Genomic DNA, 71,542 nt, shown 5'->3' with positions numbered 1-71,542 from the left:
GTGGGATGAAGTTAGTATGGATTTTATCACCGGTCTACCAAGAACCCAGAGCGGTCATGACTCAGTTTGGGTGATTGTTGACCGACTCACTAAAGTGGCACACTTCATCCCAGTGCGTACCACTTATGGAGGTGATAGATTAGCCAAATTATATATTGAGCGTATTGTGAAGTTGCATGGAGTACCTAAGAGGATTGTGTCAGATAGAGGCACCCAGTTCACTTCGAGATTCTGGAGCAGGTTACATGAAGCACTTGGTACACAGTTGGACTTCAGTTCAGCCTATCATCCTCAGACTGATGGCCAGACCGAAAGAATCAATCAGATCCTTGAAGACATGCTAAGAGCTTGTGTTCTTACTTATGGCAAAAATTGGGAAGACAGTTTGCCATATGCAGAGTTCTCTTACAATAACAGTTACCAGTCAAGCTTAAAGATGTCGCCGTTTGAAGCCCTCTACGGGAGGAAGTGTCGCACACCTCTCATGTGGACCGAAGTCGGTGACCGCATTATTGAGGGCCCAGATTTTATTAAAGAAGCAGAAGACAAGATAGCAGAAATCAGAGAGAATCTAAAGGCAGCTCAATCCCGCCAGAAAAGTTATGCCGATAAAAGAAGACGTACTCTCAGCTTCGAAGTTGGAGACTATGTGTACCTTAAAGTTTCCCCAATTCGCGGCACACGCAGATTCCAGGTACGAGGAAAGTTGGCTCCACGTTACATTGGACCTTTCCCAATTATCAAGAAAGTGGGAGCGGTAGCCTATAAGCTTCAGTTGCCAGCAGAGATGTCAGATGTACACGATGTATTCCATGTGTCCCAACTCAGAAAGTGCCTGCGAGTACCAGAAGAACAAGTGGCCCCAGAGACAATCGACCTGCAGGATGATCTCAGATATCAAGAGGTACCAGTAAAAATTCTGGACCCTGTGACGCGAAGGACCCGCAACTTAGAAGTCAGGATTTGTCGAGTTCAGTGGAGCAGGCATTCGGAAGCAGAAGCAACCTGGGAGAGAGAAGACGCGCTCCGAGCTGAGTTTCCTAGTCTCTTTATTGGTGAAGCTGAATCTCGGGGACGAGATTCAACCTAAGTGGGGTAGGTTTGTAACATCCCAGTTTTCATCATGATTAAGGGGGAGTGTTGAAATTTATAATGCAAATTTCTAGAAGGTTCTATAAAAATAAGGATAAACCATGGCGTAATTTTGCTCACTATGACAAGGTTCTAGAATGTTCCACAAAAATCATAAGAAGACAAGAAGCTTGGATATTTTCTTGCCATGGTAAAATTTAGAATTTTCTAGAATTTGATATTTGTAGGGAACTTAGATATTTGTAGGGAACCTCCTAGAGTGTGACATGTGTCACTCATCCAAGAGGGTATGGGTGGCTATATAAGGAGGGTGCCACCCCTTGCCATGCCATGCTACTCCACTCCATCCACACACATCCAAGGGCATGGTAGAAGTGAGCATAGGTAGAGTGTGCTAGGTGTGTGTTCCTTTGTTGCTTCAATAAGATAAGCGTCTTTATAAGTGTTAGTCTCCCGGTTAAATTTAATTACTTAGTGTATAAGTTGTGATCCATCGAAGGTTGGCTCTGCCACCCGGGATCACAAAAGGGTCTGGGCTTCATCGAAGGTTGGCTCTGCCACCCGGAAGCCAGCTTCATCTGTTGGAAGGCTCTGCCTCCCGGAAGCAAAAGGCGGCTCTGCCGTCAAAAGGACCCGGTACACTAAGTAACTAGAAGCTGACCGACTCTGAATTGAGTTGGTGTAGGTCCTCAACTTAGTAGGGCTGCCTCAATCACTAAAATAAAACTTATGTTGCAATTAAACTAGTAACGTAAAATAATACTAACGTTATACGAGGTATTACATAACTACTAGGTAAACTATTTTATACTCTTGCCTTGCGTTAGTACATTCGTTCCCTCCAGTAACCAGCATACGCATGCTTGCACCCACGACAAAAATCATCTCGTTTCCATAAAAGCCTCTCAATCACCATACCATGCCATAATTCCCAGATAATCATGACAGCGCCTACCTTCTTTGCCATAACTTCATTATTCCCTGGAAGCCACAGAGTACCCACACCATTGACCTTGAAAAGACCCGTCATGGCAGCACCCACCTCGCTAAAAATCAGGATCGCCACGCACAGTGCCGGCCGAGATTTTTTTCCGCCGAACCGCCTCACCCGCTCGCTCTCGCTCGCGCACGCGCGACACGCCGGCCCCACGACGGGACCGCGCACTGCCACCGGCACCACGCCGTGCCGCCCACTCCTGCGTCCCCACCTCGCCCACACCGCTGCAGCGCCCTCACCGGCTTTGCCGCCTCGGCGCTCGCGCCTTCAGCACTGCCACTGTTCGCGTTGACGACGAGCTGCCACAGCCCACGCCGTCGCCGTCCTTGTGCAACACCGCTCCTGCTCTCCTCGCCTATAAAAGGAGCAAGGCCGTGACGAGCCCCGTCACCAGCCCAAGCACACCGAGCCACTTCGCTCCGCTAGCTGAACCACTCCTCCCGAGCCCAGCTCACTCACGAAACGAAGCTCCAACAATTGATCCTCTTCCTCGAGCTGTTCCGCGCCAAGGTGAGATGGCAGGCAGCTTCCCCCGACCATTAACTCCACAACAAAGGCCCAAAACACCCACCAGGCCGTGAGCACTTAATCCAAAACATTCTACCAATCAATACTGTAAACTCAAAATCTCCTTCATATCAACTCCTTTTCACGTAACTCTTTTTCCTCCTATTTTCATCTCCATTTGAGCTTATTGCTTGCTTGTGTTTGTTTGCCGGTTGTGCTGTTCTCGCCCGTAGATCACGGAGTGACCGAGGAGGAGCCCGCCAAGGAGCTAGAAGACCCGTACCACGAGCAGGAAGCCGCCGCCGCCGACGCGTACGCAAGCGAAGGCAAGTTTCATCGACCCCTACGTGAGCGGTTGCATCCATGTGAGGACGGTTAGCTGTAGCCTGTGTCTAGGATCGATTACATATACCAGTACTTGAATGATTGAGTGTGCTCATGAATGCATCTGAGTAGTCATGCATATTCAGAGCTGAGAATAGGATACGAAGGGATCTGGCTGAGACCAGGGCAGCTGGGTATGCTGGAGCCGGCGCTACCGTGGTGGTAGACTGGCAGGTGAGTGCTACCGTGGTGGTAGGCTCGAGTTGATATGTTGAGGGATGATTGCTGCCCTGGTGAACCATAAGGACCGAGTTGTTTTGACATCTCACCTAGCTTACTTTCAGTACGACCACATGAGTTTGTATGGGCAAACCTTAGCCTAATCCCACTGGCTAACCTGGTAGTCGTCCGAGGTGGATATGTTTTGGGGTGAGACCTGGATTGGTCCAGACCCGAGGGTTTGGGGGCGACTAGTCGGGGTTGAGCCACGGCTGGGTGTCGGCTATGTCGGTTGTCCGTTCGGGCAGCCGAGCGTGTGGGTACAGTGTACGACCTCTGCAGAGTGTATAATCCATTCGAATGGTCCGTGTCCACGGTATGGACAGGCTACGGTGTGGTCCTGACAACTAGTGAGCTACCTATTGTGGGTTGTGTCGGGAAGAGTTGCATATCATCAGTTGCATTGTTAGTAGAATGTGTCTATTATGTGTCGTGCATGTCAGTCCCCTCCCGTAGGGTGAGGTGGAGCTTGCTGAGTACTTTTGTACTCACCCCTGTTGATTTTTTCTCCAGAGGATCCTGACTTTGTGCCAGAAGACTACGAGTAGGTCGTGTCCGCACCCAAGCTGATCGAGTGGAGCTGTGATGGATGAAGAACTAGTCCTACATGTCGCTATGCTAGTTGTTATCCTATGGTTGTTCTGTGTAGCTTTGTGTTGTCACTTTACTCCTCATGTACGTGTTAAATAAAGCTCTGTATGACTCTGGACTCCACTTGATGTAACATGTATTATGCCGGAGATCTTATTCGGTAATTAATACATGGTTTAGCCTTGATCTTCGGGTCGGGGCGCTTCATCTGACCCGAAGACAACGGAGGTGCTGGCGTGCAGGGAGGGTTTGGCCCTTGCAACTGATCTTCTATCGAGGAGAGTTTGCATTGCAACCGACTGTGCCACTGTGGTGAAGAATTTGGAGGGACCCGGGATGAGTTGCTACGGCCAGGTGATTAGGGAGCTAAAGGCAGGCATGGCGACTTTTGACAGGGCCAAGATTGTTCATGAAGGCAGGGCGTCGAATGTTGATGCTCACAGGCTAGCCAGAAGCTCGATCTACGAGACAAAAGGGAGGCATGTTTGGTTCTTATTTCCTCCGGATGGAGTCTGTACCAGCTTTACTGATGTTTAATTAGTGTGGTGCACCCCTAAAAAAACCTAAATCTCCGTACCACCTGAAATAATATTTCAGATCCAAGGAAAACGAGTTTAGATCCACGGACTAAATTTTAGACAAAATTTAGATAATGATCCAAATAGATAGACTAAAGTTAGTTTCACTCTAACTAAAGTTCAGTTCATTAATCCTTAGAACCCAACAAATTTAGACTAAATCAATCCGTGAACTGTGAAAACAAACAAACTACTTCTCACTATGCGCACGTAGGTAAAAAATAATATAATCCAAAGGTAAAAAGGATATTCGTGAACTGCGAAAAAAACAAACTGCCTCTCACTATGCGCACGTAGGTAAAAAATAATATAATTCAAAGGTAAAAAGGATATTGCTATATTTCTCTACATGTATCGTCTAAAGTTTAGTTCATTGGATCCAAACATTGCATAGGCTATAGTTATGTAATGTTTGCTCATCTCAAATGCCTTGTTTAGTTCGCGAATTTTTTTTGGTTTTGACACTGTAACACTTTTGTTGTTATTTGATAATTAATATCTAATTATTGACTAATTAGGCTTAAAAAATTTGTTTCGTGCTAATTAGTTGGATTGTGTAATTAATTATTTTTAACTATATTTAATGCTCCATGTATGTGTCCAAAGATTCGATGTCACGGGTACTGTAGAAAATTTTTTAGGGAACTAAACAGGTCCGGAACTCAAATTTAACCTTAGGTGATCCAACGGAGCCTCAACCGGGCACCACCGTACAGCACAGCACCACTCGTTGTCGCTTCACACTTGTACGGAAAAAACAATGCGCGATGGTGGAGGCCCGTTTGTCCTCTCCGCTGTGAACATGGCTCCGGCGTCAGATCGGAGAACAAGGCGGTGCCGATAGATCACAGTACGCAGCAGCAGCAGCAGCAGCAGCGAGATCCACCGATCCACATCCTTCTCCGGGCACACAGCGTCGCTTGCAACACCCCACGCGCCACCATTACTGCCATGCCGGAGACGAACAAGGTGCCTTCCGCTTGAGCTGATCGCGGGCAGACAGACAGGCAGGTACGGGCGCATGAACTTGGCCTCACCTCCTCCTGCTGCTGCTGCTCCCGCTGGACATCTGCATCTTCGTTCATGGGGACGCGCCCGGCCCCAACGGGCAGCATTCAGTTCCGGCGGATCGATCCGGTGGGCAGTACAAGTACAGTACAGCAGGACGTCCAAGGATCTACGCATTATTATTCTCACAGGATCAGACGGACGGATCTCTCTGTATCCGTACTAGCAAGCTCACAAGACTTCGTCTGAAACAATCAAACAAAACACAAGCAGATGGGCACATCGGCAAAACAGCAAATTTCAACTAAGCCCTTGTTTAGTTGCAAAAACTTTTGGAATTTTGACACTGTAGCATTTTTCGTTTGTATTTGGTGGTTATTATCCGATCATGAATTAACAAAGCTCAAAAGATTTGTCTCGCAAATTACAGACAAACTGTGTAATTAATTATTTTATTTAACTATATTTAATACTTCATGCATGCGTTCAAAAATTCGATGTGATGGGAAATCTTGTAAAGTTTTGAAATTTTGGATGCAACTAAACAAGGCCCAAGGACAAAGCAACAGAATCATCAGGGACACAATTCAAAACAACAGCATGCTGTACTTCCAAGTCAAAATATTCTGCCTGTTATGTTTTTCCACTTCCACTGGAGAAGAGGAAGAATGAAGATGCCAATTCTTCCATGTCTTTTACAGGGCACAGATCCATCCCAGTCCAGGCACATCATGTAGTATTACGACTACTGCTACTGACAATCTTACTGTTTTGCACAACCAAGAGTATAACACACAACGCACTCACAAAAACACAGTGTGCACCCCTGACCTCAACATACACTTGCTGTGGGCGGGGTGCCGGTAAAACAACATACCACACTCAGATCAGAAGACTAAAAGAGAGACCGAGCGAACGAAGAGAAAATCAATCAGCAACGCTTCACGCCTGCTCCGGGTACCTTTTCCATTGTCGGGAGCAGGGGGAGGTTGAGCAATGGTGAATCAGGACCAAGGACCTTCATATAACCCTTGTCAAAAGTGGCCAAAAAGAAGTGAGAAGAAGGAAAAACTGTAACCGTGGTGTTCCAGTAGCTTAGTAGTTTCTGTTGTCTTGTTTCTTTTCTGTTGTTGGTGACGGCCATGGCGGGGGCCTGTTTTCTTCGGCGGTGTGCTAGCAGGCAGCGCCCTTGCGGCAGGACAGGGCACCAGCATCGGAGGTGATGGAGCCGACCATGGATGATGACTTGGCGCCGAGGCTGGAGGCGCGTGAGTAGCTGGCTGAGGCGCCGGCGCCCGATGGGTTGAAGTAGGCGCCGTTCAGCAGCAGGTCACCCTCTGATCTCCAGTTCCAGCTCTTCCAGACAGTCTGAGCCGTCTCAACTCTCTTGGTCACCTGCAGTTCAGTCAAATTGGAAGTCAGCTACTGACAGAATGGTTGCTTCTGAAGCCAAAAAAAAAATGATCAAGACAACATATATATATATATATATATATACCTCCTTGGCGAAGGGGTTTGTCGGAGCAAGGTAGCGGTTGCCCTGGCTGTTGATGGTTGGCTCAGCGCTCCCGCCAATGGCGTACATTTCCCAGTGGGTGTAGTCATTGTTCACCACATGGAAGTAACCATGCCGGCACCTGAAACAAGAGCAATTGAGATTGTAGCAATGGTTGGCAAAATATCATCCGAAACATGTAACAAGAAATGAATACATATCAGTCGATTGCAATGCTGGACAGGAACAAGCACACAACAAGTTCAGTGTACTGGTTTCAGTTCATAAATTCACCTTGGCATTCTCTGAATGAGGCCTTCACCGAAATGGTTGAAGGCTATTGTCACCTGCATTGCCTTGTCCTTTACATAGGAGTCACTGTGGCCCAGAAGCATCACCTGCATCAATTCCAGTTTCACCATTTGGTGAGAACCAAATCAGGTCGTTTGCAGAAAAGGCCAAAAGAATCCCGTTGTGCACGTGACAGCCAGATACTACACCAATATCCTCAGCATATGCAGCCGACAACTTCTGGTTAGATTTGGGTGAATGACTGGAATGAAGGAATTTTATGCTAAACTACACTTGTACGGCATAAAACAAACTAGTTCTTGGCATATATGTGCCAACCCTGTAGATTCCTCCAAATTTCAGAAAACAAAAGGGCATTGCGCACAGGCACTTAATTATTGCAGGATCAGGAAAAACAAAAGCATAGGATCTAGTATGAGGTCGTACTACCTCGTTGTGGTGGGTGAAGTAGTTGTTGGACACAGTGATAGCCGTGGATCCCATGATGGCATCGATCAGGCCGTCGGCGCAGTTCGCCAGCGAGCAGTGGTCCACCCAAATGTGGCTGGCGCCGAAGATGGACACAGCATCGCCGTCGGCAATGGTGCGCCACCCGTAGTGGCTGGGCGAGCTGCGCACCATGGCGTTCCCTGTGGGCTTGCAGTCGTGGATGTGGAGCCCGTGGATGATGACGTTGGTGACATACTGGATGGTGATGCAGGCGCCGTTGGCGATGTGCACGTTGGCGCCGCGTCCGTCGATGGTCTTGAAGCTGTTCATGATGAGCTCCTGCTTGAGCGTGATCACCATATCCCGCTTGAAGATGATCCAGAGCGGCTCGTCCTGGATCACGGCGTAGCGGAGGGTGCCCTTGCGAGGGTTGACGGCGTCGTCGTCGCTCGGATCAGTGACCACGTAGATCTTGCCGTCGCGGCCACCGATGGCGTTGCGGCCGAAGCCGATGCCGCAGTCGGCCAGGCGCTGGCGGTTCTTGTGCCAGTCCGGGTCGCAGCGCCAGCAGTCGTCGATGGGGTTACCCGTCCCACACGACAGGTACCCGAGATTCCGCCGGGCCGTGCTGTTCCTGATGGACCTGCCTTCATGCAATCCAAGCAGCAGCCTTTAAGTTTTTTTTTCACAACTCAATTTACAGAAATTACTACTAGTAATTACTGAACAGGGAAAAGGTACAAGCTGCATTCAGCGGATCAGGAATTTGATGACCAAAGCAGCAGTAATTAGATGACAGAAAGAACATTTTTTACTGACTCTTGCATCTCTCATGCATGAGCCCTGGCAATTCTAGATGTAGCATTCAGGAATTCAAGTACAGTAATTTGAAGATCAAAGCGGCCAGAAAACATGCAATAAGTGACAGAATTATACTATTTCTCTGGGGACCAGATCACTGCCCATGCCCATTCGTTGCATCAAACATGTCGGTCAATAATGGCTTGTTGGCACCAAACTCAACAAGAACACTTCTTTTTTTCTGTCGGTGCAGCGTTTCATTGCAGGTTACTGTATTCGCTACAGGTTTCGAGCACCACTACAGTGCATCCTCAACTGTGAATCGGCTGCCGTTGCCAGCAACAGATCTTTGAACGCTGCGGGTGTGTTTAGATGAAACGCAAAAAAAATTTGTGATGGAATCTTGTTAATTTGAAATACTAAATAAAGTTTATTTACAAAACTTTTTGCACAAATAGGTTGTAAATCGCGAGACGAATCTAATAATACTAATTAATCCATGATTAATTAATAATTAGTGGATGGTACTGTAGTATTATTGTTGCAAATCATGGATTAAGTAGACTCATTAGATTCGTCTCGCGATTTACAGCCCATTTATGTAAAAAGTTTTGTAAATGGACTTCATTTAGTACTCTATATATGTGTCGAAATATTTGATGTGATGTTTTTTTTATATTTACGGGATTTATGGGGTGGAAAATAAACAAGCCTGCATTGAAATTAGGTGGGAGAGAGACGGAGAGACAGGAATTTGGCGAGCCTGCTGGTGAGCACCATGAATGCGCGTCACAAATGCAGGGTCGAGAGCAGGCAGTGATGGCCCCACACGAGCGTGGGGAGAACGTGGTGTGTCACTGCTTGCCACCGCCCGCACCGCCACTGCTGCTCTCGCCGGCTGCGGTGGCTGCTGCTGCAGCGCGGTGCCGGTGGCGAGGAAAGGGAGGGAAGGCCGGCGTCCGGTCGCCGTAGGCACTCCGTAAAAGCAACAACGGAGTTAATGGGCGGGCGATTCGCCACCGGCGGACGGCGGTCCCTCCACGGCGGTGCCGCGCGGCAGGGTCGCGTCGCCATAAAAGCAAGCAGGTGCGGGCCTGTGAGGGAGGGGGCATTCCTTTGCAGTACTTCCCTGTCACTGACGTGTGAGGTCGCGCCGGCACGTCAGTGACCCAACTGTAGGGTGAAGTACTGCAGAGGATCCTCTCAGAAGAGGAGAAGGAGATGGTGCATGACAGGTGGGCCCTGCGCGTGTTCTTGCTTCCATGTGTTAGGGTAAAATACGTCATTGTTAATGCTAGCCGAACCAGATTTGTTCCGATCAGGTCAGAATTTTTGTACGCATCCCCGTCTCCCCTTCTTTCTTCTCCTTTTCTTTTGCACGGTGAGCCTGTGGGTGGGCCCGGCTTGTCCGGCGGTGAACAGAAAGGCTAGCGGCGCTACACACTACTGCTAGTGTGCTAGCTGAAGGAAGAAAGTAGCCGTGCTGGTGCTAAAACAACTGCAAAATCATGCGCCGATCTATCTACTTACAAATGCCATCCGCTTCGGGTCGGTTGGCACGACATGATTGAAGGCATGCAGGAGGGCGACTTACATGTGCACGTCGTCGACCACCGTTTCCGGGTCCTCCACCGCGCCGGGGACGGCCATCGCTGGCCCGTCGTCGTCACCGTCGGCCCTGCCAGACAGATATCACAAATCCAGGTGAAGTGAAATCGAGAGAATGAGACAACAACATGCAGCTGAAACTGAAAGGCACACCACCAGTATACTAGCTTGAGATGGTCCAGTACAAGGAATTACTTTTTCAACTGTGCAAGAAATTATTAGTGCACCCCAAGCACTAGCGAGCAATCCATAATGACAAGAAGTGCAAATCAATCCTCAAAACACAGAAGTGGTGGGTGAAGCGGAAAGGCGGAGGTGAATCCGTGTGCCCTTTCTTCATGATGGTTCGTGCGGGCAGAGGGAAGCATGGCATGCATGCCGCTCCGGTCGAGGCGTGCTCTGCTCTGCCCTGGTCGGTCGCGATGCCAAAAAGCAACGGGATGAAAAACAACCACCCACCCGGAACATCGCTTTGCGCACGCGAGGCCGTACCCCCAAGGCTGCAGATTATCCGAGCCAATTCTTTTGCAGCCAGCCACAGCCTTTTAACCCAAAAAAAAAGATGGGAAAACAAAATGAGTGGCACCACTGCGGGGGTACACCGCTGGGGACGCGGAGAGACCGGCCGCGATCTCGCTTGCTTCCTCGGCCAGCTTTTGCGCGGCTTCTTGTCCGCCCAAGGCCCTTAATATTTACCCGTAAATCTTGTAAACGCAAAAAAAAACATAAACGCAAAAAAAAACATCAACTCGAATATTTCGACACATACATAGAATACTAAATAAAGTCTATTTATAAAACTTTTTGTATTGATGAGCTGTAAATCACGAGACGAATCTAATAAGCCTATTTAATTCATAATTTGCAACAGTGATACTACAGTAATCATCTGCTAATCATGGATTAATTAGCATCATTAGATTCGTCTCGCGATTTACAACTCATCTGTGTAAAAAATTTTATAAATAGACTTCATTTAATACTTCAAATTATCAAGATTCCATCGAAAAAAATTTTACACCCTATCTAACCACGGCCCAAATCTTTACCCCGCTCGCTTTACCGTGGCCGGTGCAGCAGAGTGTAGGGGGCAGGACGGTGAGGGGTTTCTCAGCTTTGGTTGTGGTGAATGACGAGACTGCCCCTCGATGTTCCTCCCTCCCTCAGTCCCTCTGCCACCGTAACGAACTCGGCAACGGAAAGCAGAGCAGGAGCATCTTCTCGCTGCTCTTCCGATCCCAGGCTGTTCCAAACCAGATTCCCAAACCTTCCACCCAAAATACGAATTCCGCTGGTTACCGCGCACCAACCCCGCCTCCCCCCAAAACCCAGAAGCGAAATTTGGGATTCGAAAATTTTGGGGGCAGATGAATATTTTGTTTTCTGGAATGGAGCAATTTACCCCACCACCCCTTGCTCTGCCGCTGCTACCAATGGGTGGCCAAACGGGAAAAAGGCCGGAATTGGACGGCTCAGATGGCGAGATCATGGAAACCAACGCGCTGGATGAACCCGCCCACCTGGGAGCGCGCCCAGGCAGGACCGAGAGAGAGAGAGAAGCAGAGGATGTGGGATTGGAGTGCTGCTCACCTCGGCGTCGCCGCCGCCGGCCATGACGAGTCCCGCAGCCACCGCCTCGCGCCGCCCGCCACCGCGGTTGCCGCCGCCGCACTCCGGTGCCTGCGACGCACGGAGCCGTGCGGTGGGTCAGTGTACGCCGTCCAATCCAACGGCAGGAGGCCGAGGAGCGCCGCGTGGGCGTCACGCGGGCCGGTGCGGATCCAGAAATTCGAACAAAAATCACAGGACTGCAAGGCCGGACCCTCCCCCAGCGCCCAAAACCAAAATTCGGAGGAGGAAAAGCAGGGGGGGGGGGGGGGGGGATTCCCGAGCAGAGGGCGCCGAAATTGCCGAAAACCCCAGAGCAGAGCCCACGCCACATTGCGCGGCGAGGAGAGGAGACGAGAGGCACGCCGCGGCACTCACCGGAGCCCGTGGAGCACCCGGCCGCCGGGTCCGCCGGCGACCACCACGACGAGGACGAGCAGCAGCAGCGCCGCCGCGAGCCCCGCCCGCCTCGCCGCCTTGAACCCCGCCGCCGCCACCGCCGCCTCCGTCATTTGCCGCCGCCCGCTGGCTCCTCGAGCCCCTCCCTCCGCCTCTCTCGGCGATGAGAGCTCGGGAAGCGCGAGGTAGACCGAGCAAAGCTCTAGAGAGGAGGGAATGGCGAGGCGGAGGGGCTTTGAGCGGCGCGCCGATTTATACTAGTGCCGCCGCTCCGCCCTCGAGCCCCCGAGGCCCCGACCTCCCCGTACCCGCATTGCCCCTCGAGATTAGCGGATTCGCAAATAGGCCCCCCGGGATCTCGAGCCAGAGGGCCTGGATGCAAATACGGGAAACCCAGGGGGCTGCTGGGGTTTGCGCCCGCCAACTAATTGCAGGGGTTAAGGAAGGAGAGAGATCCTGATCCTCCCTCCTCCACTGTGTGCGTTTAAGCTGCTGGTAATGGAGGACGACGGCGTAGGAGTACTACTAAAATTGGGCACTGTACCAAAGTCCAGGAAAGTCAGAGTGTACCAAACTGGGCTTTGCGGGCGTCATTAATGCTGCACCTCGTCATTTTCTCTGCTCTGACGGGATTTTTTTTTGGAAAAGGGTTTGTTTCTGACGGGATGAAGCGTGATTAATTAGGGTGAGAGTTAGTACGTGCTGTCAGCATGTCAGCCCAGGCGAATCACCCACCTGATGATGATGATGATTCAGTGGCTGACATAACATTAGCCATAGGCACGCACGCAGCGTGATTATTAATTAATATAAATGGTTGGAATATTTTGTTTCATCGTAGTTTTATTAACGAATCATTTGCTTGCACACCGATGCCGCACAGATTCTGTTTCTTCTCTTTTTTTTTCCAGTACCGGAGAGGTTACCTACCGGTGCGCATGCCGGCCACGAAGTGCTCCGGGGTTCCAAACAAGACATGGTTTTTCGTGAAAATGATGGTTTAAGTTTTTTTTTTTGCAATGCTACTATATATGTATGGTCATCTATATCTATAGGGAAAAAAAGGAACACGTGAATTAGGGGTTCTGCTTGCATGGTCTTGTCGAACTCTTGGGGATTTTGGAATGCGATGGGGAAAATACGTAGGGACAGTTTTTTTTGTGGTGGATGAATATGAATCCCTTGGAGACACTGTGCAATGATGAACGGATGAATTTCGAAAGGAATGCGGATGGACGTACGTTGGCCTTCTCGGGGCAACGTGGCTCACAAAAAAAATGCCACCCTCTTTACAAAATGTGGCGGATCGAATAGATAGGGTCCCAACCGTTGAAAGAGAAACGTAGGCCAAGCGCGCGGCTCGGTGTGCAAATAATTGCATCGTAATATCTTTCTCCTACCTCTTTTGGAGCAGAAATGCCGCGCAGTTAATATATAATCTCAATGAATAATGGTGTTGCGCGATCAAATGTGTAGCAATGTATGGGAGGTAATGTGCGCGTATGCTAAAAATTTCCTTTACCGATCCGTAATAATGAGATCCTCAACTGCCTCAAGACGTGGTGATTAAACGAAATCTTCCTTTACCGATCCGGCTATGGAGGTCGCCTACGTCACATAGGCCCTGCAAAATTGGCAGCAGCCCCTTCTCCATGTCCCCCAACGGGGCCCGGCCGGCGACGTGCTCCGGCCACTCTCTCTCCGAGCCATTAATCTCTCTCTCTCTCTCTCTCTGCCGCGGGGCGAATCAACACCGTCCACGGAACGTGTAGCTCTGCACTTCCGATCGCGGTGGCCTGCCCATCCACAGGCAACAGACAGCAGGGCAGGGCTCGCGAGATGAACCAGAAGCAAAGGCTAGTAAACCCTAGCGAGCTGCTCCTAGCTTTTCCTGACCGTGCGCGGCGTAACGAACTGGAGCGGCGGCCGCAACGGAACGGCGCCCCGGGTGACGTAGCCCGCGTCGCTCCTCACGTGCCGCGCGCGGGGGTTCGGGAGGACCTGGGCCCGCCGTGGCAGTCGGTAGCTGGGTAGGTTGCCCGGTGGGTTTGGTCGGCCTGGGTCTGGGGATGGGGGTGGGGCCCTGTCCGAAGCATCCGAGGGACCAGCCAGCCACGGCTCCGCGGCAAGAAAGGTCGGGGGGATCACGTCTGGCAGGTGGGGCTCGGAGTCGCGGGGCCCACTTGTTGGTGCCTCCAGTCTATGTACGCGCCTACGCGGCGTCGGTGGATCGGATCGGCGTCTGACGGAGTGAGGAGGCTGCAGTTTTACTACTAGTATTACACCGCGTCATGTGCTGCTGCTAGCGGCGAGTCATCTCCGTTCCCATGTATGTACGGGTGGCGAGAGTCACGACAACCTTGTTTGAATGAAGAATTTATTAGTCGATTTGGATAAATTAAGCTTAAGCATCTGTTGGCAGGCACTCATACGCCTTCTAAACTTTTTAAGTCTGCGCTAATGTTTAGCCACCCTATTAGGCATTTCTGTTTAATTTGGGACATTAGCACTCAAATCCAAACACCCCCGAAGCAAATCAAATTAAACAAATCATTCTTTTGCTTCCACTCTAACTGACAGTAACGGTAAGTGATCACATTAGCGGAAAGTGCTGAACCAAACGGCAACTAATCAAGTGCAGGCACAGTACGGTACCGGCCGCTTGCGTACGTTGACGATATATAGGAGCGAGGTAGAAATAAACAGTGGCCGCCCCGGCGCACAGTGGAGAGTGACAGACAATGCTGATGACGGAGCAAGCAAGCAAGCAAATGTGCTTGCACCGGGCATTTGGGTCACTCAACTTGGCGCGCAAGTCATGGCACGAGCACGATGGTGGACACGATCGGAGGCCGCTCGTATCGTAGCTAGGCATCGTGCGTGGTTCCGATCCACGCCATCACGCGATGGACGACGATGATCCCCCGGCCGGGTCTTCTCATCATCTCCCGGGATGACGACGACGACGGAGCTACTCCGTACTAGCTAGCTGGGAATGGGAGTGACAGAACGAATGATGCCGGCGGAAAAGCCAAGGACGAAGCCGTGCAAGCAGAGGACTGACCGGCTCAATCATGCATGTCTCCGGCCGTGGGCTGTGCTTGCATTGGTCCCGTTTTATTTCGTAGCGCGCTAGTGAATAGTGATACTTTAATCGTTTATTACGGTGTCAAATAAAATCAATTTACAAAACCAACTCTAGAACCCCGCGCTAGTGACCCTGAAGAATCTAATGAGGTCTTTGGCAGCGTGATTAGAGAATGGTTACTGTAGCATCACTGTAGCAAATCATCGATTAATTACCGTCATTAGATTCGTCGCGAAAAATTACACCCATCCCTAAAAAGATTTTGCAAATAGACTTCATTCAGTCCTTCATGTGGAAAAAATTCTCTTCTAGCGCTAGGATTCTAGCGCGCATCCAAACAAGGCCATTGCCGGCCCGGCTGCGGCGGGGCGGGGCGGGGCGGGCCCCATGGCTGCTAGTATTAGCGTTGAGGATGGTGAGCCGCAGGGAGGGAGTGCGTGGATGTGGATGTGGATGAATGATGATGATGATGCTCGGCCACCGGGTGCGACCATGGCTGATCGATCACGACCATATATATACATGTGTTCCTTGCTACTCAGTCGCCGGTTTGCATATAATAGCTATGTTGTCACCGCGTCCGTCCGGAGAATATATATATGTTGACGACCAAAATTGGCACTGGTCGAACAGACCGGTCTGACCGGTGCTTGAGAGCGGTCTAACCGGTCTGGACCATGTAGCCGGTCTGGCAACACCGACCGGTCTGACCGGTGGGTTTGACCGGTCAGACCGGTCTACCTGGAATCCGAGTACAACTAGAACTTTTTTGTAGATTTAGATCTGTAATAGGATTTCTTGCGGGATAAGTCCACCCCACCCTATAAATATAAAGGGTCACGGCCGATTAGGGTATCCAATCGATCAAATCAATACAACTTTTATTTTTTTACTTTTCTCTTGCCCTAACTTTTCCAATCTACTATTTGTTGTTCCTCCGTCGTCTCTACGTCGATTGAGGGCGTTCTAGGTGGCCTGCCGACCCTAAAACAACCCTACGTGCGCCTGCCCCGACGGGTCTTCCCGGGCTAACGTTCGTAGGCTTCGTCACCGATCTGCCGGCGGCGACCGGTCTGACCGCTCCAAGGGACCGGTCTGACCGGTCTACGCAGGAGGCGCTGCAACGAGCTGCCTCTTCGCGTCGCACGTTCGAGTGCGTTCGTGTGTTGATCCTGAAAGGCATCAACATACTTTTTGGCGACTCCGCTGGGGAAAGAATCAATCGGCTGCCATGGCCGGTAAAATTCCTAAACCTAGCGATGTTGATGCCGCCAACATCCAAAGGCCGACTGTTCAACAACTTTCGGCCGAACAACAGAAGGCTCTTGATGACATCCAGAAGAAGATCAGAGAGGAGAAGGAGAAGGAGATCCAGAAGCTAGAGGAAGAAGCCATGAAGCAGTACATCTCGCACTTCTCCATCGACCGACAAGGGAAGGTCACGACGGATGCCGGCTTCGATGCTTCACAGTTTGAGGTAAATTTCGATGAGAACAAGCAGCCTGTCCTTAATTCTGAAATAGCTAATGCTATAGATGATGTTGTTTCTTCTTATGTGAATAATAAGTTAGAATTTATTGGTCAAAATATGCATGATATGTTTGATGACCGTTTTAGCCGAATTGAAATACATCTTGGTATGAAGTCTGTAGGTAATAATGCGTCTACATCTAATACCGATAAGACAATTCGTGGTTCGGCAATTCCAACTAATAATGCTATTGTGACTAATTCGGCTAATCAACAAAACCGAATTAATTATAATGCATCACCTCATGCCAATGTGCCATATGGGGCAGCAAGTTCGTTGCGACCCTCCGCACCGCCGAACTTTGCTCAACCTAGTAGTCCACCGATCACAAATCGGCTTAACGCCGATGATGTTGGATCAGGTAGTATCAAAGAGGAGGTGATTAAGATATTTCGGCAAACTTTTGGTATAGAGCCTAAAGCCAAATGCCGATCTTATCAAAGGCCATACCCTGAGAATTACGATTATGTTATATATCCTCAAGGGTTTAAAATTCCTGAATTTGTTAAATTCACTGGTGATGATAGTAGAACTACATTGGAGCATATAGGTCAATTTATTATACAATGTGGTGAAGCTAGCACTAATGATATTTACAAATTGAGGTTATTTCTTTTATCTCTATCAGGTGCTGCATTTATATGGTTTATTTCATTGCCACCCAATTCAGTTTTCACTTTTGCTGATTTAGAACAAAAATTTCATGATTATTTCTTTAGTGGTGAAACTGAATTGAAATTGTCACATCTCACATCGGTTAAGCAAAAGATACATGAAGGTGTTTCTGAGTATATTAGAAGATTTAGATATACTAGAAACCGATGTTATAGTTTGACAATTTCTGATAGAGATTTAGCTGATCTAGCTTTTGCTAGTTTACTTGATTTTCATAAAGCAAAGCTAGATGGACAAGAATTTCTAGTTGTTAGTCAAGTCTTACAAAAGGCTCTGGCTAATGAAAGCCGAGCTAAACAAGCTGGAGATTCTCAAAAGTCCAATGAAAAACCTAATCGTCCTGTTTATGTGCTCGGGTGTGATTCCAATTGTTCGGACGATGAAGGTTGTCGGGTATCACAATTAGGGACACCCTAATCGGGGTACTAAGACCGCTTTTAAAAACACAAACACCTGTTAAGGCAACTAGGCCCACGGCCTCCTTCCAATCTGGAAGAAAGGAAAGGACTCAATGAAGCCCAGCACGCGGCCCATTCACATCCCCCTCGAACCCGCGGAACGATCTCCGCCTCGCTCGAGGGTCCCTCTCGGGCCCGCTGGACAATCTCCGCCTCGCTCGAGGGTAGCGGATCTACCCTCGAGCGGGTGACTCATTTTCGGCCTCGCTCGAGGGCTCCCTTCGGGACCCTCGATCACGCAACGCACCTCCGCCTCACTCGAGGGTAGCGGATCTACCCTCGAGCGGTGACTCATCTCCGCCTCGTTCGAGGCGTCTCTCAGCACAAGGGACAAACGGCCCCGCCACCCAACCGCTCGCCGTACGAAGGCATTGAAAGCCAGCCACTCTGCCACGGCTCAAAGGACAGGCGGCGTCAGGCCACCACTCCCACAGTGGATGTGACCGGGGTCCCATCCGCTGACTACGGTCATCGCTCCGCCATCCAGAAGGCTGTAGCGGCACTGTGGGACATGCAACGCGAGACAAGACGGGCCCGGCACGGCCCCCGTTCCTGTTCTGCCGACACCGACCATCCGGACTCACCTCCCACTGGGGAAGGGGTCCGGTAACGTCACGTGTCCACCCAAATGGAGCGCTCAGCGTACATGGACGGGGCCCCGGACCTCCCCTTTTTAGGAGCCCGGGAACTCCACGTGTCCCCTGGACCTTCTAGTGCGCACGACCGCACTCCGACCAGGGGATCCGGGGCCGTCCCACTCCATTTCTACCGCCGGGACACTACCGGACGACCGGCGTCATCTTCACTGTACCAAGGATGAAATCCGGACGACAGCGACGCACGCCGTCTTCCCACAGTGTACTTCCTACAGTGTCCGACCACTGTACTCCGCGATTCAGGGGAGGACGGCGACTTCCATGCCCCACTCATGTACGCCGCCCCTCCTTGTGACTATAAATGGAGGAGGCGGGCTCCCCTTAGCTGGGGATGGACTCTGGCTGCTGCTGGCTGGTTAGGCTCTCTCTGGACTCTAGTCTGCTTGGTCTCTCTGGCTTCTCTCTTCAAGAGGACGTTCAGGGACTACTGAGCACTCATCTCAACCGACTCCACTCCTAGCTTAGACTTGGGAGCTTCTCTCCCTCTCTCGCCTTGCTTGTACCCCCTACTACAAGCACTCCGGGTGCAAGATAATACAGTGCCCTCGCACACCCCCTTTGCTGGACGTACGGCCCCGCGGACGGAACCAGGATAAACCGTGTGTTACTGTGTTGCCTCTTGCATTATCATCTGGGACGAGGAAACACGCAGCATTTACTAGTTGGGATCCGGGCCCCCGGGTCGGGACACCGACAGTTGGCGCGCCAGGTAGGGGCCGCTGCGTGACATTTTTCTCTCTTGTTCCCATTTGATCTCCAGGGATGGCGAGCAGATCCAACCCATACCCTATGGGTGTCTCGGATCCGCTCCCTGCTGGATTTGTGATCTGGTTCGGGAGTCTCGAGTTCAGAGCGACCGGCAACGGCTACCTCATGTAGCTCCTCTCCCCCGGACGCAACCCCATCGCTCCGACTTCACCAGCCCGGTGCAACAGGCGCTCGGGTCAGCATTCACGACAAGCACGCGCGGAGCGGCGTCGTGCGGCACGCCACAGCTCCCCCACGTGGGTCGAGGCTGGCATGTCGCAACTCAGCATCACGGCCAACGGGGCCACCAATTTGTCATCGCGTGCCTCGGCGTCATCTGCGCCGGCACCATCGCCTGCGGCAGCACTAGTGCCTCCCAGGGGGAACTCGACTTCGGCATCGCCCTTCCCCTTCGGGATGCGCAACGCTGCCGCCCACGCCTCGTCAACTAGCGCTAACTTCATCGAGCATGAGGATCTGCCGGGTCATCATCTTCGGTCGATTCGCAGCCTCATCGCATCGTCCCCTGACGAATCCCACCCCGAGACGGCGAGCTCGATCGCCGATGACATCGACTTCTTCATGAACAACTTCACGGCTACGGATCGCCGAGGCTCAAGACATACCAAGAGCAACGAAACCAGCGAGCTCGCGAAGACTCGCTGGACCAAGTGGACGAGGCTCGAGACATGGCGCTCCTCCACTCTGCGCGCTACCAGTAGTCCTTGCGAAGGTACCAAGCGCAGAGGGTCCGGCGCCGAGACCTCAACGAAGGGGACTTGGTGCTGAGGCTTCGACAGGACAATAGGGGCCGCCACAAGCTCTCACCTCCATTGGAAGGACCGTACATAATCGCCGAGGTGCTCAAACCCGGCACCTACAAGCTGGCAGATGAAAAAGGTGAAGTCCTCACCAACGCTTGGAATATACAACAGCTACGTCGCTTCTATCCCTAGAACTTCAAGTTTTTTGTACATTTGCTTGTACTCGCATCTTCAATTTCCCAAAATAATAAAGTACGCTTTACTGGTTTATTTTTGGGAACCATCCGGGCCCTCGAGGGCTAGGATGCGCGCTAACTCTGAGGTACGCTCGGCTTTACCCTCGGCAAAGCCGAGCCTCCCTCGGGGGCTACTACGGGGGGAACCCCCGTACGTCCCCAAAAAGTCGCCAATGTTTTTCGAAATATTTCCGTCTCGACCCTAAGTTTCTCGTATCCTTGGAAAAAACGGATGCGAGGCGTAAGCAACTACGGTACGGGGCCGGCCGAGTCGTGGGGCCGCCTACGCCTCCGGGATACGGCACCCCCCTCACCACCCTACGCCTACGTTGCTTATGAACGCGAACCCCCTCGCAGGAGTTCGTCCAAGTCGCATACAAGAACACGGAAATAAAGTAAAGGAACACAGGCTCGAACACACAAGGCCTCGACGGGCCACATATTCAAATTACGAAACAAAATCTTTTATATTCATAGGATGCGATTACAAAGTGCAACTATGATATAAACACTAATCTATTTACAATGGGCTTCGAGGCCCAACTTTCCTACAGGCTACCATCCCCCCCTTGCGGGTCTTCAGGGGCGTCGAATTCGGCGATGGGAGGGATGTCTGCCTCGAGCTTCTCGGCGAGAACGGTGGCGAACTCCTCCGCGGCTGCGTCGGCTTCATCCATGATGGCCGATGCGCCGTCCGCGTCAGCGTCATCGGGAACAACGTACCCCGACGACACCCTCTGGAGATCCATGAGGTAATGCGTCGAGGCCACGGCGAGAGCCCGCAGGACACTAAGGCGGAAGGTGCTCTTGGCATGTTCGGCAATCCGACCGCCTAGCGCGCGCAGGCGGCTGATCACCGAACTGCCCGAGACGGCACCCTCCCCCTCGAGCTCTTGACACACGCTCACGGCGGTCTGCTCCAGCTCGGCAAACTCCATCTGTGCCGCCGTGAGCGCGGTGTGGACCACTTGCTTCGCCGCTGTCTCGTCCGCCACCTTTTGCCTCAGCTCTGAGCAAAGGAAATCGACATTAGCCACGAAAGAAAACAAATCGACGAAAAATCGAAGGTACTCACCCGTCATGTTCTTCTGCGCTTCCTCCCTCTGGATATAGGCGGCCTCTTCGAGCGAGGACAAGGAGGCTTCCTTCTCTCTAAGGGCAGCCCCCATGTTCTGGAGGGCCACCTCCTTCCCCTCGAGGGCCTCGCCCTTTTCCCGGAGGGTCCCGGTGAGCGCGACCACGGCCACCTCTTTATGGAGGAGCTCGGCCTTCTGCTACTCGAGCGTCGTGCTAAGGCGCTGCAGCTCAGCGCTCTGCACCTCCACCTCGCGAGCTCTCTCCTCGAGCGCCGTCCGAAGGCGCTGCAGCTCGGCAGTTTGCGCCTCGGCCTCCCGGGCCTTCTGCTCCGCTGCCGCCCTCTGGACGTCTCGCTCACCAGCAACCCGCGCCAGCTCCTCCTCCAGCGCCAGCTGATGCGCTCCCAGATCGGCCATTTTTGTGTTGGCGTCGATATTTTTGAGCACCAGCTCGGCGTTGTGTTGCCCGAGCTGGCTCATCTGGGAGTACAGCCATTTCATCTCGGCGCTCTTTTCGCGCAAGATTTCCCTCAGCTGCTGCAAAGGGGGAGGGCGTGGGTGAAGACGCGTAAAAGCTAAAACCGAATCCGAGCAATTTCCGGGGGGGAAATATTTACCTGGCTGACCTGGTAATCTGCATTCTGGTGGAGCTGGAAGGTACGGTCGAGGGCCTGCAACATCTCGCGACCGACGCCCATCTGCTTGTTCCAGGCCTCCTCCTCGTCCTGCTCCTTGCGGAGGAACTCCGAGGGGGCCCTGGACGGGACGATCGCCCCGAGGTGGCTCCCCTCGGACGCCCCCGCTTCGAGCACGCCCGCGCTGGCTGACGCGAACTCGGCGATGTGTGCGGCAGCGCTCACCGCAGTAGCGGGGTCGATGTCCATCGAATCCCCGTACTCCTCGCTGCTGTCCGGCAGCTCCACCACCGCTGTCACACCCCCTTGCACCGTAGGCTCAGGCACTACCGCAACGGTACCCTCGTCCAGGGCCTCCGCGGGCCCCGAAACAGGGGCTCCTTCCACCGCCGGCGCCTCTTGCGTCGTACCCTCCTCCGCGACGCCCCCGCCCTCGACCCTCGAGGGCTCGAAGATGAGGGTCTCCTCTACACGGTCGGCAGGGCGCTCCTGCGCGCCCCCACCGGTCTCTTCTTCCGTATCCGGTCGGGCGGCGCTGGCCGCGTCGCCCTGACCGGCCTCAACTTCGATGTCCGCCTGGGCAGCGCCACCGACACTGCCCCGGCCGGCCTCTTCGCCGGCATCGGCCGCTTGAGCAGCCGCTTCGGCACCACGCTGGTCGGCGTCGCTCTGACCGGCGTCACCCTCCTCCTCCTGTGCCCGAGCTTGCTGCGCCGCCTGGGCCCCTCGAGCCATGGCCTCCCGTAGCCTAGCGGCCGCCGCCTCGAGATCCACGGCGGGCTGGGGCTACGGCGCCGTGTGCGGAGTGCTGCGTGCCCCGGTCTTGATAGCCTTGGCCGGGGCAAGCCGCACTGCATCCTTGCGAACGGCCCCAGGGCTGGAAATCAAGAGACGCGAGTTGAGCAGGATCGAGAAATCCACCAAATACGTAACAAAAACGAAATCCAAAATACTTACCCAGATCGAGCACTCATGCTCCGCTTCCTCGTTGCGCTCCTTCGAGCCCGGGGCATCGTGCTGTCCCTCGAAGACTGCCCCGAAGGCGCCCCCCTCGTGTCGGCCCGGTGGCTTGAGGCTGCCAGCACGGACGACTCCTCTCCCGCCGCAGCCTCGTCGCCACGGATCAGCACCTGGGGCGCGGGCGTCTCCTCGCCGGCCGCCGGCGGGGATGACTCCCGCGCCGCACCCTCGAGGGAGGGATTCGCCGATGACCCCACTACGGCCCTCGACTCCTCTGGTGCCACGGTCGCTCCCTCTTCTTCGTCCCACAGGTAGAACGGTGGGGGGCATGCGCCCTCCCCGTCCCTCCTCAGAGCGCGGTCCTCGGCGTCCGAGTGAAAGCATCTAGGCCCCTAATTCGAGTTTTGGTAATTAATGACAACGGTTTGTGGATTAACGATTTCATTTGAGATGATGAGTATAGGTTAATCCACGGATGAAAGAGATTTGGTTGTGAACGTATGGAGTTTTGGAGATGATGAGCAAAGCTCGGGCTCAATGCAAAGGTATAAAATAGGGCTTTTGCATTTTACCGGTGACAAGGCGTTTAGTGGATGAAAAGTGACCGGATTTGTTGGATAGATAGCCGTACTATTAAGAGGGGTTGTATACTCATGCTTGACGGGTCTTTAATGCCATTTTGCTCAAAATGTCTAGTTGCATGCATGAGGGCTAACGGCGTTTTGAAAAGATTTGAAAAAGACTAAGGTTGAGAGCTGACTGAGTAACGGCGGACAGTCCGCTCCCGATGGGCGGACAGTCCGCTATCGTTCCAGAGAGCTTGCAAAGTCTCTGGTGGGCTCGCGGACAGTCCGGCCCAGGTGGGCGGACGGTCCGCCACTATATTTTAAACTTGTACCAGAGAGGTTGTTTCTCTGGTTTGGGCTTCAAAGTTGAACGGCGGACAGTCCGGCCATGGGGCGCGGACGGTCCACCGGCTAATCTCAGTTTTGTACCAGAGAGGTTGTTTCTCTGGTTTGGGCTGAAAAGTGAACTGCGGACGGTCCGCTCCTGAGGCGCGGACGGTCCGCAGGCTAATCTCAAAGTTGTTCCAGAGACGTTGTTAGTCTCTGGTGGTGTGGAACTCTTAACTGCGGACGGTCCGCCAGGGCTTAACGGCTAGTTCTGACATGCATTAAATGCACTCTGACTCACTGGTTCATAATGGCGGACAGTCCGGTTTTTGAAACGCGGACGGTCCGCGACTTCGCAGAAAAGAGTGTAACGGCTAGTTTTTGAAGGGGTGTCTATATATACCCCATGCCCGGCCATTGGGTGGCTCTCTTGGCCATTTGGACAGCATTCTTGACACATTAGAGCTAAGGCATCCCTCTCTCACACACACACTTGCTTAGAGATTGCATTCTTGAGAGTGTGAGAGCTTCCTAGTGCATTGCATCAAGAGTTTGAGCTTTGTGGCATTAGGGATACTTCAAGCAAGCGTCATCAACTTGTTACTCTTAGGAGTTGCCGCTCCCTAGACGGCTTGGAGAAGTGGATTTCGTGGAGCTCCTCCAAGGAGATTGTTGAGGAGCCCCGATTTCGGTTGTGAGAGGTCTTGTGCTCACCTCACCGGAGGGGTGAAGAGCAACTCTAGTGGAATCGAGGTGTGGAGCGGTTCCTTGATTCAAGCCGGCTCAAGATCAAGAGGTTCTTGATAGAGGAGCGGTTGATTTTTGGAATCCACCTCAACGTGGATTAGGGGTGACCGGCAAGTCATCGACACCACGGGATATATTCTTGTGTCAAGCTTGGTTACTTCTCTTGCTCACTTTTATTCTTGTCTTTACTTTGAGCATTTTACTTTACTAGAGCTTGATTCGTGTCTTGTCACCCTAGGTTGCAAACCCATCTAGAGATTGTAATAGCATGACATAGGGCTTTCCTTTGTTACTAATTAAATCTCTCTAGTGTTGTTGGCTTTAGATTTTAAACCGCCTATTCACCCCCCTCTAGTCGGTGTTCTTGATCCTACACCGAGGCCTCCTCCTCGTCTTCCTCCGAGGACTCGGGTGTGGCGGGCTGCGGCTTCCCCTCCGCGCGAGCGAGCTTGCACGCCTTGTCGTGCCTCGCCTTCCTCTTCCTTTTACTCTCGGCCTTCGTCTCTGCCGCGTCCTTCCGCCCCTTCATCTTCTCCGCGTGGAGGCGATTGATCAGGCGCTGTTCTGGGACCGGGGGCGTCGAGGTGCCGCACCTCAACCCCTGTAAAACACACCCGAGATAGGGTCAGGAAAAGGGAACTACACGATGCACGACGAGTTCGAAGCCAAAACTTACCAGGGAAATATACCCCGGCTCGAGGCGCATCTTGATCCTCCAAAGATCCGCGGGATTTTGGGGAAACTCCGCCACCGCGTACTTCGCCCTCCGGGCGGCGTTGGTGTGGGAGAGAAGCTTGCTCGACGTCATCGAGCCTTCAACCTTGCTCCCGGGGGTGAGCTCGAAAATCGGCAGGGCCCTTTCCACGAGAGGGATAACCCTCTGCCGGTGGAAGTTCGCAATGACGGCCGCTGCCGTCAGCCCCTTCTTTGCCAGACGCACCAGCGCGTAGGTGAGGCCCTCGAGCTTGGCCTGTTGCGCTGGGGGCGACACCCCCCAGTCCCACTTCGGCGGTCGCTCCCGGAGAACTTTGTTAGTGAACGCCGGAAGCGCGCCCTTGTGGTTCCGAAGGTAGAACCACCCTCGGCTCCACCCGGCGTTGTTCGTCGTCATCTTGCTCGATATGTAAAAGTTCCTCCGGGTCGGGCGGACATGGAGCGTCAGGCCACCGGTGCGCGCGTACCGCCTCTGCTGGTTCCGCGCGTTCTCGACGAAGAGTTCGCCGCGGAACAGATGGATCCAGAGGTCCCAGTGGGCTTCGATGCCGAGGTACCCCTCGCAGACGGCGACGAAGACCGCCGCCTGCGAGATGGAGTTGGGGCTGAAATTGTGCAGCTCCACCCCGTAGTACTCGCATAAGGCCCACATGAACCTGCTGACGGGAACACCGAAGCCTCGCTCGTGGAGGCGCACGAAGCTCACGACATAGCCTTGCGGGGGCTTCGGCTCGGTCTTGTCCGGGTGCGGGGGAATCCACACCGGCACCCCCAAGTCGGGGTTCCGCGGCAGCAGCCGGTCGGCGACCAGCTGCTCCAGGACCGCCACGGTGGCGGAGGACTTCCCCCACGGCAAGGGCTCCTGGATGCCCGACATATCTTCAATTCGAGGGGGAATGTGGGAGCGAAAGCTCTGGATAGCTAAGGTGTTTTTTCACCCTTCTCTATCTCTCTCTCTTTCTCCTTTCTCTTCTTCCTTCCGCTCTTGGCTGCGGGCTCAGGATGCAGGGGAGGCGGAGAAGGCGAAGCAGAATGAAGGCAAATGGCCAGGTGAACCCAGAACCTGACCTTTCCCTTCATATTTATTCACCTTGACGGGCGCATCCGAAGCCTGGCCCAAATCTACCGCATCGAATGCAGTAGATTTTGCTATCGCCGACGGATGGGCCCCACAACCGCGGAGTCTCCCACGCGCGCACGCGGCAATAAATGCGTCACGGTAACCGGCGGGCATGGCGCGACTGTTGCACTATCCCATCCGTCAGTCGCCGCCCACGCTGCTTCGTCTGCCCGAGGCGAACGCCTGAAAAGGCGCGCCCACACCGTGCCGCACAAATCGGGCCACGTCACCCGCTACCGGCGGAAGACCCGCGCGCGCGTGGCTCGCGGCTCTGCGATGTTTTCAGATCACGACGGAATATTCCTTCATAGGGTCTCTTTACCCTCGAAGGAATCGCATTTCGAGGCCTTACTGATCAGGGGGTCGACGCCTGGCCCTTCAGGGGGTTCGACAGGCGCCCCAGATCACCAGAGTCAGGGACTGTAGGGATGTGCCATACAAGCTACCCTCGAACGCAGAGTTCGAGACATCCTACGCAGTGTTCAAGGCCAGTCGAGGGTGCCTAGAAGGGGGATCCCATCTAGGGAGAGCATCGAGCCCTCGAACCCTACCGAATGGGTTCGAGCCCCGCCTAGCGAATCCTCGCGAGTGCTTTATAGGACGTGTCTATGGACCACGAGCCGACCCCTATCGAACGGGGCACGGACGTCCGCTTGAACAACCCGCTAATAGCTCACTGAAGCAGCCATAGCTCGCGGCCCGGGCATGGGTAGCATGGTGCGCTTCACCCCTCCTCCCTGCGGAAGAGCGACGAGGGTCGTAATCGAAGTCGAGGGTTTCCCCTGAACGCCTTCACACGGGCCTGGGCTCTGGGGCTCCCCGCACACCACGGTTCAAACCACACCCTCGAATAAGTCGACAACCGTCCATTGTGAAGCTCCACGTGTCTAACCAAACCCTCCGCTGTTGACGTGCGCTCTCCTGAAGGTTAAGCTGAGCGCCGGGCCACTGTACCAGCACTGAGAGTGCCGAGGCCGGCTGAAAAAGTGCCGATGCCGGCTGAAAGAGTTGCTGGACGGCCACCCCAGTAAAGCTACCCAGTGGGACAACGTTCATAAGCCCTTGGACGAGCACAAACTCTCCTCCAAGGCCTCGGGGGCTACACCCGCGGGTGCGCTGACGCGCCCCCGCGAAGGTGACTACACACATATTCGAGGGTCGTAACTCTATGTACACCCCTATACCCTCGGTAATCCTCCCCGCAGAGGAGAAAGGGAACTTTATTGCTCAAATGCGGATAAAGATTACAAACGGTCACCGGCGCAAAGCCATCGAAAGATACAAACATGTTGCCACCTACGTGGCAATTTTCCCTGTCTTGGGGAGGAACGAGCGACGAAGAAAGGCACCGAGCCCCTAGCTGATGCAGCAGCGAGGCTGCTAGGGATGCGAGGAATAGCCCCCAGACCACATGAGTCCAGCGGGATGCTTTCCTCGCAAGTCTTCTTCTAGCGTCTCCTCCACCGAAGACCACGCGGGGTGTCGAGCTGGCGGACAGCGCCCTCCGCACCGTCTCCCCGAGGGCAACCTCGTCGCTTGGGGGGACGATGCAAAGAACAGCCGCCCAACCTGGCACTAACGCCATGGTCAGGCGCCCCCATCCCCCTTCAGGCTAGGGGACATCGCAGAAGCATGACCCCATGGGCCCAATGCTCTTCTGCTGATCCCACTGAGCCTGGGGGATGGAGCGCACGCCCACTCCGGTCTTCCCCTACTGCTCGCAAGCATTCTTCTAGCGCCAAAAGCCTAAAAAAGCCAGGCCACCCCATTTGGGGGCCGGTCACAAAAAGGCAAAGGAAACATTACAAGATTTAGGCAATGCTGGAAGAAAGAGTTGGGAGATTGGAGAAGAAAGGGAACCCCACGACCCCTATTTATAGCTGCGCCGGGCACAAAGCTTCAAGCTTATCAAAGAGCGGAGGCTTGTATCGCCCGTGACGAAGTGGCGCTCCACGAGCAAAAGATGTCATCGGTCCCCGTGTCGAGACACGACCGAACGAAATAAAGCAGAGCTGAGTCCCTAGACGCCAAGCGGTGCAGCGTCGGCTCTGGCCGGCTGCCCTCAAACGGCGCGCCACAAGGCGACCGGGACCGCCGGGGCCAAGGCCCTACGTGCGGGACAGCGCGACGAAAGCGCCAGCTGCCAAGCAGCGGGCGCCACCGTCGCCCTGGCCCCCCTCAGCGCGCAGACACGTCTTGTCCTTTAAACAAACAAACAAAGAAACAAAGAGGCGCGTGCCTCGAAGTACTCCCCCCATGGGCGTACTATCCCGACCGGCGTGTTGTCACATCCGCCGGGCTGGTGCTCAGGCGCGTCTAGCGGGTGCGCGGCATTGACTGATCACGTCAAAAGGGAAATCCCCGAATTACCCTTTGGCCGAACCCACTGATTCAACCAAAGCCTCGGGGGCTACTGTCGGGTATCACAATTAGGGACACCCTAATCGGGGTACTAAGACCGCTTTTAAAAACACAAACACCTGTTAAGGCAACTAGGCCCACGGCCTCCTTCCAATCTGGAAGAAAGGAAATGACTCAATGAAGCCCAGCACGCGGCCCATTCACATCCCCCTCGAACCCGCGGAACGATCTCCGCCTCGCTCGAGGGTCCCTCTCGGGCCCGCTGGACAATCTCCGCCTCGCTCGAGGGTAGTGGATCTACCCTCGAGCGGGTGACTCATTTTCGGCCTCGCTCGAGGGCTCCCTTCGGGACCTCAATCACGCAACGCACCTCCGCCTCGCTCGAGGGTAGCAGATCTACCCTCGAGCGGTGACTCATCTCCACCTCACTCGAGGCCGTCTCTCAGCACAAGGGACAAACGGCCCCGCCGCCCAACCGCTCGCCGTACGAAGGCATTGGAAGCCAGCCACTCTGCCACGGCTCAAAGGACAGGCGGCGTCAGGCCACCACTCCCATAGTGGATGTGACCGGGGTCCCATCCGCTGACTTCGATCATCGCTCCACCATCCAGAAGGCTGTAGCAGCACTGTGGGACATGCAACGCGAGACAAGACGGGCCCGGCACGGCCCCCGTTCCTGTTCTGCCGACACCGACCATCCGGACTCACCTCCCACTGGGGAAGGGGTCCGGTAACGTCACGTGTCCTCCCCTTTTTAGGAGCCCGGGACCTCCACGTGTCCCCCGGACCTTCTAGTGCGCACGACCGCACTCCGACCAGGGGATCCGGGGCCGTCCCGCGCCATTTCTACCGCCGGGACACTACCGGACGACCGGCGTCATCTTCGCTGTACCAAGGACGAAATCCGGATGACAGCGACGCACGCCGCCTTCCCACAGTGTACTTCCTACAGTGTCCGACCACTGTACTCCGCGATTCAGGGGAGGACGGCAACTTCCATGCCCCACTCATGTACGCCGCCCCTCCTTGTGACTATAAAAGGAGGGGGCGGGCTCCCCTTAGCTGGGGCTGGACTCTGGCTACTGCTGGCTGGTTAGGCTCTCTCTGGACTCTAGTCTGCTTGGTCTCTCTGGCTTCTCTCTTCAAGAGGGCGTTCAGGGACTACTGAGCACTCATCTCAACCGACTCCACTCCTAGCTGAGACTTGAGAGCTTCTCTCCCTCTCTCGCCTTGCTTGTACCCCCTACTACAAGCACTCCGGGTGCAAGATAATACAGTGCCCTCGCACACCCCCTTTGCTGGACGTACGGCCCCGCGGCCGGAACCAGGATAAACCGTGTGTTATTGTGTTGCCTCTTGCATCATCATCTGGGATGAGGAAACACGCAGCATTTACTAGTTGGGATCCGGGCCCCCGGGTCGGGACACCGACAAAGGTAAAGATGTTTATACCGCTGAATTTGTTTGGTCCTCTAATGATAAACCTTGCGTTTGCGGTTTTCTTAAGCCGATTCATAAAGATCGGCAAGAAAGATGTACTTTTGATGTATCCAAATGTGAGAGGATATTTGATGAATTATATAAGAATGGGTACATCAAGATGTCGCATGTCATACCACCGCTTGAAGAATAAAAGCGGCGAGCTTATTGCAAATTTCATAATACTTTCTCTCATGCGACTAATGATTGCAATGTGCTTCGAAGGCAAATTCAATCGGCTGTTAACGAATGCCGAATAATTGTTCCACAAATGCAGGTGGATCTGAATCCTTTCCCTGCACATACACATGTGCTTGAATTGAGTAATCCTAAAGTGTTAATTCAGCCAAATCAAGCCGAGTCAACAAAAGGAAAAAATATAATTATTGGTGAAGAAAGGTCTGAGCCTTCGAAATCTCATCAGGAAGCTCCAGCAAAGAAGGTCCTTGAAGATTCATCGAAGAATTCAGCGCTCGGGGGGCAAGAACAGAAGAAGGACGCCAGATATGCTCAGACCGGTCTGACCGGTCTGGAGACCGGTCCGACCAGTCCATCTGGGATTTCTAAAAAAAAATCCAGAAATAACAAAAAAGGAGAGGCCGAGTTTCAAGCAACTCTTGGCCAAGTACGAGGAGAAAGGAGCTACTCAGAAACAGAAGAAGCGACCAGATCAAGCTAAAGATACAAATCCATCATCGGAGTATCGTGAGCAATCGGCTTCTCATGTTCAACAAGGTAATAATACTTTTGTGCCATATTAATTTGGTGGGCCGATTGCTCCATGGTTCTGGTCGTATCCTTACTATTACACACCTATGGATTATAGTAGAATGTATATGCATCCATATTTTATTCAATATTCTTCTATATATCCAAGTTATGGTGCCTCTCAAAGACCGATTGTTGCTAGCAATAATCTGGTCAAAAGCAAACCTGATTGCAGCAAGGAGTGTAAGAAAGATATAAAGCAAGACAACAAGTATTTACAGCCGAGGTGGTGCCCTTCAGGCTTGTCTCACACCCAAAAGAGAAGGCTGCAGCGGATGCGCAAGAAGGAGTCTATGGAACAGCAAGCGGAGGTTGTACCAGCAAAGTCGGCGACCATGAAGCAGTTATGGAGGCCTAAGCAAGTTGTTTCGTCATCAGCTTGAAAAAGAAGCAAGATATGGCCGATATAATTTATCGCCCTTAGAACAAAATATGGCCGATGTATATTTATCATCGTCCTTAGACAATTTTGGTCCAGAGACTTGTTTTTTGGCATGCTAGCATCACCAAAAAACAGGGGGGCATATGTTGACGACCAAAATTGGCACTGGTCGAACAGACCGGTCTGACCGGTGCTTGAGAGCGGTCTGACCGGTCTGGACCATGTAGCCGGTCTGGCAACACCGACCGGTCTGACCGGTGGGTCTGACCGGTCAAACCGGTCTACCTGGAATCCGAGTACAACTAGAATTTTTTGTAGATTTAGATCTGTAATAGGATTTCTTGCGGGATAAGTCCACCCCACCCTATAAATATAAAGGGTCACGGCCGATTAGGGTATCCAATCGATCAAATCAATACAACTTTTATTTTTTTACTTTTCTCTTGCCCTAGCTTTTCCAATCTACTATTTGCTGTTCCTCCGTCGTCTCTACGTCGATTGAGGGCGTTTTAGGCGGCCTGCCGACCCTAGAACAACCCTACGTGCGCCTGCCCCGACGGGTCTTCCCGGGCTAACGTTCGTAGGCTTCGTCACCGATCTGCCGGCAGCGACCGGTCTGACCGGTTTACGCAGGAGGCGCTGCAGCGAGCTGCCTCTTCGCGTCGCACGTTCGAGTGCGTTCGTGTGTTGATCCTGAAAGGCGTCAACAATATATATATAGACACACGTACCGAAACACACATGCATGTACTTACTACTCATTGCAATGGGTACGTGCGTCGACTATATTTTATCTTCCAACTAGAACATTTTTAAAATAATTTTAAAAATACTTTTGTGGTCTAGAACATTTTTTCTTCATTTTAAAACATTTAATTTTGCTTTTCATATAATTTGTTTTATCTTCAAAACAATCTTCCTTACTGTGAACATTTTTACATCTTGGTCTCGAACATTTTTTTCTTTATTTTCAAAAATTTAATTTTGCTTTTCAAATAATTTGTTTTATCTTCAGAACAATCTTTCTTACTGTGAACATTTTTACATCTTCTAAGCATCTATATTTTCCAAAATTTGTTGTATGTTCTAAAACAGTTTTTATTCTATTTATTTAGAACGTCTCTCTTCATGCACGAAGTGCGTGTGGTCTTCTGTTACGACAGGGACTGCAGCCGCGCGCTGTGTACATGTGGATACTCCTCACTTTATCTGTAGACAGCCCGGCCGCAGCTGTAGCTGGCATACGTACTGGATATAGGATAAAGTACGTACGCCTGCTTCCACCTCCTTGCTCGATATACAGGATAAAGTATCTCAGGCAGGCAGGCACAGCTACTGCTATTGTCTACATTACCTCCTAAAACCACTAGTTTTGGGAGGTACAGTTTCTTAACCATATGCCCCATATATTACAGTCACATTTGCCACAAGTATGGCTTTAATTTTATTGGCCACATTTTTTTTTTGGCGGCCATAACTCACCTAAGGTTAGTTATGGCAAGGCTAGTCATCACAATCCAATAACCACTAGATTAGACTCCTCGTAGAAGTAGCATCCACAGTCACCTCCATTTTGTACTGCTGGTGGTGAAATAATCCATTGTTGATGTATCGTTTTTCGGTAACATTTTCCTCATCGGACTGAATTCACAACAAAAACTGTGGTCATTTGAGGTTTGCAGCTTCAAAACTAAAATGGTTGCCCTCAAAAAAGTCCTTTTGACTTCTTTTGCAGCCAGCCAAGTGATGGCGGGAGAGGAGTAGCGGGAACAGGACTCAAAATCACGCAGTACGTACATGCATATGCATGGGGACTCAATTAATTGTTGGTGACGGTCAAATAGATAGAGAGCTCCCCCATCCCATCACTGCTTTCCCTTTTCTTTCCCCTGGAGCTCATCTCTTCGGGAAGGGAGGCGGGTCAACGTCGCATGCCAAAAGCTTGGCTTCCCCGGCCCTCGACGTTTGACCAGCCACGTGACGATGCATGCATTGATCAGCGCGCGGTCCTGCACCGTCCAAATCGCTCCCAGCTCAGTAGCTCGCCTCGCTCTGCTGCTTTCCCCTGCTCTCCCCTCACTCTGCCGACTGGCAGTAGTACTACTGTTTTTCGGTTGGGAGTGGTAGTAAGGTCAAGCTAGCGTATTGTTACGGATTTAATTAATTAGTGGCCCAAAAGAATTTTGTGTACCCTTTAGTAATTTTCTGCTTTTTCATGGCATTCTAGAGTTTCATTGCTACTTCATACACCTTGCCATTTGTTTTGAGGTGATTTCGCCAATTTCAAGATTTCTCAATATATATAACTTCCTTTAGTTACACATAGTAGGTGTGTGTATGGATGCTGTGGTGTGAATGTGTGCGATGAGTGTTGTGCTGGCTGTTTCTCTAGCAAACTAATAGTATTTTTCTCTCGCACCAAACCAGCACCATCCAACTAGTAGTACTTTTCTCTCACAACAAATTAGCACCAGCCACCAGCCACAGCCAACCGAACAGAGCATAATGACCTTTTTATTTGAAATCGCAATAGGAAACTTGGCATGCTATTATAAATACCGTGGTAGTATGTGTGTGGTGTGACTTACTAAGCTTTCACACTGAGATTGATCTTTGGCTCAAAGCTCCCTAAGATGATGCTAGCTCCAAGCCTCCAACCAACTAACTAAATAGAGCTAGTAGCCAGTGGAATGGCATGCATGGCAAGCTGCATGTCACAATCAACAAATTCAAGCCTTTTACTTGCAATCATTAATCACGCTGAATTAGCAAGAGTGTACGCTGTCCCTTCTGCTGTACTACTGCACATCTGCGACCGTCAGTTAGCTCCTGCTGTTGCGCGCAACCGCTGCTGGGGACTATCTGAGGCAGAGTTAGCTAGCGAGTCACGCTCACGCCCTCTCACCATCCATATTGACCTTTTGTTAGTTGCAATTGCATGCACTTCATTCCTGCCTCTTGCTTTTGCTTGTCACCATCCGTGGCAGTTTCTTTTGTTCTGTGCTGCGGTTTCTTCAGCTCGAGAAAGAGAAATGGTCCGAAGTAGCGCCAGATTTGCCTTGGCAAGTATTACTTTTTACTGTAATTCCATCAATTAGGTTCTAGTACATGCATGGATTTTAGAAAATTATGGCCGAACTGTTTTTTTTTGGAGACCATATCTGGCTGGGGTTGAAGAACATCACGTTTTTTTTATGAAAACAGAGTGAGAATTACATAGGTGTGACCTTTTTTTGTATCATAGCTTCATGTAAAACTTTTGCCATCATCTCTTCCTTCCATTATGGGCAATATGTAGGCAAAAGGGACTGCGGCCTAGTGGACGTGGAGCAAACTAAGGCTAGACCATTTTTCTCCAGAAGCCCACGACTTTGTTGTACTGTTGGATGCATGGATGGATGGAATCATTGGCCTCAAAAATGGTAGTAGTTGCCAGAAAGTTGCATGAGGTCGGTACATACAAGGTACTATATAGGACCCCAAGAAATTTTATTGGTTAAGTGGCCGGTTCTCCTCATCAACCAGTAGGTACTTCCGTATATGTTTTCAGAAATACTTTGCATCATTATCCACTTGACTTGTGAACAATCTTTTTAGTTCATCTGGAACCTATGGTATATGGATGTGTACCTTTCCTTTTCTGCAACAAAATCCGGGAGGCTCATACTGAAATCTCTTTGCACGGCAGTGCCGGCAGTCAGGAACATCTCTCAATTTGTGTCTAGCTGGCAGGTTTTGATAAATTAAATCATATGGATCGTCCACAACGTTGGCCGACTCAGCAACCTCACCCAACACACGGTACGTCTCGTAGTCATCACCTGGGTGCAGGTAGTAATAATATCAGCAAGTCTTGTTGTGTGCTGCGAAATAGGATCTGGCATAATACTCCAGATATAAGACGTATACCTTCATTCAGTTCTATCCTCCCATCGTCGACAAATAAGTTTATCTCAGTTTCATCACATTCTTCATTATTAGGATGGTTAGGCTCGAATATTTGGGGGTCGAAATCTTCCTCATCAGGATGCCCCATACCCTGGCTCATGGTCAGCATAGGCATAGTATTATCTGCATAACATTGCAAAAAATAAGACGTACAATATACGAAGTTTAAAGGTTATGGTAACGTTTCAATTTTTATTTTTGCTCACCTGTGCATGTAGTTGGTAATGGTGTTTGTGCTGGGCCTTCTATGTTTAATTTTGAATGCCTCTTGTATTCACGATTCCGCAGCAATAGCTCTTCCTTCTTGTGATTACTCATATCGTTGTATCTCTCCCTCCTCTTTTGGAGCCTATCACGACTTGAACTCCCATATGTAACTGGATATGCAATAGTATACGTTCATGATTACATATAAGAACTCTATAAATAAAAATACGTAGAGTGAAGTATAGGGCATGAAAACGTAGTAGGCCACCTTGAGAAGTCACGGTTGAATTGATCACCGGCCCGTTCACGCAGATAGAATGGTCAGAAGTAGTAGTTCTAGAATATCCGGTTACACGTACAGGCACATAATTATCATTTCTGTGTAGCCGCTCCATGGAGTCATCTGGAATAAGATTTTCCTTGTCTTCAATGATTGGGGTTTGGAGAACCGTGGAGACACCAGCTACAAACGGCGATCCACCAGATAGCTGAGTACCGGCACCTATAAAAGGAAGATTTTTGATGGTTGTATTTTAAATGAAAAAATGTGATGCTCGGCTGCAGGCGCCGGTTTGTTTACGAACCTGTCACTACGGGAGTAGTGTGGCTTGATTCCGCCTTCTTTTTTCTCGGTATTCACATTGTTTCCTATTTATCTCGTGCCTTTGTTCATCAGTCATTTCAGCTCGACGTTTCCTCCGCCTGCTGTTCCTTTCTAGCCTCTTACGCTCGGCATCATCCAAAGCACCTGATTGCAAAACATATACACATGGTAGGCAATCAGGATTTAATATACACATGGTACACAAGCAGGATGCAATTCATGGAAACCGAGTGCATGTGTAAGCAAAGTACCTGTGTTCTGGGCGTTGGTGATATCGCTCAGCTCATTTTTTTTTCGCGGCGGCCTCCGTGTTTTTTTTTTCGAATTGAAGTCGCGGGAGAGAGGCGCGGTTTTTTTCTGCTCGCGAGGTGCCACTGCGACTCGAACCCACGTCTGCAGGGGGCGGACGCGCCTCGCCGCGCGGCCGATCGGTGAAGGACGGACGATCCGGTGCAGCACGGCCGTTGGATGGTCCGGAGCCAATCATCAGGAATTTTACAGCCATTGATTTTGAAGATGTTGGATTCCTGGGTAGATTTTGGTGGGTGCATTTCAGTTTGGATATGTCTGTGGGGGAGACAAATCGGGGTGGACAAAGCCGAATTCGATCCTTCCTTTAGGGGTAGAATAGCGCTAAAGTTTTTGTTTTGGGGACGTACACTGTTCGAGTCCGGATGGCCCGAATGTTCTGGACAGAGATTTTTTTTTTCTGGCAGATTAAAAGACCATCAGCCCTTTCCTTGGGCTTGGTTGTTTCATTCTAGAATCCTAAAATGCACGTTTTTTGAAAAAAAATCTCGCATATATGGAGTACTAAATGAAGTCTATTTGCAAAACTTTTTCAGGGATGAATTTTTCGCGACAAATCTAATGACGACAATTGATCGATGATTTGCTACAGTAATGCGATAGTAACCATCCTCTAATCACGTGATCAAAGGCCTCATTAGATTTGTCAGGGTTCCTAGCACAGGGCTTCTGGAGTTGGTTTTAAAAACTGACTTTGTTTGACACCGCAATTAGCAGTCAAAATGATGATTTTCTAGATTTCTAGAAAACCAAAGTCCTTTTTGTCGTAAGCTATAAGGTAAAAACATGACGTGCAGTAACATGAGCAGAGTGAAAAGCAAGCCGAGGAGAAAACCAGAGCAGACAAGCAGGGGGAAAAACAGAGCAGACAAACCAGAGTTGAAAACAGAGCAGCCGGGATGGATGGGCTTTTTCTTTTTTTTACTGACAAGCTGGTCTACCACCGCCAACTGCAACTGATTTTCATAGCACTCCATGTTTGTTTTTTTACCTCTGAGGCGAGGCCATCAACTATATTTGGTGGCTTGGTGCAGCTTCAGCACAAGGAATGACAGCTCTGGAAGAAAAGCAAAGCGAAGAGCCTACGCATATTTGGAGGATGATGCTGCTGCCGGCGAAACGGGCGACCAACAGACCAGTGGACGGTGCTCCATCCATCACCAACAATGATACTACTGGCCGCAGTAAAATTTCAAAGAGAGGCCACTTGTTTGCCGTGCCATGCATTCCATTTCATGAATCCATCCATATCATCCACAGATCCATGTTCCCTGCTCCTGGTGAAACTGCAGGCTAAACAGTTTTCTTCTGATGCGTGCAAGGTGACTGCAGGACGTTCCTCATTTTCAGTCACTTCATAGCAAAGGCAGCCAAGTGAAAAGAGCATAGTAAAAGCTTCTCACTTTGAACGTCCGTGCAAGGTGACTGTAGTTGGTTGAACTCTGTAAGGTTGGACCTGCATTGCTTTGTCCGCACAAGACCTTGAAGAAAGATTAGAGCAATTTCCATCCGTGCTGACACGCCTTTTGTTTTGGAGAGAGGTTTGATGGATCCACCCGTGCAAGCAAGACCGACGACATGCAGTTGCCGTCAGTACTAACTACACATGCAAAGAATGTCATACAAAGAGTATAAACAAAATAAATCTTTAATATTGTTTGGTAACAAAAAAGGAAGAAACATGTGCCACCGTAACTATTTTTTTGTTGTTGCAAAGGTTATGTCTATTTTTTTACTACTACACTTATTTCCTAACCACATTGGTGAGCTATGTCTATTTTTTTTTGTTGCAAAAGTTATGAGAATCTAACTAGGTTCATACATGCATCTAGGCTTTGAGAAGCTAACTCTTGCCACCATCTCCTCCTTCCGTTATGGCCTTATAGGTAATTTAAAATAAAAAAGAAGTGTCCTTCCTCCAAAGTCCGACTTTCCTGTACTAATCATTGGCCCTTTTGGAGGTAGTTGCGAGAAAGTTGGATGCGGTAGGTACAAGCGAATGGGTTCAGTAGTTGCTCTCATTCCGTACGCCTACGGTAGCAACGTCAAAACCTACATTTGCTGTCTGAATAGTGCTGAAGTTCTTGTTTTGGGAACGTACACTGTTCGAGTCCGGACGGCTAGAATGTTCATGGACCCACAAGCAGAGATTAAAAGATCATCGGTCCTGGTTGCAAGCTGTAAGAGGTGAAAACATGATCGTACTATGTTAGTGGTACCATGAAGTAACATAAAGAGACTGAAATTTCGTCTGGACGAGCAAGCCGAGGAAAAACAGAGCAGGCAAGCAGGGGAAAAAAAACAGAGCAGGCAAAGCAGAGTTTTTTTTAAAAAAAAATCAGCAGGCAAAGCAGAGTTAAAAACTGAGCAGACAAGCAGAGTAAAAAACAGAGCAGCTCCTGGGATGGAAGACTTTTTACTACTGACAAGCTGGTCTACAACCAACGAAATGGGAGTGGGAGGCGACACCATGATTGCATTGCATAGCACTCCATGTTTGTTTGTTTTTACCTTTGAGGCGAGACCATCAACTATATTTGGTGCCGCTGCAGCAAAAGGAACGACCGCTCTGGAAGCAAAGCAAAGCAAAGAGCCACGGAGGAAGCTATGCCTATGCATATTTGGAGGATGATGCTGCCGGCGAAACGCGCGACCAACGGACCGGTGGACGGTGTGCTCCATCGGTAGTATACTGGCCGCCACAGTAAAATTTCAAGAGAGAGGCCACTGATTGTGCCGTGCCGTGCATTCCATGAATCCATCCAGAGATGGGGTCCCCTGCTCCTAGTGAAACTGCAGGTAAAACAGTTCCCTCCTGATGCTTGTTGCTTGGAAGAAGAGAAGGTAGCTGGAGGACATTTCCGCATGCATTTTCAGTCACTCGATAGCAAAAGGAGGCCAGGTGAAACGTCCGGGCGAGAAAGTACAGCATGTGGTCAGTGTAAGCTCGTACCTGCATTGCATTTGGTTTGTCCACAGGAGACCCAGAGAAACATTAGCCAAAGTCCAGTTTCCCATGGGATGCAGGCTTTAGTTTGGCCTGCTGCCTCTCCATCCATGTGAGAGGTCCACCGGACGCAAATGCCAATCCAACCCATCCATGGCTTTCGATGTTCAATCTGCCTGCTTGCCTAATCGATCTCTGCTAACACGCCTTTTGGTTTGGAGATCCATCCGTACAAGCAACCAAGGCCGACGACATGCATGTTGCCGGCAGCATTACTCACTAGTCATCAGAGGCGGAGGCACCCATCACGCAGGGTGGGGCATATGCCCCAGCTTGCCGCCGGGTACTCTGACCCCCCTCCTCCTCCGGCGAGTCCGTGGCCCGGCCCCCAATCCCCGGCGGCGGACCGGTGGTGCTGCTGCTCTCTTTTTGCGGCGAGCCGGCGAGGCGTCGAGACGGGACGGGAGGAAGAAGAACGAACCGTTATTGAGCTTGCTTGCTTGGGCTTGTATTGTACCGATCGGCCCATTCACGACTGGCTGCGCTAGGTCACAGGGCAGAGGCTGGGCGCCGCTCGCTCGCCCAGCCGCCAAGCCAGAGCAGATCCCGCCCGGCGCCCAGTCGCCATCGCCGCGTGCCGCCGCCCCCGGACTCCGCCGGCCGGCACCCACCACCGCGCGCCGCAGCTCCCTGCCGGACTCCGCCGGCCGGCCTCCGCCCGCACAGACCGCACCCTTCCTGCCCCCGCCCGCCGGCACCGCGCAGGCGGCAAGGCCACACCGCACCCGCCTGCCGCGCCCCGCCGGAGGCCCTCTGCCGGCCTGCCCCAACCGGCACCCCGCCAGCCCGCCAGGTACCAGCCTGCGGGCGCACCTCTGCCTCATAGTCCATCCATCACTGCACCCAGAACTGACTGCATCCATCCAATTGAGATTTGAGAATTTCAGATGGAGGGAGAGGAAGAGGACCAAGCCCAGGAGGGGAATGGAGAGCAGGAGCAGGGATGCACCGGTATTGGGCGCGGCCGTGGACGGGGACGCGGATGGGGACAGGGTTCAGTAGCTGAGGTTGAGCAGCAACCGGTTGGGATCGGGCGAGGGCGAGGGCGAGGTGCTGGTTATCCCCAAAATTCTACTAAAACACTTATAGTTGGCAAGAAGAAAATGGTAACAAGAGGTAAAAACAAGAAACTAACTGTAGATATGCAATGATTCTACTACATTTGTTCAATTGACATTAAGATTTTGCTTGTATCGTGGATTATGTAGATTTGAAGACCTTTTTTTCAAGTATGAGTGTCGGCTCGAGCTCCACCTCCCGCCCTAGTACCCGCGAAAGTCAAAATGCAGCTGTTGTGGAATCTCAAGAAGTAGTTCAAGATGAAGAATCAGCTCAAATACAGTATGTGGTTGCTGAAATTGATGGTGGGGCAGCGGTACAACAACCTGAAGTTGAGCAGCAGCCGGTTGGTGAAGGGCATAATGGAGATGGAGATGGAGGTATTAATCTTATACGTGAATTTGACCCAAATGTTCATGTTATTAGTGATCCGGCACTTCGAATACCATTTGAGCAATTTCATCCAAATATTATTGATGAAGTCAAGAGGGCTTATTTGTTGAAGGATAAGCTACTTGCGAAGCATCGTGAAGATATTTTAGAAAGGTTAGATAGTGGTGAGATTTTTTCTAGCAAGGGAAAGCATCAAAGTACAAATTTAGTTAGAGCTGGAGAAACAAGATGGGGTTCTCATTTAACCACATTAGCTCGTATCGAGTCAATGTGGAATTCTGTGGTCAAGGTATTGTCCATGATTCATGAGGATGAACGTAACACTAGTCGAGCTGGTGGTTTGGTCCGCAAGATGGAGAGCTTCTCCTTTGTTTTGAATATGAAGTTGATGTTGAAAGTGCTTCGCATTACTAATGAGTTATCCCAGCTATTGCAAAAAAAGATCAAAATATTGTGCAGGCAATGTCATTACTTGTTGATGTGAAGACCCATTTAATCACTTTGAGAAATGAAGGTTGGCAACCATTACTTGATGAAGTCAAATCATTTTGCATTGCAAAGAAGATTCTTGTGCCAAATATGGATGAGTCAATACCTAGATGGGGTCGATCAAGGCTAGATGGAAACTTAATCACTCAAGAGCATCATTACCATGTTGATACTTTTTTGGCTGCTCTAGATGCTATTATTACAGAGATGGATCATCGCTTCAATGAGGTATCATCGGAGATACTTGTTTGCTTCTCTTGTCTTGATCCAAAAGACTCTTTTTCTAAGTTCGATGTTGAGAAGATTGCTAGATTAACAGAAATATATGATCAAGATTTTTCTACTATTGACCGTTCTAATATAAGGGATCAACTTGAGACATTCATATTGCATATGCGAAGAGTAGACCTTTTCAAGGACTGTCAAGATTTTTCAAGTTTGGCTATGAAGATGGTTGAACATGAAATACATATTGCTTTTCCATTGGTCTATCGCCTTATTGAGCTAGCATTGCTTCTACCAGTGGCAACAACATCTGTTGAAAGAGCCTTCTCAGCTATGAATATAATCAAGACAGATCTACGCAATAGGATGGCTGATGAATGGCTCAATGATTTGTTATTGTGCTACATTGAGAAGGAAATCTTTAGAAGCATTGATGCAAAGGAAATCAAGAATACATTTCAAGCCCCAAAAATCGGAGAATTGACTTGCCTAGACCACCGAGAAGACCTAGACATGATTAGTGGTTTCTTAAGATGCTAGACTTCTAGTGGTATATGTTCTCACTACTTTTTACATATATTATTGCTTATATGTCATATCACATACTTGCTCTTTTTCAAATTGGCAGGTTGGTTATCTTAGTTCCTAGATCTTGCCATGTTGGTGTATATTGAATTAAGGAATTATATTGTGGTGTTCAATATTTTACGATATTTTATTTGGAAGGAACCATCTTTGATCTTAAAATGTACCGTTTATTAACCTTTCGTACCGTATACGTGTGATTTTCCTATGAAAATGTAAGATAAAGTGCGATCTTGGATAGTATGAGTCATGTTTCTCGCGATAGTCCGCCCCACCTAAAATTTTTGGCTAGCTCCGCCACTGTCTATAGCCGATGTGGAGCAAGTTATAGAGAACTGCTTTCTACAACTGTTGTGTTGCGGGTGCCCTTATGAAATCAAATCTCAAGACAAATCTGCGCACATAATTTGATCTTATCCGACTGCACATGTTAAAAGATGTCAATAGCCACCTTTTTTAATGTTAATTAAAATGAAATAAAAAAATATTATAAGAACATACTTTCTCGGTTCTGAAATGTACGTCATTCTATGGTTTCAAATTTGTCCTCAAATATATGTCATTCTAGGTTGAGAGTGAACCCAACCATCTTAATTGTGCCTCGTTTTCGGATATTTTCCAATAGAAAGATGTGCATGCAACCATGTAGAGAGAGGTATATGTGGGGGAGGTGCATGGAAAAAAACATGCTAGTTTAATTAGCACATTCCCAATGATTAATAATTAAAGGTACGAGAGTCTTTTCTACAGAACCATAATCTATTCTAAAAACTCTGGAATGACATACATTTCAGGACGGATGGAGTACATTATTTGTAACTGGAGGGAACACACGGAAGACGACTAATCTAGTGGGCGTGGTCATCGTTAATTGATTACCATTGTCATTACTTCAAGTAACAAAGTTAGTTATACAATAAAAAAAACAAAGGTAGTTAAGTGGCACGACACGCACGGCGCCGTGCATGCTGGCAAGCGGCACATCACCATCATCCAATTCAAGCAACCAGGCCAATCTGCCTGCCCACTGTTCCAGCCATTAATTAACGACGAAGACTCACAATCAGTGAGCGAGAGCATGCATGCATGCATGCATGTCCAAATTAAATTCTGCTGCATGCATGCTAGACCATGGGTTAGCTGCTGGTTGTGCACGTAGAGACTACTGTACATGAAAGTGTGTGCCGCTAACTGCCGCTGGAGACTACTGTACTGGGATGAGAGAAGTAGCTAGCATGTCACCATCAAAATCGACCAGCATACATGAGTAGCTAGCTACTACCTTGTCATCAACCTTGCTTTTAGCTAGCTAGCCTAGCCTTCCACTTTGCAGCATGCATGCATGATGCATTTCCTCTTGTCGATCAATTGTACGTCATTATCGTTTGCATGTTCCGAATCCCCTGATGGCCTTGCCTGATGTTTCGTGTACGCATGTTCTCAGCTCCGATCTATCCAGCCGGTTCCAGCTTTTTTTGCCTAAAAAAGTCCAAATTAGCAACGAATTAGGATAGTGACGCACATATTACTCTCTGCATGTACGGTACAAGTTCAATAATGAGAGGATTCCAGCGACCTTTAATGAGATGAATTGCATTGCTACCAATTAACAATCAGGTGTCTTGTAGGCTTGTGATTTTATCTAAGGAAAACATTTTCAGATTGTTCTCAAGACTTTTGTAATAAATGTTCTTCCATATTCTGAATTGTTTCCAAATTTTAAGATTGTTCCATTCTTCACCATTTGGTAGTAGGTTCAAACTTTTTTTCAAATGTTCACAAAGATGAAAAAGTTCTGCAGCATTCCTAATTGTTTGGAACTTTCCAGATTGTTTCGAAAACTTATATAAAACATTCTGAAAATGTTTTTCCAGAACTTTTGCAACAATAACAGAAGTCCCAAATGTAGAGCAAAAAGTTGGTCCTTCACTTGAGTACCTTTGTGCTCATATTGCTTTTAGGCCTTGTTTAGATGCATAAAGTTTTGGGCGTAAAGCACTGTAGCACTTTCGTTTGTATTTGGTAATTATTATTCCGCCATGGGTTAATTAGGCTCAAAAGATTCGTCTCGCAAATGATAGACAAACTGTGTAATTAGTTATTTTATTTAGCTACATTTAATACTTCATGCATACGTTAAAAGATTCGATGTGATGGGGAATCTTGTAAAGTTTTGGAATTTTGAAGGGAACTAAACAAGGCCTTAACCTAAGTTGCAGATGAACTGAAAGTTGTATATGGATACTTGTATCCTGCCGATCTCAATGGGGGTAGTAGGTCTTTATGGCCTCAACGACATTTTTGAGAAAAGACGTTTTATCATGCTTTAGTCATTTTATCCACCGTGCGTAACTAGACTTTAATTTTATGAGAGCATGTTGAACCATTAAATTTAAATTCATGTCTCTTATAATGTTATTCTTGAGCCCAAAGCTTGTAATGTGGAGCTTGAACCTTTATTTTCAGATTTGAACCTCCCTTGTTATGAACTTGTAAACCATAAACCTTGTGTTATGTAAAATTTGCTCTCTATGGTTCATGTGGTATTGTGCAAATTCTATAACGGTACGTGTGCTTAATTAATTAATCTTGAACTTGTGGGCAGCGTGTATCGGAACTACTGGATTTGATATCATTTTGGCTAAATGACATGTCGGTGGTCGAAGTCTCTAGATTAGAGTTAGCACATGACACGCTCTTGAGCGAACATGCGCTAGCTCTCATATTAAAAATGTTGACCGACGGCTTGCTCAAAATAAATTCAATTTGGGCAGTTCTTGCAGCACTACTGCAGCCTGCGCTGTGCGACGATCACTGTTCCATGCGATGCTTTATTAGCCGATATATGGTCACCTGCAGATTATCTCGTTCGTGAAGCAAGACTTATCTAACTTTCTGGTTCCTCCTTTCGTGCCTCTCGATCAGTCGCTCCGAATGGGTGTCGTGCCGACCCATCAGCCATTTGGTGGTTAACTGTCGGCGTGCAGCATGCATGTCGATCGCGTTCCAAATAATTGGAGATTTGGAGGTCGATCAATCATGTCACCTTATATATTAGTTGCCACCTTTCTTGACCTATTTTGCCATGGCTAGACTGTAGTGGCCGCAACAGTAGTTTCAGATTATTATTATTGATGCCTTTTCGTTCCCTTTGTGCAATGTTACCACTTAATAGTTGTCACAAAATTTGTCTGAGAGTCACGCGAACAAATAAGCCTACAACGACGACCAAGTGAGATCTTGTATATATATGCATGAACCAGGAAGCAGTCCCTTTTTCTAGAAAATAGGAGGCGACTTGACATGATGATTGAGTACACACATGCATGTATCGCACTGTCTGCATAATTGTGGGGAGGGGACTTAGACACTTAGACGAAGCAAAGTAGTTGCAGCAGCAGCAGCTAGCAGTAACAGTGAAAGTGTGGGCTTTGATATCTTTTTCCATAAAAAAAACAGTGAAAGTGTGGGTAATAGGTTATAGCAAAAACATGTACAGACATTTGGTTTCAGAATAATTGGGCACAATTGTTAGGCTTGTTGTTCGGTTATGCATGAAAGGGAGACCTCAACTTATACTGATGCATGCATGCAATCATCGGTCAGCACCACCATTCCTAGCTCGTCGTTAATTAATTATATAACAGCAACCGCAACAACTGCATTATGCATGACTGCCGGCGTCGTACCACGACGTCTCCTGTTCAATCAGCGCGGCAGATTTGATTCCATTGTTGTTGGTCAACTTTTTTGGTAGCTAGCTGCTTCCTCGCTCACACCTGCATGCCACTTTTCACTGTAGCGCGCTAGCATAGCATGTACGTTTGGTGCTGGTGGTTGCTACGTGCGTCAGTGCGTGCCTGCAGGTAGCTACAGGGGCGAAGCTATAGTCTAATCAGGGGATGCAAATGCACTCCCAAGAATAGAAAACAGTAATTATGTCTAATTTTTTTACCATATTTGCACTCTCGTGACTCAACTTTATACACTCATAAGCTAAGGGCCCCTTTGGTAGGGCTCCGCGAGCGGCTCCACCGCCGGCTCCGGTAGGACCCCTGCCAAATGGGTGCGCTGACGACGGGCTCTAGGGGGAGCGCTCCAGAGAGTTGGAGCTCTTTTCCCAGCTGCTTCGACGGAGCAGGTGGAGCCAGAAAATATGGCTTCACCAGCTCCGGCTCCCGCTCCACCGGTTGGAGGAGCCCTCCCAAACGGAGTCTAAATGTGTCCCCTCTAATTTGCTCTAGCTTTGCCACTAGGTAGCTGCGTGGCTGCATGCATTCCTGATATAATGAAATTGCAGGTCATGTCATCTTTTTAAACCTTTCCACTTATTTCGCCACGCCCCCGTGAGTCCTTTTTCTCTTTTCCTTTTTTTTTTGCCAGTGATGAGGAGGTAAACTTGATTCTGTAATATATATAATGTTGCTATATGCAGTAGTTTGGGCAAATATTGCACATGAGCAGCACAAGGCTTGAAGCTAGTAAAGTGATGGGAAGCTCCTTTTTTTTTTACCGACAAATCTACTCGTAAAATTGGAGGCAACAAGGGATCATTCAAGTCAAGGCATGTGCTGCGCAAGAAGACGATCAAATTACTACGCAAAGCAGTGATTTTTTTTCCAAAAAATTACCTTTGAGTGAACACTATGTAAAAAATGACCTACAGTGACGTGCACAAAGGTGACATATTGTTATTTTGTACGTTACCTTTGTTATCTGGGTGACGCGCGAAGATAATGCACATCACCTTTTACCTCTTGGTGGCCTCTCTAAAATATTGTCCATCACCTTTGTAATGACATAGGTGACGTACAACATCAAAGCACGTCACCTTTATTATAGGTGACAGGCAACATTTATGGCCCGTCACCTATAAGTTTGATATAGGTGACGGCAACATTAAAGCACGTCACAAATAAGGTTAGTATAGGTGACGGACTTTGATAAGTAAAAGGTGACGGACAACATCAAAGCGCGTCACCTTTGTGATGACATAGGTGATGTGCAATATCAAGGCGCGTCACCTTTGTGACTTTTATTAATATTTGAATATGCAATTTTTGAAAAATTCAAATTGTCTCAAATAAAATATTGGTCTATACAAAAGTTGTAGGCCTGAACCAGATCTACAACTTTGTAGTTCAAAATTTTTTCAGTTGAGGTTGTTTTGGCACCCAAATATATAGTTTAAATTCTAAATTTCAAATTTTCAAAATTTTCAAATGACTGATTAAGAATACCATAGGTAACGGCTCATATTGATGCCCGTCACCTTTTACGTACATAGGTGATGGGTTTTTGCCCGTCATTTTTCTATTCTAATCAGTGACGATGTACAGGTGATGGGCGCGATGCCCGTCACCTTAGGGAGATGATACCCGTCACTATTGACATCTTCTTACATAATGGAAGCCACTAACGCAGAAGCTAGATATATCGAAGTAGCTACACTACCAGATTCCCATGCTTTGCTGAGTGCCGGGTGCCGCAGAAATACTAGGCACAGGCTTTGCCAAGCATAACACTCGGCACTCAGCAGAGGCCACATGACAAATAAATAGTTGGCAAAAGGGCTCTTTGCCAAGTATTTTTTTGGGCAAAAAAAATTCTTGGAAAATAAAAAAACTATTTTTAAATATAAGAAAAAATATTTTAATTTGGGGTGGACTCCACCGGTCAGCGCTAGCCTACCTCCTCATTTTTTGCAAGTCGCGGAATTTTTCCTCAGGCTTCGAAGCCGGCGGGATACGAACCCACGACCTCGACTTCGCGCGTTCCCTCCTTTAACCACTACACCATACACAAATTACATTACTAGTTTATAATATTCTACACTGGGCTTGTTTTAAAATAACTATTTAAGGCCTTAAATGATTTCAAATGAAAAAGTTTTGAACTACAAAGTTTCATAAATTTTTGAGATCTACAACTTTGATGTTCTTCATTTTTCCATCTGAGGTCATTTGTAAAATTTGAATTTAAAATTTGAGAAATTCAAACTCAATTTTGAGAAATTTATGAATTCAAATGAAAAAGTTGTGAACTATAAAGCTTCATAACTTCTCAAGATCTATAACTTGATGTTCTAAGCTTTTCCATCCAAGATCATTTGCAAAATTTGAATTACAAATTTGAATGAATTCAAACACAATTTTTGGAGCCTAAATGAATTCAAATGAAAAGGTTGTGAACTACAAAATTTCATAGCTACTTGAGATCTACAACTTTGTTGTTCTGATTTTTTCCATCCAATGTCGTTTGCAAAATTTGACACCAAATCTTTTCGAATCCCTTCTGAACGTTACTATTCTTCCTTTGAGACATTTCAATTTGTAAACATCATATGTGATAAAATATGCAAAACCTTCTCATTTTTTTACCACAGCCTCCACATATGATGCCATTACATCATGACAAATCTCATAATTTTCAGACTTTGTTTGTTAAATTTAAAAACCATTCGGGCACATGCTTGTGGTCGTGTTTCCTGAACAAAATGTTCAAAAATCCTTTTCATTTTACAGGTTTAGCCTCAAACTGGGCTGAATAATATGAATATCATTTTTCTACTCATTTTATTTTATTATTTGAATCACTTGCAGTTCAAATGTGACATGTTTCAAAAAATTACTTGAAATGCAATTAATTAAGTAATATAACAAACAAATATAAACATATACCAAATTTTAACATGGATTACCACATGTTGTGCCTAGAGAGTAAAAAAGTTTGAAGGGTAGAAAACAAAAAAATATTTTTTTACCAGAGAAAAAAAAACACTCGGCAAAGAGCTTCTTTGCCGTGTCAAAAAGCTCTTTGCCGAGTGTTTTTCGCATGGCATTTGGTATAGAGGCTCTTTGCCGAGTGCTCGAAAAATTGCACTCAGCCGGCAAAGCATTTGACACTCGGCAAAGAACCGGATTCCCATAGTGCTAGCAGAAAAATAAAGGACGACAAAACGGACCAAGAAGCAGGGTTCTCTATGACGATGGATGTTATTGGCCACAGTAAAATTGAAACTCCATAGATCGGAGGAGTGTCAGCCTCAGCATTGACAACAGATGTCTTGTAGTAGCACTGACAATAGATGTCTTGTAGTAGTACCGTGCATCTAAACCTCTACATGTGGTCTGGCTGCTTGCGACTTCATTCGATTGTCCACGCATCTTTAGATAGTATACTATATTTGAAACAAAACAATAAGTTACGTAGAGATGAGAGGAATGAAAAACATAAGGAAAATGGATTATTATATATAATACGGGACTCTCTCTTCTTCGCCCCTCATCTTTGAACTTAGCTTGTGTTCTTAATTAATTTTAAATGAATGGGGACAACTAGCGCCGCGCCGCAACAAAATCTTCTCTCATGGCGTCAAATATAATCTATACGTGGGATCCATCATGAGGTTCAGTTTCGGTAGAGACAGGTATGTACGTAGCTAGTGCAACAACAAAACGCAAGGCATGTGTAGCTGTTGTGGGTTTTTTTCGAGCACTGTAGCATGAGTACCACATCCCTGACCTTTTCCTTCTGATCCATATGTATACACATGCATCACGCTGCTCGAACGCTGAGGAAAATTTTCAGAAAAGTATGTGACTTATTAATTCCTTTTTATATGTATGCCTCGTTCTTTATATAAAAAGAGAGTGGAATGTATAAACCTACCACTTGCTGTCATGCTGAGCTACCCACTTGTCAGTCATTGCTTACTGCACAACGAGCGAGTGTGTAGCTTGCTGGTTGTCATGACTTGCGTATCCACTCTGCCCAATTGCGTGAGAGAGAGATCCAGGATTCCGGATGAAGATAGACCCTTTGCATATCGGTCCACGCTAGCTACATTCATCAAACTTTTGTGTTTGTGGCAAGGGTTTCCAGTTCCATCCTTGTCCGGCCCATGTGGCTGCAGTGCACATCCTTATCTCCCTATAGCTAGCTACACCAATGCAATCTAGGTCAACAACACACAAGCCGATGAGCCTATGGTATGTGTATATGCCACGCCTATCTTCTTTTGCCGTGCGTTTGTGGAAAAGAAAATAATGGGGTAGGTCTTCACTCGATCAATTTTCTCGTTGAAAAAAAACATCTAAGGTACTCCATCTTTTCCAAAATATAAGGTGCAATTTGGCTCAATGCATGCGGTCTCCAATGCTATACTGTATTTGGCCATTAATATCTCTATTGTATATATATAGTTCATAACCATAAAATCAGCACCACTGAAAGTGCTTTAATTTATTTCAACTATCAGCCAATGGTGCTAAAGTTGTGTCCCATAGGCTAAATGTTTGTAAAATTATCAAGTTTGAATCTCAATGTGTGCATGCGTATTACAAAAAAAGAGTACAGTTCATGTATTTCATTATTTATTATGTCCGTTTGGCAGCACGTACTCCACGTAGTGTTATAGTATTATAGTGCAAGGCAATAACATGACCTATAGGAAAAAGTTCAATGTACCCCTTCAAATATAACACGTCGTTTTCAAGTTTCTACCGGTATAAGGTATTTTACTTGACTGTAAAATTACTTTGAAAATATTTAATTACCTTAATTGTAGATGCTTTAATTTATATAAATTATTGGTCAAAGTTTCACATTCTAGACGGCATTATTTAAAAGCATGGATATTTAAAAGCTCTGGATCTCAATTTCCAACAATTTAATTCCTTTTGGATCGGTCTTTTATTGTTTTGTGCTATGGAGCGGCTAAAGAAAGGCCCAGCACACACAACTTAATTATTTTTGGATCAATCTTTAACTAACTAGAAGCAGTTAAGACTCATGGAAAATAAAAATGATGGATATATGTTGCTATCACCATGACTCCATGATGAGTGAAGCAGGCAGAAATAAAAACGACCCTGACCTTTTCCAGTTCTTTCGCAACAATCACTCTCTATCTATCGTCAGTTATTCGTTGCTATGCATGATCAGCTGACATGTGCTAAATTACTTTTTATCCTCACGAAAGACTATTAAGCTATCTGTTCCTAGCTAAATGCGATGCACCCGACAAAATACAATAACACACATCTGTTTTCAGGCACTGTAGCATGAGTGCTACATGATGCCTGACCTTTTTCCTTGTAATCTGTTTATACCACAGGGCACAGGGTGTCTCTATCACCAAGAATGGCTGCGACGATGAATCAATCCCATCAGCTTCACATATTAAATTCACGTCAAGTTCGACTTGCAGATGCCAACGAAACTTTTCATGGAGAAGAAAGTGAAACCTACGTGCTGTTGCCGTCACCATTAGATATCCACACAACCACACAACGCAAGCATGCAGAAGCGATCTCAACCATCTTCTCCATGCACCATGTTTCTCGGAGCATCTTCTTCTCCACACCACACAAACATCCAACAAGGTCATGCACAAACCAAAACGCATCGCAGCATGTAATTGCTCAGCAGGGCTTATCTGAGCCGTCCACTTCTGGCTTGGGATGTGCGCCGGGCACCGCTGGCATCTCGTATTCATGTGTATTCCGTCTTTTTGAGCGGACGTATTCCATCTTTTTCTAGAGCCCGGCCCACCACGTGATGTCAGTGTGAGGGGCGGAGTGTCTTCTATCTCTTCTCTCTCCCGCACGCACTGCAGGAGTCACCGTCGTTGTCGGTGTCTTCGGCGGCCGCCTCGGATCTGTCCCGCCGGTGGCCATCATCGACCACCGAGAACTCCGCATCGTCGTCCTCCTGGAGCGCCGCCGCGCCGTTCTCATCCTCCTCTCTTGCCCGCACGCACTGCGGGAGTCATCGTCGCCGTCGGTGTCTTCGGCGGCCGCTTCGGAGCGGTCCCGCCGGTGGCCGTCGTCGACCGCCGAGAGCACCGCATCGTCGTCCTCCTGGAGCGCTGCCGCGCCGTCCTCATCCTCCTGGTCATCCGCACGCGCCGTCTTCCGTGAAGATGGGGAATCGATGCTGCGCCTGTTTCTTTGTTTGACCTCCATTTGCTGCCGAGCGCGGACCAAAAGGTGCACATGTAACAGACGTTGACCATAAAACTACTAGTTCAGAACAAGCCCGATAACAATGATTTCGCGACAGATAATCCTGGATCACCATGTGTATTTCACCCTGACGAACTGCATAGAGCAGACCAACACCTGCTTCAGTCATGTAGGACCTCTGCTTTTGTCTGAATGGACGACTCAATACTGTACCTTTGTGTCTGAAGACACTAAATAGTATAGATGGCCAAATGGGCGGCACGGCACGACCCAGCCCAAGCACGCCTAGGCACGGCACGACTAGGCACGGCACGCCTGGGCACGAAAAAACTTTCGTGCCGTGCCGTGCCGCCCAGCGTGCCGGACTTGAGGCCCAGGCACGGCACTAAACTCTTTCGGGCCGTGCCGTGCCGCCCGCCGTGCTCGTGCTCGTGCCGCCCAAGTGCCTAGGCACGAGGCTAAGCACTAAAATCCCAACATGGCTCATTCAGCAGATCGATTCATCTTGAGTAACAAAAACTGATAGAAATCAACAAAATATCAAGGATGAGCTGTTTTGTGCAATGGCTGCCTCATTAAATACCTATCTAGGTAAAAACTCACACCTCGTGAGAAAACGCTAGATAGGAAAAAAGAGTACAGCCCAGCTCATTAAGTTCAAGTTACAGTGTTAAGTTAACCTCATAGTCATACAATGCAAATAAACTATCCTATTACACAGCAGCTTGTGCTGGAGTTTCATCAAGGTACTGATCTTCATAAGCTGCCTCCAGGTCTCCATCCTCTACCATGTGCTGAGCTCTTTCATCTGCAGCCTCCCAGTCTTTGATGCATGTGAGCATTTCTACCATCTCTGGCTTCAACTGACGCCTCCTCTCCTCTATGATCCTGCCAGTTAGACTAAAGGTAGATTCTGAAGAGATGGCAGAAACAGGCACAGTTAAAACATCCTTAGCTAAGATAGAAAGTACTGGATAAGGCTGTTTGTGCTCATGTCACCAGGTCAAGATGTTGAAATCATCATCAAACTGGTTGACAGTGTCACTATCTAAGTAGGCAGTAAGTTTAGAAGAAATACTATATGCACCACCAGTGCTTGCTGCTCGCAGCAAAGCACTTGCAGATGTCCTTCTACTAAGAGGAACAGTAAAAGAGCCACCAGTACCAACACTGCCAAGACCAGACCCAGGAGAAGTAGTAGAAGTAGAACCATCACCAAAGATCTTACCCCATTGAGCTTTTTTCTTACCAGTAGAAGGTTTATGTGTAGGCCTTGCCAATCTAATAGAACCAAACTTGCTTTCATACTTGCCAAACATGTCAGACAGAGCAGCTCTCACAGAGGTAAAATAAGCAGAATAGTCAGTACCAGTTAAACTAGAGAGCAGCCTAAGAGCATTGCTAAAACTTTTTATTTTAGCTCTAGGATCCATGATGAATGCAATGGAATAAAGCAGAGGTATGTCATTCCAGTACTTAAGGTACCAATATAACCTCTAATTAAATGTGTCAGCGCTTCCATAGTAGAGGCATTAGTAGAAGCATTATCTAGAGTGATAGAGAACACCTTATTAGTCAAGCCAAAGTCTGAGATCACAGTGTGCACACGACTCAGCAATGTAGTCACCACTGTGACTGACATCAATAAGGCTGAGACCCAACACTCTCTTCTCTAGTTGCCAATCAGAATTAACATAATGACAAACCACACTAAGGTAATCTTCCTTAGCATTACCAGACCATATATCAGAGGTAAGACCAATAGAGCCAACAGAATTAGAGCTTAAGTACTTCATAAGATCATCACGGCGTTCAATAAAGTACTTGGCAATATCTCTAGTAGTGGTCTGCCTACTAACAGGAGTAAATCTAGGGTTATGAGCAATCTGAATGTACTCTTTAAAATCATTTGTTTCACCAAACCCTAGAGGCAGATCAAGCTTTGCAATCAAACGGCACAATTGAGTACGAGCCACATCAGGACTGTACTCCCAGAAAACCACACTACCGTCAGCATCAAAAACTAAGGATTGACTGAGCACTAGACTTCTTTTTCCTACTACGGCAAGTTAGAAGATGCCGACTAAGATGGCCAGTGCCGCTACTGGAAAAGCCAGAAAGGACTGATTTGCAGTGAAGGCACTTGGCTCCATAGCTGACGGTCTTACCATTGATCTGCTTGAAGAGCTTCTCGTACTCGTCCCACACCTTGGAGGTGCAGGGCCATCCCCGCTTCTCGCCGGCGTGGCTGACAGAGTCCGGCGCGGCACCGTCAGCTGCACCACCAGCGCCAGTATCAGCACCGGCACCAGCACCGGCACCGGCACCGGCATCAGCACCCGCACCGGCACCACCAACACCAACGGGAGGGGGAGGGGGAGGGGGCATGATTACTTCCACATTACCACGCCGACCAAAAAGCTCCTCCCGTTCCTCCTCCATACCGTCCTCGTCGTCCCCCTCCAGGCCCATCATCCGCAACTCATCGTTGGTGGTGGGGCCCTCGTCGTCGTCCATGGCTTGGAGGGCAGGCCAGGCCTTCGGCGCGTCTCGGCTTCGCGTCGGCCGGCAAAACCGAGGGAACCAAGCTGCCGGTTAGGGTCCAAAGACCCTAGATCCAGCCCCCTCAGGTACCCCAACGGCTTTGCATCGGCCGAGCAACTGCGCAGAGAGGTCAAAAAGATCAGAACAGGAGAAAGAAATAAAAAAAAATTGAAAAAACATGTTAGGGTTTAGGGACTTACTAGATCCGGAGCACCAAGGACGCCGGCGAGATCGAGGACGGCCGGATCTACGAGATTTATAGAGGGATGACCGGGTTTGGGGACGGATTTGAGTTGAGGAAGCGAGTTGACCGGTGAAGATGAAAAAGTAGGGAGGAAAACAAAGAGAAGAGGGTAGAGTGGACGGCCAACGGCGGCGAGCCGGCGACCAGAGTTGGAGAAGACGGTCAGATCGAGACGGAGACGGGAGGGGAGCGGGGCTGTAGACAACGTAGAGGGGTCGAGGTTCGATCTAGGGTTAGGGTTAGGGTTAGGCGAGGCCGCGAGGGGAGCGGAGAGGGGTCGGGGGCGGGGCAAGCGAATGGAGGCCGGGGGTGGCCGGGGGCAGCGGCCGGCGCCCCTTACATACCCTCTCCGCTGGGATGGGCCGGCAGCAGGCCTCCAACGGCTCTTTTGCTGGCCTGGCCTGGGGAGCGAGCCGTGGGCCGTGCCGCCCATCGAACCGGCTTTTTCGGACCGTGCTTGGACGTGTCCATGGGTCGGGATTGAGGCCCAGGGACGGCCCGCCTATCGTGCCCGTGCCGGCCCGAGCCCAATAATATTCGGGCCCGTGCCGTGCTCGGGTCGGGCTAATATGGGCCGGGCTTCGGGCCCCCATGGGTATCGGGCCAAATTGCCATCTATACTAAATAGTTCGTTATATATTACATAGGTTCGACAGCGTGCATAGCATATTGTCCATTGCAATAAAGGTTTGCTCATGTACTTACATATATTACATAAATAGGTACTATTAGGTAGTGTTATGGCCACTGATCAGAACACTGATCATTACAAAAAAAAAGTTTGACGACTGATAAGAACTTTTATGGCCACTGATAAGATCAGTTGGGATATATTTCCTCATCACTTGTAGCATCCATCAGCAGCTCACTGTCAGGCAGTTCTAGATGCACATGCAGTATTTGTAAGTGGCAATGTAGTTCCGAATGTAGCTGCAGTAGATATACTGATGTACAATTTTTCAAATTAAGGAAGAAATCAATTCGAGTGCAATATGGTGAACAACTTGTTAATTATCAAACACATTGTACACAATCATGTTTTCACGAATGTGGCGGGAATTATAGGCCAATGACCTCAACAGGAAATTCCTCGAAACTTCTGGGCAAGTGATGTGTATCGCTCGGATCATTCACCTAACTATTGCTTCCGCATCAAATACATACACCTTTTTTAGATGTAGTTATCACAAGGGCATTGTTCTTGGGGCAAAAGCCACTAGATGTAACATGGCCACCATCTTAATATACGATTCATGGACCAAACCGCGGGCACCCGATAGGGCCACATCGACCGTTAACTCAATAACCGTCGGATCCAGCCAGCTAGAGTTATCAACCGTCAGATCAGATCGGCACGGGTCTGTCGCCCGTTAAGCTGCGAACCCGAGCGCTCGCGAATCCTCAAGAATCTGCTCGTCTCCTTCGCTTTCGCCTGCTGCCGGCTATCCCGGCATGTCGCTCATGATGCTCTCCGCCGTCGCTCGAGCCTCGCAGCTCGGCCATCGCTTGCTCGCTTGGTTCCGGTGGGTTTGAGGACGAAGCGTGGTGCTGCTGCCTCACCCTCGCTCGATTTTTTCTCCCCCACTGGTGTGGCGGATCTCGAGCGCTCCCGCTGCGCCGAGTGAGAGGTACGGTCTCCCCGGCCTAGATTATCTGAGGATGGTGTCGTCGGGGCAGCCCAACCCGATGGGCCCTGGACAACAGTTGGGCGCGCCTCCCTGCTGCGGACGAGCTCCAGCCTCCTTGGCGCTGGCGCCGGCGGGGGCGGCCAGCTGGGCATGGCGATGGCTGGCGGCCATCCCCATGTTTCTGCAACTAGAACGGGCATGGGGATGCTCGCGCGGCGAGGTCACTGTCGCCCATGACGCTGCAGCGCTGCCGAGGCCCTGGCACTCGCCTCTGCCACTACGGCCGCTGCGACAGCCTTCTCCCCTTCCTGCCTTACCTGGCCTCCTCCGTCTCTCCTCCGGCTCGATGTCGTGTCCCGCCGCCTGCCCCTCCTGCCTCGTTCGGTCTGCTAGCGTCGTCCAAGTGGGTCTATGTCACCGTCTCGCGAGCTCAAGGGACACCAAGCTACGCTGCCGACCAAGCACCGCCGGCCAGCGTCCCTGCGTCATGGCTCACACCGCCCAGCAGCACCTGCACAAGGCCATCGCTGCAGCCGAGTTAGGACCATCCGAGCATCCGTGGGCAACTGGGATGGCAGGGTGCCTTAGTTGGACACTACATGCTCATTGAGTGTTCGATATAATGCCTGAGCTAAACCTGGCGTCCTTTGCAACATATATAATGCTTGAGCTATACTTAATGTCCTTCAACACAATGGTGCAAGAACGTGCTGCACACACTGGTTCAACAAACACAACCCTATGGCAATGACACATCTCTTCTGTACAAGGCAGAGCAAAAGGATTGGGTTATCGGCCGAAGCAAAGAATTATGTAGCTTATGCAATAATGCAAACATACTACTGTAAATACTGTTCTATGCATGCCATACGCAGATATATTGGGTTATCGGCCGAAGCAAAGAATTATGTAGTTTATGCAATAATGCAAACATACTTTTGTAAATACTGTTCTATGCATGCCACACACAGATATAACTTGACTTATGACCCTTCTTTCATGCTTTTGTATTAAATTTCAGATTATACTGAACAAAATATAAGACAAATTAAAACAAAGAGTTTGTTAGAGCTAAGAGAAGTCAATCCATTTGATCATGCGATACACAAACTATTTAGTCAATTCTTACCTACCATGGGCCTTAGCACTCTTGTAATTATTCAGTTTCTGCTGGATTTAAAGCTAAGCATCCCTTGAAAGGAAACACATAATTTTAACATCTAAATATATGTGATTTATTTAACATAATTTTTGTAGTTGACCATGCCATATATGTAAGAACTGTTATGTCCTGATCATGAGCAGGTGCTCGATTGGAATATACAGCAATAAGCAAATCATATTTCCATATTGATTGCAGCACCAGTATTATTCAAGACTTCAGATTTGTTAGCTAGTAGCTTAGAGAATATATAACATACCTATGCTCAATAGTTGTGCTTATGCAACCATCCTTGGAACAATGATATTTTCCACCATCAAAAAATCATCTTGAGCCACGAGCTTGCAGGCTGGATAGCACCAATATTGGTTCTGGGGTACTTTAATTATTAATACAATGCACTCAAACTTTAGGCCCTGCAAATGACATTTAAAAAAAAAGAGTAGGCAAACAAATGTAATAGTGTTGGTTCCTGTGAGTTCTATATATTTATTGTTATCTGCTTCATCGCAGGTTGATTTAAATTCTCAATACGATAGCTGCTCGAAAATTCTAAATCTACAGCTTCGCTTCACAGAAATCTTGCTATAGCCACCCTTAAAGAATCAACGATTGTCCTGCTAGCTCTGAATCATGTTGTGTACATATATAGTGGTTGTTTGCACAAAATTTCCTGCTGTGAGTGCGGTGGTTTTGGGGTGAAGAGATTACCAGGGAGAAATCTATCAAATTAATGAAACATGACCAATAAAACTCACATGCAACAAACCAAACCCTGGAGTTTTCGGTGAAATGGAACTTACCTGTAAGTCAGTCCTTGCTTGTTTAGTAAGTTATCTGGAACGGGTCCAGATAAAGAATTGTTGTACAAAAATCTGAGTAATGAAGAAAAACATCAGCTGAAAAGTGGGGCATTGCTATAAATCTATGCAAAAGCATGTTTAGATAGAGTATGGACATCCAGATACAAGGTGCATCTGCACATGAAGGGATAACATAAATCTAGGTCGTTCTTTACCTAACTGACAACATGCCTATGTTGCACAATCAAGATATATTGGACATAAATTGTGAAATAGAGGGGGCATGTAAGATCGATCCAAAATATTGTAGGCCTTGGAGGGATATCCCTTGTCATTCCACATATCCACCATTGCAAACGCAAAGCCTGGGCAATGCGGCCACCGTCGCCGCCGCCTCCATCTTCTCCTCCTCCCTCGACGACTCACCGTCCGCGCTGCCGCCTCCGTCTTCATTCCGCGCGACAATGTCAGAGTTCACTAAAAAATAAATTAGTAACACATGCAAGAGATCTCAAAATCAATGGATAAGAAGTTGGAGTACTCATCCAATCCATAGCTACCTCAATTCACCATAGCTGATAGAAAATCGGGGCCCATCTACACTGAAAACAGCCCGCACACTGGCCATACGCGGCAACACCCGCGAGCATTTCTAGTTCATTCTATATATGAACCAGTGTTGCCTGCAAAAATGAGAAAAAAATAGTGATGAGGGAACGGCCTTTATATCTACTGCAAGAAACAGGAAAATGTGTATTCAAGACAAGTTGGAGAGTATCAAACTGGTGCATACCTTTGTGCCTCAAGGTTAAATACATAAATATCGCCAGAACAGTTAACTGCACCCAACCATTTTAGTGACTTACAGCCTTTCCTTGTTTCATCTTATTTTTCCACATCGGCTCGCACGTAAAGCAAAGAATCAGCCATGTAGAGGAACAGCAAGAGTAAGAGAAATAAATACTTGCAGATTAATGTAGTAATTCATGAGAAACGAGTGTAGAATACTAGAATTACATAATGAATTGTATATTACTGCAATAAGTCATGTCATTAGTGCTACAAGGACCTTCAAACTTCCAGTATTGTATTGCAATTACGTAGTGGTTCATATGAACTAATGAGGGGTATTACTGTCAAACTTTGGAGGCGACGTGACCCAATCCAAGCATGAGTTTCCATCCAGATTTCCAAGCAACGTACTGTCACTTATCTGCGGTAACCATTATGAACTAAAAATGGAAACGCCTGAAACGAGATGGTCTGGTCTGATTTAGTATTTTACCATTTAAGCTGGGATGTTTACAAATTACAATGCGTCAGGCTCTGTGTAGGCCAGAGTATTTGTGTTTGCAAGAGTTTTTTTTTCTGCCTGGAAATTTTCAAAATGTGAATCGTATAATTAGTAGTTAGTAGCCAAGTTACTTTGAACCTCCACAGGAAAGTAGAAAATTTGGTGAACCTAATTTTACCTACCTAATCTTTTACCTACGTCCACAGTCAAGTTCTATTTGAGTGGGCAGTACGACAACCAGGACGGCAGTTTCATCAGAATAAGGAATACATACAAAACAAAGCAGATCTGAGACGTAAAGCAAAGCAAAGGCTTTAGGGCTGGTACATTACCAGATTGTTAAAGCAGAGGAGCTAAAACAAACTAGATGTAGGCCCAAGTTCTAATGCGATACAACCAATGAGAGTCTTAAGTCACAAGAGGTAAATCAAAACAGATATAGGATCAGTGGTAATGGCAGCGGAGGACACACTAAGCAGAAAAGAATGCGGGGGGGGGGGGGGGGGGTGGGTGGGGAGGAGCACAAACTAACTAGAATCTAAATCACAGCGACAAGAAGAAGCGCACGAATCAGGAGGCGAGGGAGAGGGGAGCCAACTTTAGGAATTGCGAGCAGCAGAACGAGCTTACCTGTACCTCGAGACGCCGGCGTAAAGAAGAAGGGCTGGCTGGTGGAGACTTGAGATGCCGGCGGACAACGGTGGTGGCGCCAGTGGATCTGAGATCTGAGCTCCCTCCATCAGTGGCTGCAACAAATGCGGTGGTGGGCAGTCGCTGCTAGCTCGACGACGATGGTGCAAAGGCAGCACAACCTGCAGGGGCCAAGGGGAGAAGGGTGTACCGTGTACGGGACGGACAAGTCAAGAGGAATGCGGAGGGAGTGGCGCCTGAGCAAGGAGAACAAGTGGCTGGGGTTGAGGTGAGTGGACGCCTGCCAATACAGTGGTCGTATGTGTACCGTATATGCACATCTATAACTTTAAATGTTAGGAATACAAAAAGATTCTCGGCCTGACAACGGGGACCCGAAAACGCATCCCCAGGCCTGCGGACGGCTGCGATAAACCCTGTTCAGCATGTACACTCCAAGGTTCCTGGTTGACACACAAACATGCTCATCATATGGCTTGTCTGCTCCATCCACTAGTGAAAATGAAGGAATGTTACATCCATGAAACTCACGGCGGAGCTAGAGCTATTTGTCGATGTACGACTTTCCTCAAAATTAGTGGAAAAATATTGTTCCTCACTATTCATCCATGCATCGAGTGTGGCTCCTGCAACTAGCTCCGCCTGATGAAACTTCGTGTGTGTAGCAATAGGGCTAGCTACAAGTTCCTTTGTCCAGCCCATCAGCTCGATCATGTGTGGCTGAATGCTCAAGCTTATCTCTGATGAGCACTGCTGGGTGTACATAGATATGCCATGGCCCATGGCTGTCCACATTGCACAAGTATTTAATCACGTGGAAAAAAAATGATAGGGTCATTCAATCAATCAAATTTGTTCTTTCGTGTTGCAAAATCAAAGCTATGGTTTTATTTATTTCACGGTATTCTCATGGATGTGGCTGCATATGGTGCTACGCCATGTTCTTTAGTGTGAGTGGTTCATCTATTCTCCACCGTAGGTGGATCCTTCTTGTGAAAATTGTGCAGTGTGGATATCAACGAGATTTTGAGTGGCTTGCTCTGCACTTTCATTTATTGTTACAAATTCCGTTACAATTTACAACAACTGCTTTAGACCCTTGTTATCAATTTATTAAAGGGAACATATCACGTGCTTGCAAACCCTGCCAACTTCAATCTGAGCCACCAGATCAACATTCAATATAAAATCCATGCAAAATTGTAAATATTTCAACTATGTAGATCCAGTTTTTTTAACCTGAGAATGTTAGCTAAAACAAGGGATGTATGGGCCTTTAGTAAAAGCCCAATCTGGTTCTTAACCAAAACCTCCCAAATTAACTAAAAGCCCACATTCAAACCCATCAGGCGGTTGTTTTAGAGAAGCTGCCTCCATTAAAAACATTAACCGAGGTGGTTATCTTAAACTGACCGCCTCGCTTAAACAATTAATCAAGGCGGTTGCACTACCCTCCTCGGAAAAGCCTTTTTCACCACCTCGCAAAAAGATTTTGTAGTAGTGAAAATTATAGATATTTCAACTATGGGCCTGTTTGGCAGGGCTCCGGCTCTTCCAAAAACAGCTCCGGCTCCGGCTCCTCAGATGGAGCGGCTTCTCTGGTGGAGTTGGAGCCGTTTTAGAAAATATTTGGCAAAACAGCTTCACTTGTTAGATTGATGTGTAAGCCGCGTGAAGGCACGATTTCATGGCTTCACCTTGCATGTGTAAGCAGCCGATGGCTTCAGGACCGGCTTCACACGTGAAGCCGGTTACAAAACAGACGTTTGGGAGGACTTCACCTGGAGCCGCTCGTGAAGCCGCTCCAGAAGCCCTCCCAAACGGGGCATATGTAGATCCGAGTTTTTTTTTTAACCTGGGAGTGTTAGTTAAAACAAGGGATGTATGGGCCTTTGGTAAAAGCCCAATCCGAATCTTAACCAAAACCTTCCAAATTAATTAAAAGCCCACATTCAAGCCCATGAGAGCCTCATGTAGATGGGCCAAAAGTTGATATCAGGTAGAAATCATCCTTTTATATTACACAAAGCCATGCGAAACTCTGGGCATGATTACCACATTGAGATTGAGATTCACATAAATTAATTACCAGTACATGACAAAGAAATAAATATATAAATAGTTAGGTTTTGCCATTAAACACGGCAGGCTTATCTATAGGGGCTGCTACCAAATACAGAGCATTACAACAGACTCATATCATATCACGAGGAAGGTGAGACAGTCAAACAAATAAAAAAAAGAAATTCAAGGAGAAATGATACATTGCATGGTCGGGAAAAAAAAAACAAGGTCCTGGCAAAAACTGGAGCTGCACATGCAGAACATGTCTTTTCGCAGTGTACTTGGTGCATCGCAGTACAACTCTGCTGATGAGGATGTTATATGAACAACATCTAATCGCTGAGACTGGCGTGTGTTGCAATGGAGTCTTCGACGAAGCATTTAGGGGACCTTCCCCAGAACATTCAAAGTACGTCTTCATCCACTATAGTTCTTTCCCTACGAAACCATAGTGTTTTGGAAATGAAAACATGAACTATGTATTGTATCGCTGCAGCTATGCATCGCGCGCGTGACAAATCGCGGATCCATCACCTGAAGCTTCCTCTTTTTCTTCCTGGCGCCGCCGCCGCCGCTCATGCCGCCGCCGTGGTGACAGCTCAGAAAAGAAAATTACAGGGTAAGAATCACAACTTCTGGGCTTGGGTCGAGACTTTCAGGAGCGTTAGCCTATAGTAGGATCGCAGGCCCATTTTGGTTCACTCTCCGTCTCCGACTTCCTTCCCTTCGTCCCCGGCTGCCCGCGACTCTCCCCCCAGTCTCCGCCGCGTCCCCGCCGGCCGTCGCCCCCATTCCCTACGTCCGGGACTGGCGTGATCTGCAGATTCCATCATCCATCGGGGTCGCATTGATCAATTCCGTCTGTTCTGCTTCTGGTAAGGAAGCCAACCCCTAACTTTGGTTGGATGGATGGATGGATTGCTCCCTCTGTTCCGCATAATCAATCGTCTTCCGTGTTCGCTCGGTAGCCCTAGAATGTGAATCTGAATCTTCCCTTCAATCCTTCCAGTGTGCTCCCGATTCGCTGGATGCTTGGTTGGATTACTAATATCCCTTCGATTCCCAATTTAATTCCTCTTGGGGTTCAACTAAACCCTCCTCTTCATTTCATAGGCTAGGTTTATTCCCATCCGAAGACATGTCATCTATGTGTATTCAGCATGGAAAGGTCGCAGCGATAAAATGTGATAATTCCTATTTACCTCGGGATGGCTCAAAAATTTATGAGCCTTTGCGGAACTCTTAATGCAAAATTCAGGAATACATGTCTGTCTGACTGTTCTGATGATTTTTTATTTATTTATTTTTTGAGTCTGAAGAACCACACTTGCAGTGATTCAAGGGGAGGGAGTGAGGACTTGATCAGAGATGAATGCTCCGGATCGCTACGAGTGCTTTGTCGTGCCTGAGGGCACCAAGAAGTAAGTACTTGCAACATGAAAGCTATTATCGATGATCATTGGCCTGTTTGTTATGCCTTGTTTCTCACTTCTCTATAAAGTGTGAACTGTGACGCTTAGCCTGCCGGTCTCTTGCTTTTATGAATTTGCCCCGTTTCTCACTTACTCTTAGGTTTTAGCTCTCGTACTGATAACAATCTTTCAGGGTGTCGTATGAGAGGGACACAAAGATCGTGAATGCTGCCTCATTCACTATCGAGCGTGAGGACCACACCATTGGCAACATTGTCCGCATGTGAGTATATTTTTCTTGTTTCCCTTAGTGTCATCTTCTTTTATATCTTTTATGTGTGATGCTCTTATGGCTGTAAAATTTGCAGGCAGCTGCACGGAGACCCAAATGTGCTCTTTGCTGGCTATAAGCTTCCTCACCCACTTCAGTACAAGATCATCACGAGGGTAGGGTACATATTTTTACTTTCTATTTATTTTGTTTGGTTGTCTTATTCAGCTGGTCACTAATTCTATGTTGTGTGGACAGATCCATACTACCAGCCAAGCCAGTCTTCCCTAACACAGGCCTACACCCAGGCAATCAAAGATCTAGACAAGGAGCTTGAGTACCTTATGCAAGCTTTTGAGGTATGTTTCTGATGTATCCACTAGAATTCCTAGTAACTTTTCCTGTAATGCACCCTTTCTGTCATGGAGTAAGTACTAAGGTGAAAATGAGAAGCAACAGTTTGACTTGATTCTAGTGGATATAAAATAAGTTGCCTTCTACTTCTGTTGATATTAATTTTTATAGAAACTTCTTTGATGTGATGACCATTGTCTTTAGGTGTGGTTACTGTTTGATCTTGCATATTTAGTGAACAATTTTATAGTCTGTTATACTATTTGAACCAGCCATGCCATGTGATTTACCTGATTGCTTGGATGCTATAAATATTCAGCATCATTATATCTTGCTAGATATTCTGAAGAAAGAATTTGGGTCTATACATACCTTGAATTCTGACTGCATACTCCTACCCTGTCCTTTTGAAAATACAGAGGATCATGGAACCCCTTGTTTTGTATTTAGGATATAAAATGCCAAACATGAACAAGAGATGTCAAATACAGACATCTTGTGTGCCTGCTTTCCATAGAATTTGTTCATGTGTGGCTGTCTTCCATAGAATTTGCTTACTCATTCTACCGAACTCTTATTATACCTAAGTTCATTCTGATTTTTTTCCTTTTTTAAAGGAGTGTTTCATTACCTTTTTTTGTCCTGTTAACATGTACAGCTTGTTAAGTTAGTGAAACACTAGGAAAAATTCATCATTCTGCAAGTGTGGGGAAGACAATATGAATTATTAATGTTATATTTGGAAGAACCTTTTTTTGGTGATTTTTTTCAATGTACAGATGGCTTAAGTAGAGCACAAAAGCCTTGGAAATCCATCTTATTGGTGTTAGAGCATTTCACAACCACATGTTTACCTTAATAAAAAAACAATAGGGACAGTGTAGCATGTCAATATGTGTAATTCTGTTTTTGATGCGTGTACTATTGATTTTGTGTTGCTTACTTTATACTACTTTCTAAAACAAAGCATTTGAGCAGCAGTTGATGAAAATCTGAATGGGTAGCTGAAACTTTTGATGCGACTTTACTCTTCAGAACATTAGAAATGTGGCGGTGTTTCTGTTAGGTACACTCCTAGGCAGTTGATACAATACTTTGGATCACTAATGGAAATCTCTGTAGAATTAAAAAATAATATATTAGTATTCAGATTCATCTGTACAAATCCCATTTCTCAGCATACAGTTACTCTTTGGTTAGGAAAGTATGGATCACTACAGAAGCAGATATAACATATACATAATATAAAAAAAACTTGACCTGCGAGGGGCAAGCCGCCCCCTGGGCATTAATGTAAGAAGTAGACCTCTCACACTGGTCGAGAAAAACCCCCGAACCCCTGCCCCACCTTACACAGGGGCCTCATAACCCATACCGTAACCCGTGTGAGAGCGGGCCGGGGTGAGCCGGGACCTATTTCCATATGCTTTGGCGTGTAGGTAGACTAGGGGATTTTTTAAACCTCAGTCTGAAATTCGCTCCCACCGGGAGTTGAACCCAAGACCTGAGGAGTGCTACTGAGGCCACCAAACCAATCCGGCTAGGCACCCTTTCCCGAACATATACATAATATAGTACATCCACATATTTTCAAGCTTCAGTATGCATCTAGCTATTCCATTTGTTGCTAGGAGTTACCTTCCTAGACCTCCATATGACTACTTGATGTCTGCTGATTTTACAAAATAGTGAAAATCTGATGATAGGACTGTGTTCCTTGTTTAGGATTTTTGTGTGTTCTGCAATTTGAGGATAATGTCAGCTGTGTTCTGTAATTTGAGAATTTTTTTCTTTTGCATTCTTGTTAAAAGTAATAGATACGGTATGCAAAAATGAATCAGTTGAGATAAATCTGATGTTGCCTGGTCTTATGATCCTAGGATCATTATGGTAAAACCATCGAGTGGATAGCCAGGCGTCAGCTGCTAGAGGAGGGATTGATGACCGAATATTGGAAAGCTTTGATTGATTATTCATTGCTTGATTGTAAAGGGTGCCAGCCATGTGCCTTATGTAGGCCTAACTCTGACGACTTGACAAACAAAGTCTAGATAAGATAAGAACCTAACAAACAATAAATATTCTAGGTACTCTATCCTGATCTTTGGTTACAGTCACACGGCTAATGCTTGCATGTGTGAACAGTAATACCTGCACATAACACTTGGCCATTTTGAATTATTTTACAAAGAAAAGTATGAAGCATTCATGTTAGTTTGACTAGTCTTGTTTTCCATTTTTTTTTCTGAACACAAATGTCTGAAGTAGCACCTCCATTGGGCCTGCATATGGCTAATGGTGTTGAAGCATTTGAGGACCACATATTTGCATCAAAAACATTAGGATGAGAAAACTATAGAGTTGCATGCCAATTATTTGTTGTTTTGTTTTTTTTATGATGCTTCTGCTAAGTTTGTAATGCTAAGGAAAAGCCTTATGCCTTCCAAAACAAAGCATTTGAGCAGCAACTGATGGAAGTCTGAAGGCTGAAACTTTTGAGTCGCGTTGCTCTTCAGAATATTGAAAATATGGTGTTTGTCTTGGTCCTGAGCAACTTTAATAATGTTACAGAGCAGCATATAAAATACTTGGACCAATAATGGTATCTCTGTATAATTATATAAATAGCAGCATTCTGATGCATCAGCACAGATCCTTTTTTTTAGTACCCCTTTCCAAAAAAAAAAACAAAAACAATCCAGTCTGCGTCAAGCAGGATGATCCCTATATTCTACTGACATTCTGACTTTCCTTTTTCAGGATGAGAAGAACAGGTGTGAGACAAGGCTTTAGCTGGCCGAAAAGGAAGGCTCGAAGATTGTGTAAATGATGACGTCAGACTAGTCCCTGAAGGCCTGAACTACCAGGAGTACCTTGTCTATCCTTGAACGTTTGTTAAGGCTCCAAGATCTCTTGCTGAGTGTGCTGTTATCATCTTGTCGCCTGTGTTTGCACCATTAAGCCGCAAGGTTTTTCTTTCCTCGTTCGTGGTCATGCACGGGGTTGGCCGAGCCGCTAAGGCAACGCATTTTGCTCCTGCTAATATCTTTCGGCCTTGGCCACGTACACGTGTGCATTCATTTTGGTCCAGGCAAAACTGTGGGCCGAAGTGCAACTGCTGGTCCTACCGTGGCCCGCTTGCACTGCTGTCTTTGAAGCCCGTACAGGGCTCGCTCGATGCTTTTTGCACCGCGTGACTGAGTCAGTTGCTGCCTGCTAAAACTTCTTTCAGATTCGCACGAGGAAGCCCAATTACTACTCGTATTTCATCCAAAACCGTACGGAACAAGGTGCTCAACGATGGCCTTTGTTTTTGTGCAGCATAATTTTTATATTTTACTAGGTTCATACCCGTGTGTTGCTATGGGCAAAATAAATATCAAATCTCATAGTGTCATGCAAAAGATCTAAATCAGACGTTGTCTATAGAAAATGAATATATTTAGAAGAATGTGTTTTGCACATGATGTGAGATCATTCAAACAACTAAGTTAAAATGTAATGACAACCACACTCATTATGATTCTAGACTGAGTGTCAATAGAAAGACCAACACAATTAGCAAAGCACTCCTTAAACAATAGTCTTTTAGAACTGATCTATTGTTAAGTTCCAAAGAAAGAAAATTATAATACCATACATTAATATTTCAATCATTCTTGCATCAATGGTGTGTTTGTTTAGGCAATGTTCAATCACCACATAAGTCAGCTCATGCAATGCTCTTCGTTGCGCTCTGTGCCTCCACTCTCCTAGTGACAAGACAACCAGCAAGATCAGTGATGGCTAGGCAGCTTATATAAACTGAACTATAGACACATACCAACATTTTGCAGATCTAAATTATGCATTGATAAAAGTAAAAATTTTAACAAATTACTTGAGTTATGCCTAGCGAGATAGAATAATTTGGAGCACTGCAGAGCAAGAAGGTTATTTGTAACCAGTCATAATTAATAGAAAAAAATGGAAAGCCATACTGCAGGCTTAGTGTCTTCAAAGGAGACTACAACATTGAATGGAGGAACAGAAACTGAACAAACTTAAAATATTACATTTTTGCAATTTACATCAAGAAGAGGACTTCATACAAATGACCATGGTCCTGATTGGTTTAGGAGTTGGCATAGAAATGATTGTGTGATTACTTCAAGATGGACGCAATATGAACCGCGAGTCAGCAAATAGTCAAGGCATCAGACTGGGTGACTGTCATCTTGGATGTTAGTGGCATGTCTGTGCTTGTCAAATGCCAAGTAACTAACCAAAATAAACGATCAGCTAATAGTTTTAATGAATCAGACTGAGTTTTCATGCACCCCCCACCACGACATCCACCATTAAGGATTTACAAAAGATCCAGAACGCAAATCATTTACACCTTCCTCCTGACTAACCTGATGATGCAAAGCTCGTATGGATAGACCTGGTTGGAGTATGATTTGTGCTGTTTTCAGATGTGTGTTATCTTGTAGCTCCATCAGCCCACCTGAAATAATATAAATGACCAGAGAAAATTACAGTTGAACACATGATACATTAATTTCATACACTTCTAATAAAATCGAAATAATATACTTCTAATAACTTCTCCAGACCCCGCACAGTGCGGGAAGCCTACGGCACTAGGTACGCCCTTTTTTTATACTTCTAATAAGAGGCAAGCTGAATTGTATTTTGGAAAGCAATGTGATTTAGATGCGTGTGTGTTTTTCTCATGTATCGAGATCCATCGACACTTCAACTTAGCTAAGCATATTCACATGAGGGTTGGGGGGGGGGGATGGGTCCAACCTGGTTTGCTCCAGTATCATGTATTCCTGTCCGACATGCTAAAAAACAATCACATGGAAAACATACCGGACATTAAGTCCACAGCAAAGTCAACTAACATTTTATACTGAAATTTGCTAGACTGAGCATCGGCATCCAATTGGATAAACAACAAGGCACCGGTAACAAAAAAAAGAGAAACTTGCTAATACCAGAATTTACATGCCTTGTTTTGGAGATCTAAAGGAATTAACAAAGAACAAAAAGAAAAGGAGAGAAGAATCTGCTTACATGAACTTACTTCAGCCACACAAACATGCAGAAGCAAACGCTTCTATCATCTTATGGTAATGTTGTTCCAAAAGAGATTGAGCTCAAGCAAGAGAGGAGTACCACTCACTGTCATTTCAGACCTAGGTTTAGTGTCACGGAGAAGGCTTGCCCCAACTTTGCTGATCACCTGGAAGAAACAAAATCACCTGTCACATCCAAAAGCACTTTTGGAATGTGATGAAAACCAAGCAAGTTGATCAACCAACCTGGTTATTCTCAGATTTTGATTATGGTTTTGTAACTCTGCTTTGCCACGAGAACACAAAAATTTTTCAGTGCAACGATCCATTAGGTTTTTCTTCAGAAAATATAATAAGTTAAAACAAAATCTGAGGAAACTCTTTTTTTTTCTTCTATATTGCTCGGTTCCATGCATATTATTGAACAACAGGTAGTATGCGTATTCCCATTTGTTTGAACCTATTAACATATGATCAGTGTGGAACACCCATAAATTTAGAAAACACTAACACATTTATAGCCTGCCAGACAGTAGAGGCAACACTTGATTCTTCATGATGGCAAAACTGAGGGATCCCAACCAAACACATTTAGCCAAGGACAACCCTATTGTTTCAAATAGCACAACTACATAAAGCGTAAGAGTGCCTTAGTCCCCTTCATCTAAAGAGCATATTTAATTAACCAAGAATATACTATGGGTTATGCATGGAGTCATGATCTAACAAGCTACAGAATCACTCTGAAAAAGGAAAACATGTGTATTGCATCAAATATCTAGGTATACAGTTGCAGAATCTGGACTGCAATAATCAGAGATAGGAATGAAATTGCACTTTGTTAGGGCAGTCATTGCTAATCACAAGCTCTAAACTTCCATCCAATGTCAAGCAGTTCTTGATTATAATGTTGTTAACTGAAATTAAATTAACTCATTGCCATCAACCAAGAGGCACAAATAATCTAAGCAAACAGACAACATACGGCCTACATGAAGGATTAAGAATCTAATACCTGCAATTTTGTACTGAGTCCTTCCCAGATGCTTCAAGATCAAAGTGTCCATCCAATTCAGACCCTATGTCCAAACGCCACAAATATAATGCTAATTAGTTGAACAAAGAGATAGAATTTAATTAGGGGCTCACATGATTCTTCAGAGTAGTGGCCATGATTCTTTGGAGACCTGGCTGTCGTCGCTTGATCCCAGTCTTGTCATTGATGCAGTAGTAGAACAGGACAATGGTCAGAATAGGAGGCATGGGAACGGAAAAACAAAGTAGAGTTGACAATTCAGTGCATACCATCGCGACGGTGGAGATGATGGCACGCCGGCCTGGAGGTGATGGCACGGCGGCTCGACGGCTGAGCGGTAGGATGTCGACCTCGCGCGGAGAGCCGGCAAGTGAGGAGGAGGCCGGCGGCACCGCGCGTTGATCAATCCATGGCAGTCGAAGAGAACCTAGGCGTGGCGTGGCGGAGGCAGGAGCGCGGGGTCGGAGCACGAGGGGCGCGGCGTTGCGGCGGCGGAAGGGCTCGGCGGTGGCGGAGGCTGGGACCGGGGGGCATGGATCTGCGCAGAGGAGGTGGGTCTCTGCTGGCTTGATCTATCGATCCGCCTGCAGCTTAAGCCCCTGCGACGGACGCGGTGAGGGCGGCGTGAGGGGAAGGGCGGGTGCGGTTTTGACTGCTGATGATCGGACGGGCACGCTGGTCCAACGGGCAATCCTCGACCATCCGAGGACGGACGAGAAGGACTAGTAGAGATTTTTGTCTTCGCCGAAATTACAGGTGATACATGCATCCACACACACACTAGATCCCTGAATGCCTTTCACACAAGTACACAACAAAACATAGAGACCAGCAGAGTTATTTGTAGTGTTTGGTTTGAGAGACCACCTTATTCCAGATGAGGTGGTGTCAACTTTGTGAG

General features: G+C 47.9%; 1 protein-coding gene, 2 long non-coding RNA genes and 1 pseudogene across 8 annotated transcripts; 1 reads left to right on the top strand and 3 right to left on the bottom strand.

Moving 5' to 3' along the window:
* Positions 1-5,980: 5,980 nt before the first annotated feature.
* LOC120682276 (probable pectate lyase 15) lies at positions 5,981-12,247 on the bottom strand. Of its 3 annotated transcripts, XM_039964098.1 has the most exons (7): positions 12,008-12,247; positions 11,612-11,701; positions 10,008-10,091; positions 7,613-8,255; positions 7,166-7,269; positions 6,875-7,013; positions 5,981-6,771 (listed from the first exon to the last, which is right to left on the bottom strand). In XM_039964098.1, exons 1-7 carry the CDS (start codon positions 12,139-12,141, stop codon positions 6,550-6,552), a joined length of 1,416 nt encoding a protein of 471 aa, XP_039820032.1. In that variant the 5' UTR covers positions 12,142-12,247; the 3' UTR covers positions 5,981-6,549. The 3 variants fall into 3 exon arrangements, with proteins under 3 accessions (XP_039820032.1, XP_039820033.1, XP_039820034.1); XM_039964099.1 differs by lacking the exon at positions 11,612-11,701 and having other exon boundaries at positions 12,008-12,246; XM_039964100.1 differs by lacking the exon at positions 12,008-12,247 and having other exon boundaries at positions 7,613-8,259; positions 11,612-11,661.
* Positions 12,248-52,578: 40,331 nt separating this feature from the next.
* On the bottom strand, positions 52,579-60,715 carry LOC120682703. Of its 4 annotated transcripts, XR_005678553.1 has the most exons (8): positions 60,418-60,715; positions 59,287-59,865; positions 59,054-59,176; positions 58,709-58,970; positions 58,494-58,565; positions 57,950-58,106; positions 54,857-57,039; positions 52,579-54,773 (listed from the first exon to the last, which is right to left on the bottom strand). It is a non-coding gene; the product is annotated as an uncharacterized LOC120682703 (long non-coding RNA). The 4 variants fall into 4 exon arrangements; XR_005678552.1 differs by lacking the exon at positions 60,418-60,715 and having other exon boundaries at positions 57,950-58,412; positions 59,287-60,282; XR_005678551.1 differs by lacking the exon at positions 60,418-60,715 and having other exon boundaries at positions 59,287-60,282.
* A 2,440-nt stretch (positions 60,716-63,155) lies between these two features.
* Positions 63,156-67,519, top strand: LOC120680489 (annotated as a pseudogene).
* A 1,351-nt stretch (positions 67,520-68,870) lies between these two features.
* Positions 68,871-70,839, bottom strand: LOC120683697. Its single transcript, XR_005678883.1, has 5 exons — positions 70,755-70,839; positions 70,621-70,684; positions 69,852-69,888; positions 69,334-69,772; positions 68,871-69,028 (listed from the first exon to the last, which is right to left on the bottom strand). It is a non-coding gene; the product is annotated as an uncharacterized LOC120683697 (long non-coding RNA).
* Positions 70,840-71,542: the final 703 nt, after the last annotated feature.

Source organism: Panicum virgatum, chromosome 7N, assembly GCF_016808335.1.
Source record: "Panicum virgatum strain AP13 chromosome 7N, P.virgatum_v5, whole genome shotgun sequence".
NCBI lineage: Eukaryota > Viridiplantae > Streptophyta > Magnoliopsida > Poales > Poaceae > Panicum > Panicum virgatum.
This window is presented reverse-complemented; position numbering and strand designations above follow the sequence as displayed.

Bases quoted from the DNA above. Each gene is read 5' to 3' on its own strand.
- LOC120682276 (XM_039964098.1), bottom strand. From the start codon at position 12,141: ATGACGGAGGCGGCGGTGGCGGCGGCGGGGTTCAAGGCGGCGAGGCGG. The intron at 10,092-11,611 runs GTGAGCAGCACT...TCTGTCTGGCAG, and splicing joins CCGGCGGCGGCGACGCCGAG to GGCCGACGGTGACGACGACG. The intron at 7,014-7,165 runs GTGAATTTATGA...CTCTTGTTTCAG, and splicing joins CTCATTCAGAGAATGCCAAG to GTGCCGGCATGGTTACTTCC.